Source organism: Coenobita brevimanus, chromosome 72 (assembly GCF_032717465.1).
Source record: "Coenobita brevimanus isolate Jiangsu-jjx chromosome 72, ASM3271746v2, whole genome shotgun sequence".
In the NCBI taxonomy this organism is placed as follows: domain Eukaryota; kingdom Metazoa; phylum Arthropoda; class Malacostraca; order Decapoda; family Coenobitidae; genus Coenobita; species Coenobita brevimanus.
In genome coordinates, this window is record NC_137025.1 from 43,825,937 (window position 1) to 43,898,025 (window position 72,089).

The 72,089-nt window shown below is 41.6% G+C and overlaps 1 protein-coding gene across 1 annotated transcript; it reads right to left on the bottom strand.

Annotated features, from left to right (window-relative positions):
- Positions 1–20,142: 20,142 nt before the first annotated feature.
- Positions 20,143–50,777, bottom strand: LOC145407016 (uncharacterized). The gene is made up of 2 exons (XM_080278032.1): positions 50,694–50,777; positions 20,143–22,040 (listed from the first exon to the last, which is right to left on the bottom strand). The coding sequence occupies exons 1-2, from the start codon at positions 50,770–50,772 to the stop codon at positions 21,331–21,333; spliced, it is 789 nt and encodes a 262-aa protein (XP_080134158.1). The 5' UTR covers positions 50,773–50,777; the 3' UTR covers positions 20,143–21,330.
- Between the last annotated feature and the right edge of the window lie 21,312 nt (positions 50,778–72,089).

Here is a 72,089-nt window from a genome sequence, read left to right on the forward strand (position 1 = left end):
GGTGTAAATTAAAAGCAGAGTGGGACCCCAAACTGAACCCTTTGATACCCCACTTAAAACATTCATCCAGCTTGCCTCCGTCCCATTTATGACAGCTCTTTGTTGACATCCTGTAAGCCAGTTTTCTATACACGTTAGTACACTGCCAGCGACACCATGGACTCTAACTTTCCCAACAAGTCCATTATGGGGAACTATATTAAATGCTTTCATGAAGACCAGAAAAATTACATCGAAATGTGGATGAGAGGGAGTGATTACTGGGGGAGAAAAGGAGGGTAGAGGAGATGGAATAAGGATGAGGGAATGAGAGAGGGAGTGTGGGTGAGGGAGAAAGGGAAGGTGGGGGAGTGGGAGTCAAGTGTGAAGGAGAAGGGAAGAGTGTGGGAGAAGGAGTGAAGGGTGGGGGAGAAGGGGAGGGTGGGGGAGAGGGAGTGGAGGGTGAATGAGAGGCGGAGGGTGGGAGAGAGAGAGAATGTTGGGTGAGGGAGAGGCGAGGGTAAAAAGGAGAACGAGTCAGGGATTCAGGGTTAGGGGAGTGGGAAAGATTGGGGGAGATAGAGTGATGGGTGGGGGAGAGAAAATCAAGGGTTGAGGGAGTGGGGGAGGATGGGTAAGAGGCAGAAGGTAAGTTGGGGGAATAGGGAAAGGGAGGAGGATTCAGGGGTGGATAAGGTAGAATGAGGGGGAGAGGAGGGCATGAAGAGTTGGGGGAGAGGAGGGATGTGGGGGGGGGGAGGAAGATGACAGGATGCGGGCGAGTGACAGTGACGGGGGTTGAAAGTATTCTAGTCTATCACGTGTAGGCTTCGTAACACCGCTTCCTTGGTGATTTATTCTCCATTTTACACCTTACCATTCTCTCTTATATCATCTATTTCACTTTAAAAATATCGAAATGGGTTACATCATTAAAAAAGGATACTGGGATGGAGTGTGTGGACTAAATCACTAACAAAGATGCGTTACGGTCACTTAAAATATAACCCTGATGTAGATTGTGAGGGGGAGGGGATTGAGTTGGAGTGGAGTTGGGGAGGAGAGTGTGCTGGGAGGGGGGGATGTACCAGGGTAAGGAGGAAGGAAGTAGGGGTGATGGAAGATACAGGCTTATCCATCTGCAGCCACTGAACATGTAGTATGTCATTATTATTATTATTATTATTATTATTGTTGTTGTTGTTGCTATTGTTGTTGTTGGTAGTAGTTGTAGTAATTGTGTTCTTGTTATTTTCATTATTATTATTATTATTATCACGTTCGGTCAGAGCATGGATGGGCTGGTGATGATACGGGTTCAGGCCGTGTCTGTTTACAATGCTCGGTATATATATATATATATATATATATATATATATATATATATATATATATATATATATATATATATATATATATATAGATAGATAGATAGATAGATAGATAGATATGTAAACTTTGACACCTGTAGTTGCAAATGTCTTTTCTAAAAACCTGTTGAATAGAATAGAGCCAGTAATTGATGAAATTTTACAGAGAAAAACAAGTGGGGTTTAGAAAGATTAGAGGTTGTAATGATCAGAGTTTTATTGTAAGGTATCTATTGCAACAAGCTAATGAGATGCAAATGCCACTTAGTATCTGCTTTCTGGGTTTTGAAAAGCGTTTGATAGTGTTTCACGTGGAGCTATGTTGAAAATTATGAGGTTCTTTGGTATACCAGAAAAATTTGTAAATAATATTAGAAGCCTGTATGAAGGTACAAGTATATACTTTTTGTAAGGTAATGGTGGGTGGTTCAATGAGTGATCTGTTTGAAGTTAGGTCAGGAGTGGTTCAAGGAGGAGTTCTTTCGCCTTTGTTGTTTGTTTTGGTTATGGGTTATGTTATGTTAGGATGTAGGGAGAACAGGTGCAGGAATTAACTGGATTTGGACTATGCTGATGATACTGATTTGCGGAAGTATTTACGAGATGCAGAGGGTGTTTGATTGATGAGGGAAGGGGAAGAAGTGGGATTGGTGATAAAATGTGGAAGGACTGAAATTATCAATATGACCGTGGAGAACCATGTCCATTGTGTAATTGGGATTAATGTGGTGAAGAATATAGAAAAATTTAAGTATCTGGTAACGATTGTGTCACCTAACGGATCATCAAACAGTGAAATTGAGGTAAGGATTAGACAGGCTTGGCGAGCTGTTGGAATGTTGAAATCTGTATGGAATAATAATATGCTTTCGGTGCATACTAAAGTAAAAAATCACAAGTCCATGGTTGGACCAATTGTAATTTCTGGCCATGAGTCATAGTACAGTACAGTTGCAACAAATCAGAAAGTATTAGGATTTGAGAATAAAATACTGAGAAGGATTCTTGAGGTAAAGTGGCAAGACAGAGTTACAAATAAAAACGTAAGGGATATTACGAGGGTGGAGCCAGTTGATGAATATGTAAGACTGTCTCGCTGGAAATGGCTGGGGCACATATATAGAAAAGAAGGGAGTTTAGTACAGGATGTGCCGGGGAGGACTGCCAGAGGAAGAAGAGGCAGAGGTAGGCTGAGGGAAACCTGGCTGATGACAATGAAAAGAGAAGCAGGGGAGGAGTGTTGGTGGGACCTGAAGTAGATGGTAGGAGACATTGGTGGAGAGAGTTCATCAAGGCCCTATGCATCCCGTGGGATGCCACAGGAAATGGTCAATTGATTGATTGAACATTTTTTTCCAACAAACTTCTGCTTAGTACCTGTACTGACGTTAGGCTTACAGGGCGGTTATTTGTGGCGCGTTTTTTTTTTTATCGCCCCTTTTAAATATCGGTGATATATTAGCGAGATGAAGATCAGTTACTCTACAGTCAATTACTAATTTATTGAATATTTTAGTTACTGGAAAGGCTAACTGTCTATAACATTCATGCAGTATGCGAGAAGCTATCCAATTTGGGCCAGTTGATTAATTTGGGTTTATTTTCTGAAGATAATTTAACACTTCGTGTCGTGTCACTTAATTGATTTAATTTATCATCTTGTATCCTGAGAAAACCGATTGAGGAATGAGAACATTCGCACAGTTTTCTTTTGTGAAAACACTGTGAAATGAGTTGTTCAGTAATGCTGGTATTGCTTGATTATCGTGGACGAGATCGCCTTCAGAGCCTATCAGAGGGTCTGTGATGTCTTTCACAATTTTCTTACTCCTCACATAAGGAAAAAATAATTTAAGGTTTGATTTTTGCTTCACGAGAAATATTCACCTCATAATTTTGTTTAGTTTTCCGAATAATTTGCGTACATTACAGCAGCAGTTTAAGATATTCGGTACCCTCATCGTTATATCCAGAATGTTTATATTATATGCTCTGCTGTGTGACCAATGATTTCGTTGGTATTCTTCGACATCCAGGCCAGTTTATTAATGCGATTATTTTTTCAGGTGATTCTCGGGAAATTTCTTCGTTTGATAGATCTCAGTCGATTAGTGAATATTTCCCACAGTTCTTCGATGTTATCCACCTATAGTAACTAAATCCAGTTGGTGTTGGAAATTTCCTTTCTCATAATAAGGAAGTTAGCCATATAGAAGTTGGGAACTAAGGCTGTTTTGATCGCTTTTGCTAATATTTTCACCATCACACAAATTTAGGAGATGACTTGTTTCGGCAAGGTCGAGAATATTATTACTGTGAGCTGGTGTACTCACTGCCAGACTTTATAATACATCGTCTATCAGGTCTAACAATCTTTTCCCGTCTTTATCGCACACGAATTTTTTGTAATCAATATTCGGATTATTAAACTCCCCCCAGATAGGATAATCTTTGTTTTTTATTACTGATTTTATTTCGCTGGACAGAATTATATCATTTTCCTCGTCGAGCTTGGGCGATCTGTATATTACACTGAAAAGAATGGGTTTAATGTTTTCTGTGAACATTTCAGTATACTAAGAGTCATGTGTTTCAACATCCAGTTTACTGATCTGTTCTGCGTTTATATGGTTCTTAATGTATACTAGAACTCCCCCACCGTTTTTTGCAGTTGCCATTTTTCAAAATATTTTATAGTTTTGTAGCGACACTTCTCCAGTAAGATGCGTGTCACAAGTGTTTAACCATGATTCTGTAATCATAATTATGTCGGGATTTCTGGTAGTCTTATAACTTATTAACTCGAGTCGCTTTGAAATAATACTTTTTGCGTTCATATACTGTACCTATTATTCATAGTACAGCTGGATCTAGTAGGGCTGTGAGACACACTAAAATTAGCCATGTTTACTCGTTTAACTCCTCTGTCGAAATTCCAAAGTTTCTATAAGCACCTGATGGCCTGGCAGTCCTTCTCTCCCCATTAATCCTTTGATTTTCTACCTGCACCTGAGGCGAGGTCAGTTGCACCCGATTATCCTGGTGAACTGGTCTCACCTCACCCAACCCTCATTGACATAAGGGACTGGATTGTTATAGGTGTGCCATTAGCTGTTCCTCTTTCCACCTCATGATCACTACCCAAAACATGCCTATCACTGTCATCTAGCACCCTATCTAACCTCTCCTTCCATACCCTATTGAGCTGAAGGCCGCCTTTACCATACGAACTCCTGTCATCACTAAAATTGTCTCAAACATCCACAAACATCACATCCCCTTTTCAGCACAGACCTTTTAGCCTACTGGTGACTCCTATTATCCTTCTCAGGATCACAGAACCAACGTCAAATCTTGGTAACAAACCACAGACAACTAACTTCCTAATGTTCCTTGAACTTCCTCTTGAGGTCCCTGTACACCCTAAAAATCTTCTCTGACCTGCCTGAAGCTACATTATTAGTCCCTATCACAATAACAAAGACTGAGTCCTCTGAGGTGTTGCTAAGTCATCAACTCTCTTGGTCATGTCCTTTATCCTACACCCCGGGAAGCAAAACTGCTTCCTCCTAGAACCCTTAGCACAAATCTCCTTCTCCTGATGCCTAATCAACGAATTCCTGGTAAGTGTGAGGCTAGGGTCATCCTGCACTCGTCCTCTAGTACCTCAAAGCTATTGCTAAGAGATACACTCCTATCAGATGTTACTTACCTGGCCCATGTATCTGCCTTTGACTGGTCTCAACCTTAACTAGTCTAGTTCTAAGTTATTTACCTTCCCTAACACTTCTGCTTCTACTTCTTCTGTTTGCACTGCCTTAGCACTTTCCGTTCCATCCTCATTTTCCCAACCTTTCAACTTGTCACTAAATGTATCAGTTTCCTCACTATATTTCCTAATTTATAAATTAAGCCTACTTACCAACTCATAAAAAAAAGACAGCACGTGTACTCACCTTCTTTCACCATGAATTCCCTTATAAATTCCTTGGAACACACACAGGTGGCGGATCGTTGGGCAGGCTCCATTTTAACGGGTTTAGGAGAGCTTCGAGAACGGCTTTACCTGAGCAGGTCAGAAGTCAGAAGAGAGAGAGAGAGAGAGAGAGAGAGAGAGAGAGAGTTTACCTGTGACCCCATAAAACCATTTAAAAAGCATAAAATAAAATAATGAGATATGTTCCAATATTAGTCCAGAGAACAGATGTACTAAGTCTGGGGTGAAACGGAGTATAATGGGATGGCATCCAATCTGACAAGTGTTTGGAAGATAGAAAAAGAAAAATTATAAATAAATAAATAAAGAAAAAGATTATGATGATGATGAATAAGAAGAAATACTCTCCACATGGTTGAAACAGTGTCATTACGGGTCAGATATATCCTCCATTAATCCCGTCATTACAAGAGGTCCCTCCTAAGCTGATGAAATCGCCTGGGAGTACAAAGAAGAAACACGTCATGGGAGTGAAGGGAGCCGTGGATGGAGGGAGGGAGCGAGAGATGAGAGGAAAGTTTAGACGGAAGGAAGAAGGGAAATTTGAAGGGAGGAATAGAAGGAGGGAGGGAGAGAAGGACAGAGGGAAAATTGGAATACCAGCTGATGGAAAGGAGGAAGGAAGGGAAGGATGATTGGAGAGAAGGATGAGGGGACTAGATGAAGGTAGGGAGGTAGGATAAAATGGAGGAAAGATGCGATGGCCAGAAGAATGGAGGAGATAACGGAAGGAGGTAGAGAGGGAGAGGAGGATTGATGGAGAGAGGTAAAAAGGGAGGGACGAGAGGATTGATAGAGAAAGGTAGAAAAGGGAGGGACAAGGAGATTGAAGGAGGGAGGGAAAGATGGAGGGAAGGATGGAAGGTGACAAGGGGGTGAAGAGGGAAGCATCTGATTGGTGGGAACTGTGAGTGTGTGGTTGATAGCCTGCTTCCTCTCTCTCTCTCTCTCTCTCTCTCTCTCTCTCTCAACTGTACCATTGACTCTATATGTATGTACCCGTATGTGTATGTATGTATATATGTGTGTATGTATGTTGGCCACAATTAACCGATCCCTGATTAATATTTATTCTGAATCTCTGCACACTCAGCCATTGCGGGTCCAGCAGCTGACCCTCCGAGCATGAGACAGGTTGATGTTCTCTGAGGAGGTCATTTGGCCGCTTCTGTGCTCTTGGGATGACTTTGTGAAATGTGAGTGTCAGGGTGTGTAGTTCTGCATATGTGTGTGTGTGTGTGTGTGTGTGTGTGTGTGTGTGTGTGAGAGAGAGAGAGAGAGAGAGAGAGAGAAGGGTCAAAGAACACATTTCCTTCAATGTGCAGGAGTGCTTGTGTAATTGTTTTCTTGTTTACAAGTATGTGTGTGTGTGTGTGTGTGTGTGTGTGTGTGTGTGTGTATGCAGTTCCCCGTCTCTCTCTCTCTCTCTCTCTCTGAATGCCTGTATCTGGCTATGTATCCATCTATTTATCTACCTACTTATCTATGTCTGTCTGTCTGTCTCTCCAAAGGCACACGTCATTGCAATCATACGACTTCTTTTCTATCTGTTTGTCTGTCCGGCCATGTGTCAGTTTATTCATTTATTTACTACCCCTGCCAACGAAGCTTGACGGAGTTTATATATTCATCCGTGTCTGTTTGTTTGTCTGTTTGCGTACAAAGTATATAAAAAATATGTAATCGAATTTCAACGAAATGTGTTGGATAACTGGGCAGTGGGTCAAGGAAAAGTTTATTAGATTTTGAGGTAGAATCAGATCCGGAAGCAGGAGTAAGTCATATATTTTATTGGCGTTGGCGGAGGCATGTGCTCTTTGAGACTGTGTAACAGGGCAGATTAAGAGCGTAGAATTAATTGATTTTGTGAGACCGTAAAAGTAGTTGCCTAGCAGGAAAGAAGAATTATAGCTGTAAAACATAAATATCATTTGTGTTGGCGAAGGTGTGCTGTCTGCACAGATTCTAGTTCATGCATCTGACCATCTATCCATGTATCTGTCTTCCATATCTCCATCCATCTGTTGACGTGTCACAACTATTGAATCTGTCGGTATGTCTGAATCCTAAATAACATTAAAGTTGCTACTGCAGTGATATCTCGACATATCTATCTGCCTGTCTCTCCAGCCATATGTCTGTCTGTCTGTCAGTTTATTTATGTATTAGATTCTTCTCTGTTCATCCGTCCATCCATACACGAATCTCTGTGTACCGTATCTATCTACCATTCTCCATCCTTCTGTCGTAATGTCACTACATATCTATCTAGCTACCTGTCATTGTATCCAGTTATCCATCTGTAATCGTAAATAATGTTGACTTTCTAAGAGAGAGAGAGAGAGAGAGAGAAGCTGCTCTGTATCACTGCTGTTATTGAACCCTTTCGTGGCCGAAACATCGCTAATAATTTCTCCCAGCTAATGCCAGACGATTCTGTTCAGCCGAGTGTGAATCATGGGGACCTGAGAGTGTTAGACCCGCCATCAGGCAACTTGTCTCATAAGCCACGCCCCATTCCTGAAGTCATGGTCTCAGATCTATGGCTTGTCATTCTCTAGGCGGGACTTAAAAGACAAATTGCCTGGCGGTAAGTATAATGCCTGTACTTTATCATTCTCACCTTAAACCCCCTCATGGTCAGGAAAACTATGGTACTCTGTTCCAGCAGACGCCAGGCGGTTTTATTCAGCTAACAGTCTCAGCGGGAGGCTGAAACTGTTAATACTGTTACAATTATGAATGCTTTTCACTGCGATAATTATACGATACGGATGCTATTGCCCTCACTGCGGTGGCATCTTTTTTGTTGCTGTCTCCAGACGATATTTACTAAGTTCTTGCTACACTTCTCGAACTGGAAGGTTAGACAGATATAACCTATCATTCGTTAACTCCTTCGGTACGAGGGAGCTCTTCTTGCCTTGATATAATTGAGTACCGTATTGATGGGGTTCTCACGTATCACTGAGGATGACGTGCGGATTTTTTTTATCCTTTATTATTATTATTATTATTATTATTATTATTATTAGTAGTAGTAGTAGTAGTAGTAGTAGCATGTAATATTATTATTAGTAGCAGTATTAATTATAACTCACCACACCAGTAGTAGGTTATTATTATTATTATTATTATTATTCACCACATCAGTGGTGAGTTATGTTGTTCTTTTCAGTATTCTTATTCTTACAATTATTCTTTCTTACAAAGAAGTATATTGCTCGTATTCGCTCAATTTCAAAGCTACGGCCATCATACTTGGCCATCTGACTACCCCAGCTGGCGGCATCGTATGACCCAGTATCATCCACTTGCCAGTACAGGTTTGCCAGTTACATTCAAAAAAGAAAAAAAATTGTCTAATCGCGGATTCTCAGAAACCTCTAAAGGTACAGACTTGAAATTTTGGGGAGACATAGCCAGGGTCAAGGAGCAGATCTGAAATGACTGTGGGCCCATATAGGCCAGTAGTTTCTGGGATCGCCTAGGGGTTAATGGAAAGTAGTTTAGGCCCCGCCATTTTTGCTCTGCAAGGATTTTGTTGCTTTCACCTTCGCCCATATATATAATTTTCTTTATGCGTCCGACTCTGGGCATAGTCTTCACAGCCTGTTACCAAGGCCCAGTAGTCCTCCTGTATACCATACACCTCTACATGTCACCACTTCGGCGCTAACACCTACCGTCCTTACTGAATACATGCTAGGGCTGTTTCATACAGGACTTGTGTATTGGTATTAGCGGGGGTATTTTTACGACATGTCGGCGGGTCTTCTGGTAGATCAGTAAAGTCTGTTTTTTATGTTATTCAAATCCTGAAACTTCCCTGGCCCAGCGGGGATGTGAACCTGGGTCCGATAGGTCTGCAGAATATATATATATATATATATATATATATATATATATATATATATATAAGAATACGACTTAACACCGAACCCTGTGGCGCTCCACTTGTAACAACTATCCTGTCTGGTTCTTTTCCATTTATTACAGCTTTATATGGTCATAGCTGATGCTTCTGTTTCTGCTAATTGCTTTCGTAATTTCATACTTCTGCTCCTTGAGTATTGTGCACCGGTGTGAACATCATCTGCAGAGCCGCATCTTTGATTTGCAAGGTCATTCACACTGCGATGTTTCTGTAGGGTCGCGGTGAAGTGCTGTGTAATCTTAAACATCGTTGTGTTATAAATAGGTTGTGCATGCTTTATTAGACGGGGTCCAGTGCTGCTCACCGTATGCACTGCCATCTATCTCAGCAGTTTGAGCCTTTGAGGACCACACGTCTGTCATCACCAGTGCACCCGCAATCTTTCTAGCTGTTTAGGTGTTGCACCCACCAGCTTCAGTGGTGCTGTCTTCTTGATACAGTACACATTTGAAACTCTGTGGATGGAGAGGTTTTTGCTGTAGAGAGTGTTCAGTATTCACGTCGAAGACCAATTTGTTATTGAGCTGTCACGACATTAATTGTTTTCGTGGCTCGTGTTTTGTTATGATTCATCTAGATATTTATAATTTGTTGCCTGTTATACCCTTTTTTATCGTTACTTCTTCCATAGAGCCTTATATTGAGTGTCACTGCTGTCAGAGGCTTATGAAAATCCAGTGTTAACTATATCAGGTATACGACTTAGTTTTAAAACATGTAAGATCGTCATAACAGTTGCAATTCATGGGTAAATAGTTTCTTTTTCTATATCTGCTTCACTTTTTTTTTTTCTTTCTCCGTCCACATCCTCCCTTCTTTTGTTTCTTTTCAAACTTCATGTGGATAGATGCTGTCCCTAGTAGCTTATAATGCTAGCACTCTTCCTAATCCACCTGTTGCATTCAGTTTAATAAAAATAATTGTTCTCGTTCGCTTCGCTCGCTCGAACACCAAATTTAGTCACAGTTTGAACCCCCGGCATATGTACTCCAAACGAAAGATTTATCGCATCAGCAAGAAAGGGGGGCAGTGGTCGGGGAAAAAAAAACTCTAGCAGAGTAGCAAACTTTTTTGGATATCTCCGCCAGTTTTGAAGTTACATGAAAGATAGACACCAATTTGGAAATCGCAAAAAATCCTCAATTATTTTCATTTCATAGACAACCCGTAATTCCCAATAGTTTTTCCGTAAATCAAGGAAACGATTTTTTATAAGGCAAATTAGCGTAAGGCGGTGGCTCGATCGGTAGAGAGGTGGCCTGCAGTCCTACCGGACCCAGGTTCAAATCCACGGTGGGGCAGGGAACAGTTTAAGGATTGAATTTCATGAAATCACTCTGTACTGATCTACCAGAAAACCCGCCGACATGTCGTAAAAATACTCCTTCTAATACCAATACACCAGTCCTGTATGAGACAGCCCTAGCATGTATTCAATATGGACGGTGGGTGTTAGTGCCGAAGTGGTGACATGTAGAAAAGTGTATGGTATGTAGGAGGACTACTAGGCCTTGAGAGCAGGCTGTGAAGCCTATCAGACTTTACTGATCTACCAGAAGACCCGCCGACATGTCGTAAAAATACCCCCGCTAATACCAATACACCAGTCCTGTATGAGACAGCCCTAGCATGTATTCAGTATGGACGGTGGGTGTTAGCGCCGAAGTGGTGACATGTAGAGGTGTGCGGTACGTAGGAGGACTACTGGGCCTTGAAAGCAGGCTGTGAAGCCTATGCCTAGAGTCGGTCACATAAAAAAAAAAAAAAAAAAAAAAAAATGCCCAGAGTTTGACATTAAAAAAAAAGAAAAAAAGCCGGCTGCGCAAGAAGTAACGGTTTGAGGCTGCGTGAGTAGCGCAGCAGTATTTTCTGACGATTGCTGAGAGCAACCAGGTTTTGCCTTTGCAAAACAAATAATACCTATTGTTTGACCTTAGACCCAAAATTAATACAAGAGGAGTATTGGTTTTAGGAGGTGTGAGGGAATATTTTTGGTGCAATCTAATAAGTTCATTTCAGTATTTTCAGGTCAGGAAATCAGAGGAAGATGATGAGCCACATGAGACAGTATTCATCAATGCCTGACTTGCTTGCTCACTCACTCGAACACTTTCCACACATTCAGTGGGGATACCCATTATATGTTAAACATGTAATTGACGTCCACACTGAAATTGTAGAACGTGTTCGAGCGAGCGAGCGAGCAAGTCAGGCAGTGATGAATATTGTCTCATGTGGCCCATCATCATCCTCTGATTTCCTGATCTGAAAATTCTAAAAGAAATTATTAGATTACACTAAAAATATTCCCTCACACTTCCTAAAACCAATACTCCTCTGGTACTAATTTTAGGTCTAAGAATTGGGACCTAGCAGGTTAAAAATTACTTTGCTTTTTGCTCACTCACAAAAATTACTTTCACCAAATCTCTCGATGCGCTCCGTTTCAAATCAGAAATAAGAAATTCAGGGTTTCTTTCGTCGATCAGGCTATTGTAATAGTTTGGCTCGAATTCAGTCAAAAATTTCAAAAAAGAAAAAAAAAAAAAGGCCAAACAGAAGGTATTGTTTGTTTTGAAAAGGCAAAACTTTGGTACTGTCAGCAATCGTCAGAAAATACTGCTGCGCTACTCATGCCACCTTAGACCTTTACTTCTTGTGCAGCCGGCTGTTACGCTAATCTGCCTAAAAAAAAAAAAAAAAAATCGTTTCCTCGATTTTCAGAAAAACTGTTGGGAATTACGGGCTGCCTATGAAATGAAAATCATTGAGGATTTTTATGCGATTTCGAAATTTGTGTCTATCTTTCTTGTAACTTCAAAATTGGCTGATATCTCGCTACTGTACTCTCCTCCCGACCTCTGCCCCCATTTCTTGCTGATACGATAAATCGTTAGCTCGGGTACATGTGTCAGGACTCCAAACTGTGACTAAATTTGGTGTTCTCGCTCGTTTCGCTCGCTCGAATAATAATAATAATAATAATAATAATAATAATAATAATAATAATAAATAATAATAATAATAATAATAAAGTAGTAGTACTAGTAGCAGCAGAAGCACCAGCACCAGCAGCAGCAACAGCAGCAACTACAATTGCAGGAAAACGTGTTGTTGTTGCCTCATGTTCATCCGACACGTGAACCCGGTGGACTGCAGGCATAGAGCACTGTACTCCCAATATATCACAAGTTAACGCAGTAGTCTGGGGATGGTGTGAATGGGGTGATGGTGGGGGAGAGTGAGGGTGAGGGTGGGGGCAGGTGGTGTGGGAGAGGAAGTAGCTGTTAGAGAGAAGAGCTTCGTGATAACTGGTCAGGGTGGGGGAGAGGGAAGGGAAGGGAGGGGGAAGGAGGAGTAAGGGATGGAAAGGAGAGGAGGTGAGGGGGAGGTATATGGAAATGAGGGTTGGGAGGAGGAGGGTGGTGGTGGGGATAGCGAGGGGAAGAAGTAGGGAAGGGGGGAGGGGGCATGGATGTGGGATTGAATGTAGGAAATTGGAAGGAAAATGGGGGGTGAGGGATAGGAGCAGAGGAGGTTAAGGAAGAAGGGGAGGAAAGAGGGTAGGGTTGAGGAGGAGGGGGTAGGAAAGATGAGGATTTAAGGGGAAGGAGCTGGGAAATGGGACTGGGAGAAGGGAGGAGCCGAATACAGGGAAATAAGGAGTGAGGGGAAGGAGTAGGTGGAGGGGAGACGGGGTAATAGAGGGGTGGAGTTGAGAGGAGGGGAATTGCATAGAAAGAATGGAAGAGTGAAGAAGAGAGAACAGGAGTAGAGAGGAAGGGAGACTTGGTGAGATGTGGGGGTGGATCCTGAGAGCAAGGGGAGGGGAATGGAGAGTAAGGGATACGAGGAATACCAAGGAGGGGAGGGGGGATTGAGGGGAAAGGGGTAGAGGTGTGAGGGGACAGGCCGAGATTGGGGTGGATGTAAGGGATCGGTAGGGGGGGGCGAGGGGTAATTGGAGAGTGAAGCGGGAATAGGGACTAGGAGTAAGGGGAGACGAGGTATTGGGGGAAATATGAGGGAAGTGGGGGTTAGGGGAAAGGGGATAGGGAATGCAGGGAAGGGGATGGGAGGTGAGGGTAAAATGGAGTAAGAGGAAGGGGAATAAGGAGTGATGGGATTAAGAGGGGTCAGGATAAACAGAAAATTGGGGGAGGGGGATTGTTGGTAAATGGGGTGAGTGTGGTAGGGAAACAGAGGGGGATAAGAGGGAGTAAAGGGGATGATAGGATGAGGAGAGGATGAGTGGAAGGTTGGGGAGGGTTAGTGGTAGGGGTGAGGGAGAAGGGGTGGAGGGATATGCGAGCTATGAAAGCGAGAGGGAATGCGAGTAAGGGGGAGTGGCTAAGAAAATGGGGATATGGTTTTGTGTGTGTGTGTGTGTGTGTGTGTGAGAGAGAGAGAGAGAGAGAGAGAGGGAGAGAATTAACAAGGCACGGAAAGGAAGCTCTCAATAACGCCAAGATAAAAATAGAATACCTGGTTGTTTAGCTGATCAGGAGTACTTGTGTGCCAGAGTGGAGTGGGGTCAGGCAGAGTACGACACTGTAGCTAGGATGGCTGTATTCCAGTTTGAAGATTTCGTAACACCTTTTCATAAGCGATTTATTTTGCCTATTACACTCTACCTTGTATGTTGTAGTATCGCAGGTGGCTTTGAGTTTTTAGTAACATCTCTTCCTGTGTGATTTATTTTGCACTTTACGCTTTTTCTTCATTCATTACTACCACAGCCACAGTTATCACCTTCACAGCAACCACAACCTTTATCTCACCTACCATAAGCACCACACTACAACCATCACACTTAACCCAGCAATCACAGCTCCCACTCCCACTATAATTGTTACTCTTCACCACAACTACCATTATCACAGAAACTGCCACAATCACAACTGTATTAACAGTAACTACCATAACCACAACAATTACTTAACACAATAACTACCACCACATCAACCACAACTACCAGTACAACACACACACACACACACACACACACACACACACACACACACACACACACACACACACACACACACACACACACACACACACACCACCACAACCACAACAGCTACAACTACCACCATTATTACCACTGCCACACCCATAACTGCCACTCTCACAACAACCACCATTATCACTTCAACTTGCATCATAATCAGTGTCTCAAAGTTCGGTAATTATATATCATTTAAGCTGTATGGTTTCGAGAGCATAGTTGGAAGAACATATTTAAAGGTGTAACAGCTGAACACGGACAAATATTTAGATTGAACACGTGAACGCATTGCAAGACGTGAACACATTTACCTTCTTAGTAGCGTGACCTCATGTGTTTCTTAACTTCTACGGCCAAATACTTTTATGCAACTTAGGAAAGACTCGACATGGTGAAAGGATGAAAACAGTCGTAATTATCCACTTCAGTACTGTTACATTAAAATTTAATTACTTTCTAAAACATGATGATAGCGAGTAGTTTGAGAAGGCTTTTTGCATGGAGGGGTTTGATCTCTAAGTGGCTCATTACCTAGTTTTCACCCATTCAGCTCTAGGACATATTTACATGCAATCTTGTAGTACCTGCTGTACATTCAGACTAAGGCCAGTCAATTTTATCCAGATTATGAAGGACCTCTCGGTGTGTGGAGGCTAATACAGGGTCATAATTCTTGTCCCGCATTCCCCGTCAGCTAAAGAGGCTTCAAAGCACCTCTTGCTTACTTTTCACTTTTGTAGTACACTGATATATTCTGTTTTGCTGTTTTTGCAGGCTGAGTCAGTATAAACAAGACACAGCTAATTACCTGCATATGAAATACCTGTTCTCTTCTTTAATAGGTACATTAATTCATCGTTAGAACTCAGGATTCAGTGTGGAGAGAGAGTCATCTTAGGTCAACCCAAAGTGAAGAGTTTAGTGGCAAGAATATAATTTTAAGACAACACAATATGACATTTAAAACATACATACATACGTATACACACGTGCATACCCACATAATTCATATACATACATAGACACAAATAGAGAAACACGCACATACAAACACACACCGAGAGAGAGAGAGAGAGAGAGAGAGAGAGAGAGAGAGAGAGAGAGAGAGAGAGGAGAGATAACATTCAGTGCACTTCATCATCTTTTCATAGATTTTAACCTAAATGTCTTGTTAAATATAATCTTGCTGCTTCTGGGCGACTTTATTCAACGTGGGGAAGACCCCTCTTGCTGGAGACGATAAAGAAGGCTGTATCAGACCCACCAGTAAAGGAAAATATGAAAGAAAATTTGAGAGAAAAAACAAATAGGAAAAACAGAAAACCTAAACGGAACAAAATCGCCATGTGGTAACTAGCAGTGAATCTATCAATCATTCATTCAGTCTTTTGTCACTGCATCAGGAGCGCAGGGTCCCGGGGCTAGGCTTATAGTTCAGAAATATTCATTTACAGACAGGAGGAATAAATGAAAAAAAAAAAGTCCCCAGGCTGAAGGGGTTAAAATAATTGCATTTTCAGTTAATATAATGCTACCTCCTCTCTCTCTCTCTTTCTCTCTCTCTCTCTCTCTCTCTCTCTCTCAATAATAATAGAAGTTCGGATTAACAAACCTTAAATCTATTCTCTTTTTCTTAGAGTTATTCCCAGTCTCCATCAGCTGCTCCTGTACATCCCCTGCCCCGTCTTCTGTATGTCGTCTCGTAACTCAGTTTTGTTTTTGCAGAAGTAAGAAATGGGAACGTTGTGCCCTCTCCTTTTCTTCTAGTCCTTCCTGGAATACTGATCTTGGCTGTGATTGGGAAATGATCGTAAGTTTGTTCTTGGATCTCAGTGTAGGTACTGGTGTATGAGTCGTAATAATAATTATTATGATTATAAGGATTATTTTCATTATTGTTATTATTATTAATAATAATAATATTATTATTATTATTAGTAGTAGTAGTAGTAGTAGTATTAGTATTAGTATTATTAGTATTATTATTACTATTATAATTGTTATTGTTGTTATTAATATTGGTAGTAGTAGTAGTAGTAATAACAATAATAATAATAATAATAATAATAGATTTCTGGTAATGAGTTCTGGTAATGGTCTCCTCGTTTTTTATGATTGGCCTACGGTGATTAGAACCGTTTGTACAATCGCCTCCACTTCTTAGTTGTACAGGGCTTGGCATGCTGGTCTTTTGTTGACAATGATGTATTTGTTTACGTCCCGTGCTTACCCTGTTCCAACAAGTCCTTCATAATAATCAAAGCACAGCAGATGCAAGCTGTAAGCAAACACGCTGGTGCCACAATGACCCCCCACACGTCACCCCAGTGAGGCAGTTGTACAGTTAACTACACATGAACCCGGGACGGTGTCTGTGTGAGGCAGAAGTCTAACTACAACTCCTGACGTTCATGCATCACAGTTACTAGTCATTTTATCCATTATTTGGCACCTCCGTTCATTCATGTCAGTGTCTCCAACAAAAAATTGATTATTTCAAGATTGCCAAGTGTACCAAATGCTAGACCTCTGCTACACATTGATGCTGTCCCAGGTACATGTGTTGTTAACTGTACGTCAGCCACATACTCGTATAACCAAGGAGCATACAGCCGCGCGCCAGAGTACCGTAGCCCACTGCTGGCTTTTCGCAGGCAGGTTTGTTCTATACATCCTCAAAGATAACCCAAAGGAGAATCGCGTCATTTCTTCCTCCAGACTGGTTGATCTCTGTAGGTCAGATCAAACTTCATATAATGTTACAACAAGGAATGAAACCTGGATCAGCCGATGTGACTGAGAGGCAAAAAGACAAAGTCCCCACTGGATGACACCAGTGTCACCGAGGCCTCCAAAGGTTTATTTGTGGTATTAGTATTTGTAGTGGTAGTTAGTGTTACTAGTATTAATAGCGGTTATTGTTGTATCCCCAGGTTCATCTGAAACGTGAACCCAGTGGACTACAGGCTGAAGTTGCTTTCCTCCTGCAGTCCACCATCCTCCGTTTGAAGGGTAGGGAGGGAGTTGATGGACGTTTTTACATCTGAGCACTGACGCTGCCCGTCTATACTGGTGCCACCACGTGAAGGAGTCCTTCTCCAGCACCAGGTTTGTCAGTCTAAATGGGAAGCGAAAGTCATGCTGTCTTAATGTTTAACAGTGATGGAACTGTGCACACATAAGTTCTGCCAAATATACTACAATTAGGACAGCTCTCAGTTAGAAAATTCTTAAGTGTGCATGGGACAGAGATGTAAACGGCTTGAGAAGTGGCATGACAGATGGCTGCTTCACCAGGACTCTGATTTCCATCGTGTTACCATTTTTCACAATTGCTCCTAACCAGGAAAGACTACGTTTGGCTAGCTTAGTTTTCTTAGTATCAGGTCAGGTTCGTTTGTTAGTCAGTTAGGATAATCCGTTAGATCAGGTAAGGTTAGATAGGTTAAGCTGCTAGAGGAAAAAAAAAAAGAGAATAGAAAAAGAGGGAAAGAAAAGAAAGAAAAGAGAAAAAATGGTGTTCATTATGAGAAAATCAAATTTAGGATGTAACGCAAAAAATGAATTATACAGAACAGAAATCTACCACGTGAACAATGTACCTGGACAAACAACCCTCGTTACCCAGCAGTTTTTGGTCCAGAAATAAAGTCAAGTTGGCCATTCTTCCATTTTATGTAATCTTACTCGTACGTAGCACCATACGACATCTGTTTGTTAGCCACACTGAAGTGAGTAATAAAGGCCACAATTTTGCGCGACTGAAGACATCCAATATGAAATGGCAAGCACCCTGAAAAACATCAAGGAAGAGCAATTCCATCAGAGCTTCTTGATCCCTCCTAGTGTATTTTATCAGGTGGTAAAATGTAAAATGGAATCGAATAATCTAACTCTTAACTGTTTGTTATTTAATGAAGTGTGTGTGTGTGTGTGTGTGTGTGTGTGTGTGTGTGTGTGTGTGTGAGAGAGAGAGAGAGAGAGAGAGAGAGAGAGAGAGAGAGATCCTGCCTCGTCATTTAAACAGTAAAAGTATTTTACAGTATTTGTACTACTCAGTTCATCTAATTTTTGTAAACTGTATTGAGATAATTTGTTCTGAATACACCTTTACTCACTCACTGAAGGATAATGACGCAACGGTAGTGGCAAATTATATATTCTCCACTCTGCATTGTTTGTATGCATTTTATAAGTTAAATATTATCAATACCACGAACATAAAAGTCAACACAAAATAACAATGTAACATCTTGCAAACAGAATATACTACTTGTTACAGCTGCAAAGCGTCCCTTAATTGCTGCAGTTTATTTCATTTTCCTGTGTCAGTCGGATACAACCAATTGTGTAATGCATTTTAACGAAGATTTATTCATCGGAGATCCTTACAAAATAAGTTTTACAAATTAGAGTTAATCTATTTTCATTATATTTTTTTCTTAGTTTGTAATAATGATACACATGCATATAATTACATTTTAATATAAATTTTACTTAGTCTTTAAACTGCTATGCTAGGCTGTATGTTGAGTTGTAAGTTTGAAATTTTTCAGAGCAACTGAATATTTTCTTGAAAATTGTGGCGAAAAAAGTATAACAAATCATAAAATTATATGGACAAAAGACACTAAAGATGATTATTCCAGTTTCTCAGTGAAGACTTTAAATCCATCACCTTCCTTCAACATTAAACAGCATCAGCCTAGGCTCGGAGCTCAAGAACTCTCCTTGACTACTAATGATACAAAATCAATAAGTTTAATAATTATCACTAAAATTCTGACCCCTATGAGGTAAGAATACTTATACACTTTAGATCAAACATACAATAAGTGACGTTATAACACCTAACACAGTTACTACAACAAGCATCTACAACATTTGTTTGCCCCTTCAATGACATTAGTACAAGTTACAGGTACACACGTTTGTATGAGGTAAAATACAGTAATGTTATGCATAGTACAAAATAGCAACACATGCTAGGCAACCATCTGCACAAAAACACCATTAGGATACATCAGGGTTTCCAGCCCATCCGTCCTTAACCAATATAATGAAGCTTAAATATAATGAAATATTAGCAATATCTGCAAGGCTATGTTGTATATATATAAATTACATTACTGATATATGTTTGGGCAATTTCTTTTTATATATCTTGCAGTGATCATAGGAATCATACTGTTGATTTTTTTTTTAGCTTCTTCCCTGTAATTCAAACATGATCTGGAAAGAAAGTGGCAGATCTGAAAGGCAATGCAATATTTTCGTTATGTAATGAAATATTATTAGAAACATCTTATCGCTTGTTTTGTGGATTATTATTAAAGCTCAGCTATTGACTCTTGCAGTTATTATACTTAAATATAATTATCCCTGGAAGACATATAGGATCTGTGTTTGTGATTAATTAGTGAAAGGATTAATACTGGCACTTGAAATATCGATTCGCTCATGTTAGTTGCATATTGTTATATATTATCAAAGGGGTGGGAATTACACTTACACTTGTATGGTATAGTTTCATTTAACTTTCTACTTCCCCATGCTGGAGAGAAGTTCTAGCCAGGATATCATACAGAACGAAGGTTTGTTTTCTATTTCTAAAGTAGTATTTTGAAGCTGTGCTAGAATACACAAGGAACAGTTAGCCCTACATATATATTTTTTTAAATCTTCTCACTGAACTCATACGGAAAAGGGCCTAATTTATAAGACCTTTAATTCTAGGCAATCTTTCTTCTACAAACATTTCCAATGAGCACTTTAAATTCCCTTAGAATAATTGTGATTGTTTACATTGGGGATGACACCGCCCTACTTGTAGGACGCCAGTTTCCCGTGGCCTTCCCAGGCAAAACAAGGTATTATGGTTATGCTAAGGTTAGGTAACGTGGGGTTAGGTTATCTTAATACCAAAACATTGCTTTTCTTGTGATTTTTGGTCAGCTTATTTGAATTTTCGTTCCTGGTAGAAATGGAGGCTGCCATGCCGACCCTCTCTAAAGACGCTAGTTTAATTAATATCTAGGAATACATCAATTTCCGCAGGATGTTTATAGAGGAAGATTTGCTTGAAATTATAGGTAGTATAATGTACGTCTGTTTGTTTTTCCTGGTATGAGTTTGGTATAAAGAAGAATATTTACCATCACACAGTCAACAAAGTCTTAGAACCAGCGACAACGTCTTCGTTTGGCATGAAACCTTGACAGTGACTTCCAGTTAACCATGGGTAAGAATATAATGTGAGCAAAAACCATGGCTCACAACTAAACGTTGGTGGGAAATGTGGCATCCGCTCATACTAGGCTATGGGTGTTTATGATATGCATGATGAAGTGATCTTTTAATGCTGATAGTGGATGGTACATTCATATGATGATAAGAAATAGAAAAATAGCAACAGAAATGGAAGCAGTCCAAAAAAGCATAAAAAAAAAGATTTAAATGCAATAGGTTAATTATGAGGATAAAACGATACCTGTACAGTAACTGTAGCATCAAGATATTGGAGATAATGGTAAGTAGTAGAGAAGAACATTTGTAGTTACAGCAGTATTTGAATGTGAAAGCATCTAAACTTACGCAAATATGTTGATGAAATTATTTTAATGTATGAATGCTAAAAGAACCTACTGGTTTGAAGCTGGTGTAGCTCTTGAGGATGAATTTGAGGTGGTGATATTTACTAGTGCTGGCAGTATTACTTGGTAGTAGTAACAGCAGAAAGAATAGTAAGTCCTGTACTCTCGTCAGCTCGGAGGGCTTTCTACCACCTCTTTCTAATCAGTTTATTTGTGCATTTGTCACGTTAATATTCTCATCTATGATATTTATGCAAATTACGTCCATACTAAAAGCTACAGATAACACATGATGCAGTAGAATACCAATGTGTAAGGAGCAGTCACGAAGGAAAATTTACTAGGGGGACTCATTAATAGAAGAGAGTACAAGCCCATATGTGTTCTGGAGGAGTGTGAGGAATGAAGGTCTCAGGGTAGGATGGTATCAAGGTATGAAGGCACTAGTTCCTGGCTGCACCACGGTCAAGCCTCTGCTGGTAGCGCTGCACGAACTTCTCCACTTTCTTGCGGCTGAGTCTGCGTCCCACCCTGGCAGAAAAGTGGTGGACAGCCTCCTGCGTGCTATGCTCCAGGGCGTAGCGTGCAATCTCCTGTTTCAAGGCCTTTGAAAGCTTCTCTTTCGTTTCTCGGCGTCCCTGCCTCTTCCTGGTTGAGCCTTGGTGCTGGGCCTGGTCGGGCCTGACAGCATAAGAGCGAGAGCGGCTTCGTTGCTGGGGTGCCTGTGTGGTCGTGATTTTAGGTTGGATTGTGGTCTGTGTGGTCTGGCCGGCACGGTCAAAGCTGCTGGTGTCTACATAGTCCCCACGACCGCCATAGGGCCAGGAGCCATACTGGCCATAATCAGGGCCAGGTCCATGGTAGTTGTGGTTGCTGCGCCGCCGGCCATATGGGTCACCGCCCCCACCACTCCGCCGCCCAACACCACTGTACCCACCACCGCCGCCAAAGATAACCTTCCTCTTGATGCGGTTGACCTCCTCATCTTCCTCGGCGCTCATATCTTCCTCAGAGTCCAGGTCCAGGTTGTAGTCATACTGCTCGTCGCCATAATCATAATCGTCCTCATACTCCTCAGCGGAGTCATCGTCAGGGTGGGAGGGGTCACCAGGAAACTTGGGTGCTGTGTCCTCCTGGCTGCTCCAGGAGCCTCCTGCAGGGGATGGTCAGATCAGAAGAAGTATTTATAAAGGATCTTAATTAATTTACAGGGTGACAGATCTACATAACAGTTAACTGTTGTCATAGACTGCTTTGTTATGTATTTCTATGTTAATAATTACTCCAGTTCAATTGAGATGTGTGTGGTGGTTGTATGAGTTCATAAATACGGTCTCAGATCACCTACTGTCGCACACGCCTTTACAACACATTTCTCTGGTCGGGATTTAGGGGAGGAGGAGGGGAGAGCAGAGGGGGAATGGTTCAGTGTGGGAGGAGTTAAAGGAGTGGTAATACCCATATGCACAGGATACAATCGTGGATTCCTCACGTTATATTACATTTAAGTTGGCAGACCACTGACCATGTTAGCATATGCGATATTTGAACCGGATGGTAACTCTTCATTTGTTGCGACCTAGAGATGTTTCCCAACGCAGTACCCTGTCCTGAAGGTCTCCATGCAGGATCTCATGCCATATCTTCCTTGGTCTGCCTCTAGGTATTCGTCCCGCCACATTCATAGCTGTGACCATCCTTTACCAGTCACCCTCCCACTTTGTCTCAACATGTCTGTATCATCCCACTCTACCGATTCACATCACTTATATCATGTTTCTTACGCCAGATCTCTCATTCAATGCATTGTTCTCAGTTCTGTCACTCAGTGATGCTTTACTCACCCACTTCAACATTCTCAATTTTGTGTTTTCCAGTCTGTATTGTATCCTCTTCTCTCATTAGCCAAGTCTCACTGCCATACACCATAACACTTCTCACACATATTCTGTACCGAGTACCCGTAGCACACAGGGAGAGCCCATTCAGAGTCAGGAGAGTTGGCAGTTCCCTAAGCATCTTCTATACACTTCTCACTCTAGCTACTGGGATTAGCTTCAGATCCTGCCTTCCGCACAGAACATGTCCCCCACATAACAGAACTCCACGTATTCCAAGCGACTATAACCCAACTAACAGTTTCTATTCTGGTATCAACAGACGAAAAAAAAAAACATAATGCGCTATTGTAAGCTCATTACATCTTGCAGTCTATCTGTAACACCACTGAATCTCTTGTATGCCATATGTTGTAAACTAGTAGAGTTTCTGGTGTTGACAATCCCTTGGGAGGCCAACCCCCATGGGAGATAACCCCAGGGGTCCCATTTTACCCACTGGACCTATGCTTCCACTTGGGCTTATATCCACAGTGATATATTCCTCACTGACTTATTCACACCATAGACCTAACTCTCATGGGCCTATTTTCCCGCTACCCACCCACCCACCTTTCCAGCTCTTCTCACCCGCTCATCCACCCACTCTTTTACCCATATTGCCCTGCCACATTCACCCATCCACCCTACCCTGTGCACCCCCACTTCCCTTCCCACGTACCTCACTCCCCTGCCCATCCCCAGTCTTTTCTCATCTTCCTCACCCACCCTGCACATCAACCTCACTCCCCAGCCCACCCCACCTACCCGACAACTCCAACCCACCTGCCCACCATTCTGACCACCATATTCCACCGTGTCGTCTTGATATAGTGATATTGGTTGTAATAATCATGAGGATGTTGGAGGAAGTTACGAATTCTACGGTACTTGGCTGCCATGTTTGATCATTTTGACCAAATTAGGTGTACTCGACCATCAGGGCCGCCAATTTAGCAACTTTAAACCACAAGATTAACTGGCGATTCTAATCTCACTACACTATATCCAGTTTCACTACATCTAATCTCACTATACTATATCTACTCTTACCATACTTTAATATCACTACATCGGTACTATATCTCATCTCACTATATCTAATCTCACTCTTCTAGAATCTGTTCTCACCATACTATATCAGTTATACTATTCTACATCTGTAATCACTATACTGTATCTAAACTCACTATACTGTATCTAATCTCACTTTAGTATTATCTAAGATCACAGTACAGTACAATATCTAATCCCACTGTACTATAATCTCGTTATACTATATCCAGTCTCACCATAGTATATCTGATTTCACTATACTATATCTAATTTCACTATACGATAACTTCATTGTACTATAATTTCACTATACGATACCAGTCTCACTATACCATAATTATCTAATCTCACTATACTATATCTGATTTCACTAAACTATATCTAATTTCACTATACTATACTAATCTCACTACACAACAATCATCTAATCTCAGTGTACAGTATCTAATCTCACTATACCATATCTAATCTCAACCAAGTAAGACATCTGCAGGCGATCTGAACAATTATTATCAGATACACATATATGATAAGTATTTGAAGGCTTTCCTCTACACTAAACTAAAAAGTAAATCTGTATGATTTGAGGTGAAAAAATTAGTTAAATATGTTAAGATGCCTTTCTATGGAAAAATCAGTTATCAGTTTCGCAATCTGGTACTTAAAGAATTAAAAAAAAGCTTTCCTTCTGTAAATTTTAGGATTATACTTACTAACAACTTTAAGATAAAGAATTTTTTCAATCACAAAGATAGAGTGCTTACTCCTCTATACTCTGATGTTGTTTACAAATTTACATGTCCTAGTTGTAAGGCTGGGTATATTGGATGTACAAGTCGTTCATTCAAAATAAGAATATTTGAACATATGGGAAAGAGCTACAGGACAGGGCAATATTTACATCGAATGGCATTTCCAGCTGTTAGAGAGCATCCACTAACCCACGACCACCCTTTCTCTTACAATGATTTTCAGATAGTAGCTAAATTCAGTACTTCGGCTGGTGCTTTACTAGGAGAAAAATTACTGATAGAAAAGTATAGACCCGAAATTAATGTAGCTAATAATACTTAATGGTTTGTCTGTTCGAACCTGTGGGTGGGTTTGGTTTGTTTGCTCCAGTTTGAGAGGGGTTTTGAGCTTAGTGCTCGAACAGACGAGTGTTGTTTCAGTTGGGGGTTTGAGTAGTTTTCTTTGGGTCTTGTCTGAGTGGTTCTTGGCATTTCTGTTTGGGCTTTTATACTGGGAAGAGGGTTGATTTTACTTGCTTTTATTTAGTTTTATGGTTCTGTTAAGTCCTGATTTTTATTTTCATCAAGTCTGAGCTGACTATATAGGACAATTATAATACCTGATGATGGCATGAGGTGGGCCGAAAATTCGAATCATTTTAAGAGTATTTACTACATTAATTTTGATACTATATCTAATCTCATTATAGTGCCCTATCTCACGTCTTTTTACTCTAACTTGGCCTAAAATTGCCTTCTCCCCATTTTGAATGATGAACTGTGACAGTAGATTAAAACGAATATGATGCTAGTCACGAAGAAGTGCGGTTGAGTGGAAGATGAATGTGATATATGGACCACCCTGTATATTCTTAAACATAACTGGAGCTCCCTATTTCTCTTGCATTTTTAGAATCGTTTGAAGTTAGCCAAAAATAAATAATGAATAGATGAATAAAAAGAAAGTAGCAAGTAAGTGGCTTATGTAGACAGTTCCTAATTTTTTTTTCACTGAGTAAGCCTTCCTGACTAATAACTTTATAAATAAATTAATATATAAACTAGAGGGGCACTCACTGGAGCGCATCTCCCCGACAAGTGCAACGTAATATCCTGACCACACTTCACAATGGGTTAGGTTTTCTTATCATTGATTAGGGTTTTGCAAAACGTTTCTGGATCCAGAATCTTTAATGCGATCCGAATTGGTCCCAAAAGTTGATCGACTGTTCCCTGGGACATGAGCTATCTACCCACCAAATTTGGTCCAAATCTCTCTTTTTAGTTTTTGAATAATCCTGCTAACAGACAAACAAACTGACAAACATCAGTCCCAAAACTTAATCGATTGTTCCCTGGGACATGGGCTATCTACCGACAAAATTTGGTCCAAATCTCTCTTAGTTTTTGAGTAATTGTGCTAACGGAAGAGAAACAAACAAATAGGGGTGAAAGCATACTCTCCTTGTCGGAGGGAATAAATCGTCTGAGGGCGTGTGGCTGAGAGAGGGAAAAGGTAAACTATGTTGTGGGGCTTACCATCAAGTGAGAAGGAAGGAGAGGGACAGGGAAAGAACCAGATGGTGAGGAAGGGTAACTGAAAAAAACAATTGTCGGGACTTAGCCCAACATACTCGTACGCAAACAGTAATCTGAGGTAAAGCACTCGCGCGCGCGCGCGCGCGCGCGCGCGCGCACACACACACACACACACACACACACACACACACACACACACACACACACACACACACACACACACACACACACACACACATTCTCAGATTCCCTCCAGTATCTGGTAGACATAAGTAATCACCATCATATCGTCATAATCACCATCATCATCAATCCCATCACTGTCACCATCATAATCAATCCCATCACTGTCACCATCATCGTCAGGAACTAAAACTCTTTCATTTTCACTATCACTATTTCTTAATTATCTCCAGTGCCATCACCATTATCTTACATCCTGTTCACTATCATCGTTACCATAACATCAACACAATCACCGTCAACATCATTAGTATCACCATCTTCGTCACTACTCTATCAGCTTCACTGTTACCATCATCATCATCATCATCATCACTACCAGACCTATTATAATTATAGTCGCGGCGCACGGCTCTGAGGTTGTCATTATCGTACCCTGGCAACTTACCATTTAAAAGTGTGACCGATTTCATATCATAATATGCACGAATCAAAACATTAAGCACGAATATATTATACACGAATATTATTATACACGAACATATTATACACGAATCACATGCGTCTCATATAATACACGAAATCAGACGTACTTTTGAATGGTAGTTGCAAGGGCACGATAATAACAGCCTCAGAGTCGCGCGCCGCTACTTTTTTTATAGTATTATTATTAACAACATCTTTACCATCGTCAGCAACCTCATCAGTATCTGCCAATCATTATTTTTCTCGTCATTCTCAGTATAATAACATCATCATCACCACCACTGCTGCCAGTATCGTAATTCCCCTCACCATCACATCACCACCATCATCATCATCATTATTCCGATCATCACCATCATTCCAATCATCACCACTATCTTCGTTATCAACATCTTTACTGTCATCATGCGCAGTGTCGGCGACGGGTGCACAAATGGCGGAAAAATATTATACGATTTTTTGGTCATTTTTTTAGTGTAAGAGATTGATGTCAGAACTGTTATTATTTTCTGTACAAATATCCACTTATTTCCTTTGTCAGCTACCAAAGAACAATAACATTTGCTCAGCGACTAGAAGCAGCTTATAACCTCTTGACTGCAGTGGTTTGATCGATTTCCAATCAACGAAAAATAAAACCCTTACCCACATACGTAACCAAAGGAGCAACTGAAAAACAAAATAATTATTATTCACAATCGACAAAACATGCAAATATATACGCGTGCACTTATACTGTTCTACAAATTACTACAAAACGCATCCCAGCCTTACCCTAATCTTTGCTTAACTCCACAAGAACTCTGGTATAAATTCATCTTTTTCGTAACGTTCTGCACACCCTTAAATCAAGCCAAACCACGCTTCAGCTTGAGGTCTGCTGCTATGAATACTTTCCGGGATAAGCCAGTTTGATGCCCAGTCAATCAATTGTTGACTTTTTCCAGCAGTAGGGTGGTGAATTTTGAGAAAGACCACTCACGTAACACCTATTACTTTCTATAAGCTTCCCAACAGTGTGTGTGTGTGTGTGTGTGTGTGTGTGTGTGTGTGTGTGTGTGTGTGTAGATCCCTGTACAGACACAAGTATCATCCCAACGTCTGATGAATACATAACAGAAAAATCGAACCATTTGAAAAGCTCTGCTTGAGATGGGGCTTTCACTGTATTTCGCCAGTTGCACATTTTCTTCAGACAGATCTGGGAAGAGGGTTGTTTCTTTGATTAACTAATTGCCAATGTAAGAGTTTTTCAGCAACAGGGTGGAAATTTTTGAAAAAGGACACATGAGTAATTCGGTACCTATTGCCATTTTATAATCTTTCCGACGACGTGCGGAATTGGATGTAGCTTTGGTAGTCTGAAAAAATGAAAAAGAAGGAAAAAAGAAGAGAAAGGTGTTGTGCATAGTATAGGCGTCCAGTCCCTATTAACTGTTTGCCAATGTTCTTCATTGCTCACTAATAACCTTCATTAACTCCACTGCTAAAGATCTTTCTCGAATCATAAATTATTGTCCATTCTGTAGAGATAATATGATTTAAAAATACACCTTCAACCGGTGCTGGGCAGGGGTGTCTTCACGTCCTGGCACTGATATATTCGGTCGGCTCTACCGTGCCGTAATACAAGCACCTCAGCTCCCTCCCTGTGCCCCTAAACGAGGAGGAGGGATTGCTGCAGGAGGGCAGCGTCAAACTCCAGACCACCTGGTTTGTGTTCAGCTGAGCCTGAGGTTACTAGTACTGTAGTAGTAGTAGTAGTTGCTGTTGTTGATGTTGTTGTTGTAGGAGTACCCTATGTTAATGTCCTAGGTGTGGTGTGGTGCGGTGTGATGTGGGATAGTGATTTTTTGTGGTGTGGTGTAGTGTGATGTGGGAGGGTGCTTTTTTTGTCGTGTGGTGTGAAAGGGTGTGTGGTGTATGGCGTGTGGTGCGAGGAGGTGTATGGTGTGTGGTGTGGCGTGGTGTGGATTAGGTATAGCCACAAAAGTCTACGGGAATGAAGCACCTTGTGTCCGAATTTTGTTAGTGAAAGACAGAGTCGGAACCAATCCTAGCAATTCTCCAGGAAAAAAAAAGAAAGAAAAAAAAAAGAAAGAAAAGAAAAAATAAAAGTAATCGAGATCAAGGTGGCAGCCTTTTTAATACCATGATGTAATTTTTCCTTTATTCCTTTTAACGTGAATTATAGAGTTCGAACTGGATAGGTTATTAATACACCTTCATTTACTCGAGGTCTCAAACGGTAGACAAAATCGTTTAAAAGTAAAGGAATAAAAATAAATGAACTGGACCCAAGGGCAAAACAGGCAAAATAAATCGCTATGGAACAAGTGTCAGTATTCTCGTCGGTTAAGGAAGCTCCCTAGCACCTCTTCCTTAGCGACTTATATTTGGTTACGGCTAGTTAATATAATTTTGTATTTATCGAATGCCGAATATAGTGGAAGTTGAATTATTTAAATACCACGGACGAGGATAGTAAGGAGCAATAAGCAAAAGAAATCACTTGGGAAGAAGTGTTAGGGACAATACGGCTCAACGTCTCATAACCCCTTTACTCTGGTGGCTAATTATTCATGTTTATTGTTGCTTCCTTCACTCGATTTTATTCATCTTAGTGGAGGCCTCAGGTAATGAACTGCTTAATGGAGGTTGACTATAGCCCATCCAATTTAAAAAGTCTGTCATCAAGAATGAAACATGAATGGCGTCATATCAGTTAAACGGCAAAGTGTGATATAAAACCGTGGAGATTTTTCAAGGAGACACGAAGTCAGACTGGAGAAGGAGAGAGAGAGAGAATGTTAAGTAGTAGATGAATGGTCACCTAGATATTATTTTGAAAACACGTAAATAATGAAAAGTGAAAGTAACAATTGAGCAGGAGTATTAAGGTCAATATTTATCTTAGGGTCTCCTCTATTTCGGCGATTTTCTTTTTTCACCAGCTTGTTTTCATCGTGTGTGGGGTGGATCTGATGCTGAAGGTTGTCGGAAAGTGATTTAAGATACTGGACTAACGTTACCTAACCAAATCAAAATGTATAATAGCATATTTAGGTGACACTACTTAGCAGTGGCAACAACAACTGCGCCCGTTCCTTACCAAGACCACTCCGTCCACTTCGTTGTACATGTTATGTAGGGGCAGACGAGGCTAGTTTAATGTCTAAAAGCGAGTTTCCGACAGCCTGCGGAATCAAGTCATCCCATACGGGATAAAAAAGAAATTGGTGAGAAGTAGAAAATCGGTCGAAAAAGAAGGCCCAGAAATTAAGAATTTTTCGTATGACTCCATTGACCCCTTTAGCACAATGATGAGGTGTGCTAAGCCGACTCCGTATGTTCTTTACCCCTGCACAGTTGTTGAGTTTATACACGGGTTTTATTCGCCTCTGTGTATATTGTAGTAAAATTATCATGTCTGGGGAGGCTCCCCAGATACTGCTTTTCTCAACAAGGTGGAGTCAAAGGCTTTTCATCTCATTAGGCCTAACTGTCCTTCTCTTACTGGTTCCTTTCAGTTTCTATCTCTTCTCCGCACTGTTGCATCTTTATCTGTTTTCTATCGCCACTTCAATGGTCACTGCCCCTCTGAACTATCTGCTTGCATCCCTTCACCACTACGGCTTGCGCATAGCGCCGGTATAGCAAAAAAAACTCTTATCCCTGTTCTGTCCAGCTTTCTAATGCAAGAGTTAACCGTTACTCCCAGTCCTTCATGTATGCAACAGGTCAGCTCTGGAACTGTCTCCCTTTGTCTGTATTTCCTACTGCCTACGATCTCCATTCTTCCAAAAGCAGTGTGTCCAGGCACCTCGAAATGAACGGGTCTTGAATCTGGCACTCTGTTAACATCTTTTTGTTTTTTCTTGGAGAGAACAATTTTGCGGGCTCCTGGCCTTTGGTTCCTTCATTCTTGCATTTAAAAAGTCCTTTGATATTAATCTCAGATGATTCCTCGTACTTAAGGGATTAGAAATTATCGCCATTAACACTTCCAGGTTGAGAGGTACAATCACATCAAAAAGTCCTGTTTTCTCCCTTGCCTCATCTCATTGCTGGATACATAGACTCTTGAATGTTACGTAGTGGACAAAGGTGTAGGCCTATTCTAACATGATACTATGCGCCTTTGCCCAGTACCTCACATTTATGCACCTGCGAATTCAACACTGAGAGAGGCAGTGGAAGCGAGCTGTCTTTAGCATTTGACAGAACGTGAGTAAAATCGCCTGGTAGTAACGAGATTAAAAAAAGAAAAAAAGGCTCTCGTTGTACTCCGTTATGGATAACTTATGGGGATATACCCGTGGGTTTAGCAGGTTCCCTAATACGTCTTCCTTAGCGATTTAGTTTAACTGTTACCCGTTTGTTTCTCTTGTCGGCAATTTCAGTCATCCTGATACTGAGATGGATTGAATAGGTACTGTACAATGCAAAATCTCTCTCTCTCTCTCTCTCTCTCTCTCTCTCTTTCAAGAGAAAATATACATTCTTTCAAAATTCTAACATACATCATTAATGTAGCAGATTTCTTCTTTCATGGACAGCAAGGTGACAAAGAAGGGATTACTATCACCACACGTTATTTTTTTTTTTTCCCTTGTGCGTTTGGTCACGTGTTTGGTTCAGTTTGTCTGTCCTTCTGTCAGTCATTTTATGTGTGCCTCTGTCTGCTAAGAAAATAATGGAAAACAACAGTGAATGAGATTGCAAAAAATGTAACATTATGGTTGGAGGCCATCAGAGGAGGGAGTGATTAGTTCTGGCTGTAAAATATCGTAGGTCTAATGTCAAGGGCAGGCTCAGGTCTAACAATTTTGATCCAATTTTGATCCAATTTTGTTCGGGGGAGGGGGGGACTGAAGAAAGGAAAGGACGAAATGATTCAGTTTAGAGAATAATCACTCAGAGGTAAGTTTAACAGGGCAAGGTCAAAGGTTGCGCCCTTTAACTCAAGGTTCTAATTCGATCAGATTCAAACTTGGTGGAAAGGTTCAAGGTTTGCCATGGCTGAAATTGCTCTATTTTCAAAAAAACAGGTCAAAGGTCATAAGTGAAGCTCAACCTAAAAACTCTTGATCTGATTTCAAGGAAACGGTGGATGTATTAAGGGTCAGGTAATGAAGTAATCTGATTTTGAGAGCAATCAGTCAGAGGTCAAGGCCACAGAGCAGGGTCGGTGGTTCTCTTGAAACGATTGTGGTGTGAAGGTGCTGAACACTGAGTACTCCTTGCCATGTGTTTGTGTTTATGTTATCACTGCATCCGAAACTTTTCCGGATGGAGCAAATGGGTGACAGTTCGGTGAGGAAAAGTACCAACACTTGCACATATTCTCACAACACAGTCCCTTTTCGTTCTGGGGCAAAGTTTGAGGGTGAACGGGGCAGCAGGGGCCGGGGCGGGGCTAGGCGTGGGAGAGGAAGCAGGCAATAATGAGGTGTGAGCTCGCCGGGACGTCCCCACCATCACACCACAAGGACACACCCACACCCACATCCCTCTCACACCACACTTACTTAGTCACTCACCTCCTATCCTACGTCTCACTCACCCACACACTTACCTACTCTACGTCTCTCCCATCCACACTCATCTATCCAACGCCTCACTGACTCACCTCGCTCTTCCTTACTCAGTCACTCATTATCCCACTGCCACTCACACCACACATAGTTACACATTCACTCATCATCTGTCTTACACCTCACTCACACAACTCTTTCATTCTCCATTCTCGGTCACTCATCAACCCTCCCACATCACTCATCTCGCATTTGCTTACTCAGTCACTCTCCTCTTACTCTTTGCCTCACTCACTCACACACCACTACACACACTCAGTCACTCACCTTCCCTTTACCTCACTCACTCTACACTTAGTCACTCACTCGCACCACACTTAAGTCACTTTACTCTTTAGCTCACTCACCCATCCCACACTTCACTTCTCATATATTCTGGGCAGTGAGTCAGAGAGAAGCATGAGACCAATGGCAGTCTAAAGGATCTGATTACGACTTATTGGCTAGATACGTACACAGAAGGGAGCAAAGGCGAGATTAAAAGAAGACATGCTGAATGTGGGCGAATGTGAAGTTAATGCTGATAGATTGTGAATACACATAAAACGCATATACGGTAAATAAGACAAAGGACCAAATATTAATCCAGTGCACGTATAACTCTTTCTTTCCTCGTTTATTAACCGCTCATCACTCTTAGGCACCTTTTTGAGACTATGATCAAACCTTGGCCATTGTACGTGACATCTCAAAGGATTTCGGCCGAGTTTAGCACAAATCTTATTTTCCAAACCACCCTCTAACTGTTTCTATCTATTTATTTCGTGTCTCTGTCTCTGGTTACCTTTCTGGTACTTTTACAGCTGGTGTTGCAGACGGCCACTCTTCTTCTCTAAAGCTATCGATAGTAGTGTTCGTCAGGGTCCTGTCCTCTCACCAACTTTCTTTCATCTCTTCATCAATGAAGTTCTGAGCTGCACATCTAATCCTAACCATTCATGTGCTGATGACTCCACCCTTCACATTTCCACCCGTTTTCCACATCGTCCATCACAGCAGTTACATCAGCAGTCACGAGGTGAGGCTATGGCACATCTGGTTTCTGATTTTACTTTTATTTCTGGATGGGATAAGGGAAACTGTGTTGTTTTCAGTCCATCAAAAATCAGTTCCTACACCTTTTAACCCGGCTAAATCTTCCATAAGAATATCTCATAATGTTCAACAATATACAACCATGTCCCTTCATCTCTCAATACCCCAGAAATCGCGTTACATACCCTTGGAAGATTCGCATCCAAAAGTTTGGGTGTGCTAAGGCGACTCCGTATTTTCTTTACTTTGCGGAGTTATTGACATTGTCTTACTTTATCCACTGCCAGACACGTGACTCCCGTAAGTGGTAGCCACAAACGAACAGTTGCCATGTCGCCCTGTCCTCCGCCATCATTCTCCCATCTCTAACTCACACGCCACTCATTCTTACAACTCTCCATCCCATGCCTCCACTTCACCCTCGGTCTATCCTTCCTCTCCCCCCCTCCACCTCACTCAAATACAGACCCCTTGTCAGTCTTTTATTATCCTTTTTCTCTAAGTGGCCAAATGATTTCAGAGTATTTCTAATGATTTCGTGGACACCCACATCAACACCATTACGCTCCCCAACTTCCTCATTTGTTTATCTGTCCCTCCACGTATCTCCAGATGCTCCTGTCATATAACCTACTTCTGTGTAGTCTCAGTCTTGGCTTGTGTCTTTCCAACAAAGCTCAAGATATTTATTTCTGTGTTAGACTTGGGGTCACAGTACTGTCATGCAGCTGCTTTTATACTACCATATTCAGTTCCCTACTCTTTTTCGCTGCTCCCAGTGAGCCTGTAATATTTCTTCCCTGTTGCACGCTTTCTTGAACTTCATCATCTGATATTGCTCACCACACTACCTAACTAGAGGGGCACTCAGTGGAGCGCATCTCTCCGACAAGGGCAACGTAATTTCCAGACCACTCTTCATAATGGGTTAGGTATCTCATCACTGATTAGGACTTCACAAAAGGCGTTTTCCGGATCCAGAATCTGTAATATGATCTGGATCGGTCCCAAAAGTTAATCGATTATTCTCTGGGACATATGCTATCTACTCACTAAATTTGGTCCAAATCTCTCTTTTAGTTTTTGAGTAATCCTGCTGACAGAAAACAAACAAACAAACAAACAATGGTGAAAACATACTCTCTTTGTCGGGGAGAAATATGGGAAGGCACTCACATTCTCCGTTTTCTGACCAACCAGCTCGCTGTGCACTTTGTGACGTCATTCCTCTCAAAGACCATAACTTTACTCATTTCTACATCCACTTTTAGTTTTCGTTTTGTACACGCACTTCTAAACGCATTCACTAAGCCTTGCAACCCCCACACATCTACACTCAGCAATACATTAGCATCAGCAAACAACAGTGCAATTAGTTTCCAAACACTGTTCTAGTGTGAAGGTCGTCTCTCATGTGGGAGGGGGGGCGGGGATCAAAGCACACAGCTCTTCTAAATGGGATGGGGTCAAAGCCCTTTGCCTCATCAACACCCTTTTCTCTTACTGACTCCCTTCAGTCTCTATCTTTTCGTAACAGTGTTGCATCCTTTATCCCTCTACCGTCGCTACTTCAGTGGTTACTGCTCATCTGAACTGTCTACTTGCATCCCTCCATGCCGCGGTGGGCGTCCATCACTAATCTGACAACGCAGTCTCAGTCCTTTTTCTGTCCATCACTAATACAAGAGTTAGCCCATACTCTCAGCCATTCATCTGTGCAACAGGTCAGACTTGGAACTGTCTCTTTCAGTCCGTATTTGCCTCTGTCTTTGCTATCTAGTATTTCAAGCATAATATATCAAGGTACTTAGAATGAAGGTATCTGGAATTTGGCTCTGCCTTAATCAGTTTTACCTGGAAGAACAACTTTTTTGCAGGATGCCCGCTTTAGTGCTGTTACAGTTAATGAAACAAAAGCATTTGGGGGTCGAATGATAAACGCCTGCCAAAATATGTCGTTGGATAAGGTAAAATTACCTGCAAAATCAATTTGAAGAAAATTTGCAAAACTCTATGGAATTCAGTAACGTGCTTCGCAGACAGCCAGTCCATGTTAAAAAACATATGGTGGCTGGCATTTGGCCGTCACTGATCAAATCCACATCAAAAATAATAGGCTTCTGCACATCACATACTTGCTATTTCCCAAAGGTTCGGTGAAAATTCGTCAATAATTTTTCGAGATATGTTGGGAACACACACACACACACACACACACACACACACACACACACACACACACACACACACACACACACACACACAGACGCTGGCAAAAACGTTATCGCTCCGCCTTACCAAAGGCGGGCGATAAAAATAATAATAAAAAAAATTCTTCTCACACATCTTATCACACCATTCAGTCACCCCACACCTCACTCACTCACTCCACACCTCACTCCAACTTCACTCAATCACTCCACACTTCACATTTCACTCACTCCACACCTCACTCATTCACCCCACACCTCACTCACTCGCTCCAGTCCTCACTTACTCACTCCATACCTCACTCCACACCTCACTTTCTGAATCACCACACACGTCACTCACTAACCCCACACCTCATTCATGTACTCGCTCATTTATCCCATACCTCACTCACTTGCTCACTCACTCCACACCTCGCCCGCCCCACACTTCACTCACTCACTCGCTCACCCACCTCACACCTCACTCACTTACTTGCTCACCCACCCCACAACTCACTCACTCGCTTGCTCACTCACACCACACCTCATTCACTCACACAACACCTCACTCCACACCTTAATTACACACTCACTCACTCTTCCCCCACCTCACTCACTCATTCCTCATCTCACTTATTCACTTACTCATCCTACACTTCTCACACTCATTCACTCATCCCCCACTTCACTCACTCATTCCTCATCTCACTCATTCACTTACTCATCCAACACTTCTATCACTGAATCATTCACTCATTCACCACACACCTCTGTCACTTACTCACTCATTCACTCTTTAGTCATTTACTCACCCTACATAACTGATCACTCTCCCCTCACTCATTCATCCCTTACTCACCTTTCACATCTCATCCTGCCAACCCTCACCTCTTATTCACCCTTCCCTCCTCTTCACTCACCTCATCCACCTCTACCAAAGTCATCTCTCTCTCACCTCTAAACCGCCGACACTCAAGTCAGCTCTCGCTCACTTCCATTCACTCCTCATCCCTCATTCACCTTTCAATCCCCACTCACTCCTATTCACCCTCCCTTCATCCTCATTCACTCCTCATACGCCTTTCACCCCCTCCCCTCTCATTTACGCAGTTATTCTCCATTCATACTTCCATGACCACTGATTCACACATTCACAACTCATTCACACACTCTTTCACCCCCTCAAATACTAATATCACCTCTCCTCTTCTCGCACACTTGTTTTCATGCACTCACCTTCTTACTCTCTCACTCACTTACTCACTCTTACTCATTCACGCACTTTCTCACTGTCACTCACCTACTTCATCACTAACTCACGTACATGTACTCTCTCTCTCTCTCTCTCTCTCTCTCTCTCTCCCCTTAACGAAAAGTTACTGAAAAGTAATTCTTAGGAAAATGAAATGTAACGTAATTATCGCTCATTAACCCAAAACTAATACAGAGAAAAGTAATTCAAAACCGAGTGTCTGCATAAATGACCGACTCAACTACTACTACTCTTACTACTGCCACTACTACTACTTCTACTATTACTACTACTTCTCCTACTTCTTCTGTTACTACTGCTACTATTCCGGGGATGCTGGAAGGTGACGTACTGACGGATAGTGACGTAATACACTCCCCAACCCCCCATGCCTTGTAAATCCTACAACTGTACAGTATAACAGTTCAAACTTAGAAAACACCCTTGAATACTGCAATAAGCTTTTTAAAATGCCAGTGTACAGTATTGTACAATGTACTGTACACACATTCCACACCTGACACCTGGAGGCACGGTTAATCAGAGCAAGGCGGGTTAGCAAAGCACACAGAATGAGGACAGGCAGACCTAACCAAGTGTGACGAGTGAGGCGTGTGAGGCATGCATGACAAATAAAACAGAAGGAGGAATAAACTCACCAGAGAGTAATCAGAGAATTTCTTGATACAGTAAATCCCATGAGGTTAGTGGCATTATTTCCATGTGGTCCAGTGGCACAGGAAACAATACTGCACTACACCTTCTCCACTGCCACCGACACTTGGTCGATGACATGCGTCATGCTCTAGATGAACGCATGGTTGGTCACAGAAGTGCAAGGTCAACAGGTGATGGTGTCATGAAGGGGCTGGGAGGCGAAACATCAGAGGTCATAGAAATGTCGGTCTAGGTGACGGTGGTAGCCATGAGACGGGGGGACAAGAGATGGAGACTTGAAGTGCTGGACTGTGGCTTGGGCGTAACAGCTGCTGATGTCGGTGGCAAGAAAGACTGAATAGACAGCTGCTGATGTCGGTGGCAAGAAAGACTGAATAGACAGCTGCTGATGTCGGTGGCAAGAAAGACTGAATAGACAGCTGCTTATAGTGGCGACACTGCTGGTGGCTTATCACTCACTCGCTGGCTTCTCACAGAGCAGAAGATAACGTTGTGTCATGGGAGTGGAGTCGGTGTTCAGGCGCTCAGGATACTTGATGAGCACATCCATCGCCTCGCGGACCTGCTGAAGCATAGAGATGTTTGGGGTGATGTCCTCCTCATCCGTATCTTCCTTTCCTCGGCCTCCCCCGAAGGAGTCACAGAGGCGGCAATCTCCTCGTCGGTAATCTTTTGACGACCCGTCGCCCTCGTCAACCTCGAGCCACTCCACCTCATCCTGAGTGATGCCCTCACTTGACCTCTGGAAACAGTGGTGGAAGTCGGAGGTCTCAAAACCTGTAAAGTCCACAAATGACTCTTCTCCCTGGAGGAGCCGCTTCCATCCATTCTCCAGAGTGCCGGCAGAGATATCCTTCCTGACCAGAACCCAGAAGAAGATGACTGACTTGAGGTTGAAACGTTTCAGATTCTCCAGCATCCTCGTCCCTAGAGTCGATTCTATTTGCCTCCTCCTCCTTCTCGAGCACAACTACAACCTCTCCAAGGAACAGCCTATTCGTTGTTACAACATTCCCTGGTCCATTGGTTGCAGGATCGCAGTCATATTAGATGGCTAAAAGGGACACCTAATACAACTGTGATCTCGAATCAATTACTCAGGATGGTGATCAGGAACACTGTCAGTGACTAGGAGAGCCTCTACCTGGTCATAAAAGTAGCCATAAACTTGCGCCTGATAAAGGACAATCTCTTTACAGAGTTTAAAAAACCAACGTGCGAAGATCTTGGCTGTGAACCAAGCATTCACAGAATGTAAAAGCCATTAAGCCACTGGGAGCCTATCCATTAACGCACGAAGGCAAGATAAACTGGTTGTTTTGAGTGTCTAATAACAACAGGTTCGAGCCAATGCACACTTGTTGCATCTGCATAACGCAAAACTGACACATGCCGTTTGCTTCCTTTGCAGCCAGGCAGCGACTTTTCCTTTTCACTAGCCAGGGTATTAGCTGGGGATGAGTGGTACCTGAGGCCAGTTTTGTCAGAATTATAATCTTATTGAGGACCAGATCTTCGTCATCAATCAGCTTTTTAAGCTCTTCAACTTTTCCATAGCTTCTCTTCCTGACAAGCATCATAATTTGGTGTCAGTGGAGAGGATGGAGGGTGAAAGACTGACGAAGAGAGTGTATATGAGTGAGGTGGAGGGGGAAAGAGGGAGGGGGAGGCCGAGGATGAGATGGAGGGATGGGGTGGAGAGGTATATGAGAGAGGGGGGTGTGAGTTGGGAGCAGGGCAGTGAAATGGCGGGGGACAGGGCGACTTGGAGGCGATTTGTTTGTGGCCACCCCAAACGGGATTGAGGCGTCTGGCAGTAGATAGTAGATAGAATAGAATTCGTACAATAAAGGGGTAAGTGAAGGATTCAAGTAACTCCTCCATTTCCCAGAATCTTTCCCATACACTGAATTAAATCGTCGGTGGCCAGCAGGAAATGAATGAAGACTTGTCATCGTGGTGAAATGCTTAACACTGTGCCTCAGTGGTTTCTCTAATTATGAAATAAACTGTCTGAATTCAGCCTGAATAAAGTAGAGTTCTAAATTTTCTGCCAAGATATTAATGTACATATATGTAAGTAAACAAATATATATATATATATATATATATATATATATATATATATATATATATATATATATATATATATATATATATATAAGCATATTTATTTATTTACCATACATCTATATCAGTTTATCTATCTTTGTCAATATCTGTCTATCTATCTATCTATATACTGTGTGTGTGTGTGTGTGTGTGTGTGTGTGTGTGTGTGTGTGTGTGTGTCAGTCTATTTATATATTGCTGATGTTGGCCTCTGTAAACTGAATAAAATTAATTGACGAAATCAGAAATAAAATAAAAAGTTGGTCTCTCGCAAGAAAAGAAACACCAGGACGAGACTGGAGAGCTGAATATGCCTTCCCACTTGTACAAAATCAGGGATGTTGTGACCCCATTGCCTGGCACGTGTATTGTTGTGAGCAGTCCTATACACCCGACAACGAGAGAGAGAGAGAGAGAGAGAGAGAGAGAGAGAGAGAGAGAGAGTTCCCTAACACAAGAACAATGTAATGATATAAACCATTACCTACCTTAGCTTATAATTTAACCCGTACGAAACTAACAGTCCACATGACATCCCCTCGTCGGATGAGTGATACGCAGAATTAACCTTTCCCATGCTGGTGAAGTACGATGCCCGTAGTGAGTGATACACGTGAAAATCGAGTTGTAACGGTTATGTTTGTGTGTCAAAGTCCCTATGTATCAATGGTGTTGAAAGGGTGATACATTTTCAACATAATCCAAGAAATTTTTTGTTTGTTTGTTTGTTTGTCACTTGTTTGAGTTTGTGGATGTCCATCACTTTCCTCCCTGACGCATCGCTTCAGAATCATTTATGGCAGAACATAGCAAGCCTCTATCAGCTAGGAAATATTAATCAGCAGAGGAAAATGAGCTATAAAAGACGTGAACTGTTAGGCAAACTTTACTATTTATGGGCAGAGAAGTACACCAAGCTCGCTCAGCTTAGAAATATTAGCCAACAAAATATACAGTAGTGGCAAGGAGAGGTGAAATAAAATGCGAACCTTTGTATCTACGGGCAGAGGAACATACCGAGTCTCAGCTTAGAAATTAATAGAGGAGAACTGCAACGAGATGTGAAATATTAGGCGAACTTTTGTATCTATCATTACCCTTCTGAGCAGTGGCAGCCAGTAACCAAGAAAACCACCAACTGCTCTGATCATGTGTAGGATAATAAGAGCTCTCTATTTTTCGCTCAGTCAGCCAAGCAAGTCACTCCATCCATCTATACAGTAGTTGATATAAGCTGAACAAGCCATAGATTCAACAGTGAAGACCCAGGCTCTCCAGGTAAGAGAGCTCCCTAAAATTATTCGATACCGACTTTTTTTTATATATGGCCGGCTAATATCCTTTTGTACGTTATTTGTGCAGAATATGGCTGTATTGGAAAGGTTTACATAACACAGAAAGGACGACAAGGTTTAAGAAGCAAAATAAATCATTTAGAAAAATATGTTAGGGAACTTCCTTAACCAAGGAGAATACAGACCCCAGTCTCGCTCTGAGCTACTAGTCCAATATTAAATTCTCTTGTACATAATCTTTAATGTTCCTGAGTTTCTTGTCTTGACACTATCTTGTCTATTTCGAAATGAACGGATTTTGAATTTGGCTCTCTGTTTATTTTGTTTTTATTCTTTCTTGGAGGGAATAACTTTGCAAGCTTCTGGCCTTTAGTTCCTTCTTTTTTGTATTAAAAAAATAAAAATAACGTAAGGTAACAAACTCATATACCCGACCAACCGATTATGTTATATCTGTCACACTGCACATCTATTTATGATCTGTGATTGTGCAGTAAGCCAAGGTACTGCGGGTTTTGGATGCTAATTGTGTCATAATATGTGATCATTTTATTTTAAACTTAATCCTTGCTTTATCATCCTTGAATTATCTAGTAAGTGAAATATAATCGTTTAATCTACTTAAGATCCATTAGGTATTCCGCATTCACAGTTGAGCTACTTTAGAGACCCGTAACTAATTTTTTCTTGTAATAACTGCATCTTCGGTGAACCTTACCTCAAGTTCAGAACAATTTGGCATCAGATATCATACATGAACTTCGGATTGTTACGTGGAAACATACGGTCTCTCTCCACTTAGCCACCAGAGGAGAGAGAGAAGTAGAAGAGATGAGATCTTAGGCGAACTTTTGAATCTACGGGCAGAGAAACATACCAAGTCCCTCTCAGATTAGACGTATCAGCAACCAGAGAACAAGTAGAAGAGGTGAAATACTATGAGAACCTAATCTCTATGTGCAGAGAAACATACCAAGCCTCTCTCAGCTTAGTAACATTAGCCACCAAAGGAGTGACATATGGCAGAAGTGAAATATTAGGCTAACCTCGTATCTATGGGCAGATGAACATGCCAAGCCTCTCATAACTATATTAGTCACCCATGGAAAGTGAGAAGTAGAAGTGAAAAACGGTATTGTTATGATCAATTATTAGTATCGTTCTGCTAGCCTCTAGATGATTTAATCAACTTAAGAGCTTCTGGACGTGAACATGCTGATGATTTTATTCTTAAAGGTGACATCTATGACGTATTTTTTATTTTATTTCGATATCTTCAGACGATTTTACTCAGCTTACGATAAACCTTCACCTTGAGGGATCATAGGCAAGCTTAACTAACTCAGTCAGTGCTATAGATGCTTCCGAAATAGAATATAATCGCTTGGTATACTTCTTTTACCTTAACTTGGTCCAGATTTTCGTCCTTCTGTAGCTTATTTCAGGTAGGCTATCTCAGAGGCGGAAAAGGACGATGCTACGGCGCTACAACCTCTCCATAGCTCTTCTTCGTGACTGGCATCATATTCCAGTGATAATCTTTTGCTACAACTCAGCATTCAAGATGCACATACGGCAGTTTTGGGCCAGGTAGAATATATATGAAGGATTTTAAAGAAGAGTAAATTGAATAAAGCACAGTGTTACCTCATTGTTGGAAGGTCATCAGTAACCCTTTCAGAGCGTGAGAAATCTAACCTTTATCTGTCTGTCTCTCTATCTATCTATCATTTATCTGTTTATCTATCTAGCCGCCACATTGCATGTATGTACAGTATGTATGTTTGAAACTTTGGTCTGGTGGTTTAAGGCACTCCAACCGGGCGTGTCCTAAAAAGGCTCAAGTCCAAGGGTTGGTTTGTGCTTATTTTCATAAAATGCCACTCTGGGATAGGCGAATGGTCACTCTTCTGTCAAATATCAGGAATAGGAAGCCTAGCCCTGGCCCCCTACGCTCCTGATGATGTAAAAAAGGATAGTTAATGATGATGATGACAATGATGGTGATATGATACTGATGATGATGATGATGATGGTGATGATGAACATAAACCTGACAGTCATTCCCCTGAGGTCCAGCAATCCTTCTAATAGCAACACACCTTCACCTGTCACCGTTGCAGCCAGCACCAGTACCAACCATCCACACTGAATACATGCTACGGCTGTCTCATTCAGTATTCGTGTGATTGTATTAGGTGTGTGTGTGTGTGTGTGTGTGTGTGTGTGTGTGTGTGTGTCTGTGTGTGTGTGTGTTTTAATCACATGTGGATGATAGAGGTGGATCATGGGGAGGAGAAGTAATCTGTCTTACACCCTTAATTTCTGCAACATTTTACTCTTTCTTTTCCCCACGGTTTTATTCGCCTTGAGATGAGTCTTTCTTAGTGGGTGCCTTAAACACTGCCCTAGTTTACGTCTCTGCTATCAAGGGCAGGTGCTGGTGAGGGACGCCTTCGTGTGGTGGCACAGATTTAACTAGGTAGATCCTCTGCCTGCCTATACCAGCGTCCCTCAGCTCCCTCCCTATCTGTCTCAAGGAGGACAGTGGATTGTAGGACACCTACAGCCTGCAGTCCACTAGGTTCACTTTTCAGATGAACTTGGAGCTATAAAAACTACAACAACAACAACTACTACTACTATTACTACTACTACTACTACTACAACCACTATTACAACTACTACCTACTACCACGGCCAACACTACTACCACCACCACCACCACCACTACTACTACTACTACTACTACTACTACTACTACCACAACTACTACTACTACTACTACTACTACTTCTACCAAATGAAATAAAACAGACTTGTAGCACCAAGAATAAGAATTTATCATCTAGCTGGCGAAAAATCAGATCACCAGTCTAAGACCGAACTCGCGTCCATTCTGTCAGCAGTCCACTATTCAGCCTCTTGGTCACCTCTTCATTCTAGCTACCGGCAGACGATTTGACTCAGCCTAGGTGTGGTTTTCCGTCCAACAAGGCTTAAGTCCTTCAATATGATAACACATTCCATTATATTCTTTCTTTCTCTCTTTCTGTCTGTCTGTCTGTCTGTCTGTCTGTCTGTCTCTCTTGGCTGAGCACAGATTTTTCGAACTGGCAGGGGGGGAGGGGTGGATACAGCCCTCACTACAAAAGATCTCAAAAAAAAAAGAAAAAAAAGAAAAGAAAAAGAAAGAAAGCAAGAAAAAGAAAAAAAATCGTCTAAAGGTAGCAAGAATAAATCAATAAAAACACACAACCACTGAGGAGAGGTTTAGAAGGAGGTCGTAGTAAAGGGGATAACAAATTCAATCATCTTGAGGTGCCGTATTTTCTTGATCTCGTGCTGAATAAAATCGTCTGGAGGTGGGAAACAACTTAAGAAGACGTCATCCCTACTAAAAGCCTAACACCTTTTCTTTAGCGATTTATTTCTGGATATGGCTGATTTATATCCTTTTATGCGTTATATATTCAGCGTATGGCGATACTGGAAGGATTTATGTTCCACTAAAGAGGGAAGTAATATGTAATAAACAAAATAAATCGCTAAGGAAAAGGTGTTAGCCAGCTTCGTAAACCGTCCTTAGTTATTTAGTTGGATATGGCTGGTTAATATCCTTTCGTATGCAGCGTATGGCGATACTACAAAAGGATATTAAGGTGTGATGAACGAAATAAATAGCTTAGCAGAAGGTGTCAGGAAGCTTGCATGACCAACGGGAATATCATCCAGTGTATTCCTGACTATAGTTCCTTCACCTTAACTTGGCTCAGATCTTCGCGTTTTTGTAGTTTGTCACGTTGCTATAAGGTTCATATTCTCGTAGGTTGAAGAAGTTCCCTAACACCGTTCCCTAATCGATTTATTTTGTTTATTACTCATTACAGTTCGTTTCTGTGTTACACATATCCTTCCAATATCACCATACTTTGCATAAATGATATATACAGAGGGATGTTAACCAGCGATATACAGAAACAAATTGCTAAGGAAGATGTACTAGGGAGCTTTCTTAACCGACAAGAAAGACAACTGGCTCCTTCCCACAGCACTTCATCATCACTGACATCCTATTCGAGTGATCATGTTTTGTTACAACTCAGCATTCAAGATGGAGAGATGACAATTGTAGGCCAAGTTAAAGTAAAAAGAGTATAGTTTCGCTGTATAGCTTCCTCTGATGATGCTATACAGAGAAACTATATCTCCTTTACTCTAACTTGGTCTAAAACTGCAATCCCTCTGCTTTCAATGCCAAGTTATAAAAATAGGCTAACGCCAGAATATGATGCTAGCCACGAAGAGGTGATACAGAAAAGATGTAGAGTCACAGTATTACCTTTTTCCGCCACTGAGCTACGAGAAATAAGACGAAAATCTGGGCCAAGTAAAGGTAAAAAAACTATAGCCATGAATAAACGTTGACTCTACAACGTGTCTTCGTCTGCCATTCATCGTATCATAACGTTAATGGCGACTAATTTATTCTTTTACAACGAAACGCCTCTCCTAAACTGGATGAAATTGCCTGGCAGTAGCAACAACTTATTTTAGAACTCTTTACCCGTATTTTCGTCTCTTAAGAAGGCTCCGGAACCTCATGCTTAGCCATTTATTTTTTGATGCGGCCGGTTAATATAATTTTGTACGTTATTTACCAAGAGTATGGAGACATTAAAATCATTTAATTAAATAACACAGAAAAGGATAGCAAGGTGTAACAAACAAATCACTAAGAAACAGGTATTAGGGAGCTACCTAAACCGACGAAAATACTGGCTATTATTGTATTAAAGGGGTTCTGAGCAGCATTTGCTACTCCGTTCTACCGTCCAGTTCTCTTCTGTCCTATCAGGAGCATAGGGGCTCGAGGATATATTACTCGTCCTGGCATTTAAGGAAAGGGTGACCAACCTCATGTGTCCTTGAGCAGCATTGTGTCAGCAGTAAACCCTAACCTTTCTTTGGATGTAAACTCCTACTGGCACCATTCCGGTGGAGCGTCTTTACCCACTAGATCAATAAAGTCTATTTATCTGTCTGTCGCCAGACCCCTTAATCCCTTATACGGGGTGGCCACAAACAAATCGCCTCCCTGTCACCCTGTCCCACGCTATATCACTGCCCTGCTCCCAATCCACACACCCCTCTCTCATATACCTCTCCACTCGATCCCTCCATCTCATCCTTGGCCTTCCCCTCCCTTTCTCCCCCTCCATCTCACTCACATACACTCTCCTCGTCAGTCTCTCACTCTCCATCCTCTCCACATGGCCAAACCACTTTAATGTGTTTCTCCCAACGCTTCCTATCACATTCACATCCACACCACAACGCTCTTTTACATTCTTATTTGTCAGTCTGTTTCTCCATGTGACTCCACAGGCTCCTCTCAAATAACTCATTTTCACTGTTCTCACTCTTGACTTGTGTCCCTCTAACAACGTCCTAGCTTCACTTCCACACGTTAGAGTTGGTATCACAATACTGTCATGTAATAACTTTTTCACTTCCAGGCTCACTCCCCTGTTTCTTATCATTGCCATCAAGAAACCAGCAACCTTTCTTCCTTGTTGTACCCTTTCAAGCACTTCACCCTCCAAACCTCCACCCTTACTCATTACACTACCCAAGTACTTAAACGTACTCACATTTTTCATTTCCTCATCACCCAACCTCACTCAACATCTGCAAACAACAGTACAGGGAGTTTCCAAACACTGCCCTCTCTCATTAGAGCCACTCTAACATCCACTGCCCTACATTGTATCTCTTTTATAACCCCATCCGCATACAGATTGAACAACCATGGAGACATGACACATCCCTGTTTCAACCTAACCTTCAAATAGAAAAACTCACTCACTTCACTATCCACACGCACTGCAGCCTTGGCACCCTCAAACATTCTCTTCACAGCATTCAACAACTTCCCATCTACTCCATTTATTCTTAACACTTTCCACAATCCTTGTCTATCCACCCTGTCATATGCTTTCTCCAAATCCATGAAGGCCGCATACAACTTCTTTTGTTTCTCTAAAAACTTTTCCACTAAAGATCTAAGAATGAATATCTGATCTACACAACCTCTTCCACCACCACCAAGTGGTGGTCAGAAACCCACTCCTCCAACTTCTATATGCTCTTGCATCCATTACACATCTTCGCATCCTTTCATCCACACACACATAATCAATCATTGCCTTCCTTTCATTCAGTTCACCATCCACCCTTCTCATCAGTCACCATGTTTTCCTGTGGATCATTTTGTGCCTGAAGAGGGTATTGGCTATCACCAACCCTCTCCCTGCACAAATGTCCACTAAAGCACTGCCATTCTCATCTATCTCAGCAGGCACACCCCACTCACCAACTACTCCATCCACCTTCACAGTCCCTACTTTACCATTCATATCCCTTGTCCTTTCTGTAAATCTAAATCTGTCTGTCTGTAATCTAATCATCTAGTTCCCCATTATCCCCTCGGATGTAAACTCTTCCGGATAGCCTCTGACTGAAATGAATTAACCCGCTAAACCATCAGGCATATATGTTGTTAAATGATAACAACCCAGAGTAATACGTTATTTCTTGGGCTACAAGTACTGTATGGCTTTCCATCAAATGTTGAGTGGATGGTGGGCTGTGGAGGTTAGAGGCACAGTAAGATTCAGCACTGTGTTTGCCTTTTAGGTTAAATCAGATCACAGAAAAGTCATGAAACTGATCGTAAGTCAGTCTGTGAATCCTAGATCGAATGTGATCACCTTGGTGTAATACACTGAAGATGGATATTATGCCTAAGGGAGTGGCAGGGGACGTGTGACAACGCTTAGCTACCACTTTTTTTGTCAGTGTTTTGTAAAGAACTCTTAGGTACCACTTTTATTGTTAGTGTTCCGTATGCACATCGGTTAGCTTTGAGACAGGACTTCCAAATTTAAGTTCATATATGACCAACCCTTCACTACGATGAACGCTATTTCCACACACTGAGTACACCAGTTTATTTCATTCTCAGCAGGAAGGAACTCTCGAACTGAGGAGGTGCCTATTGCCATCATCCTCATTCCTCCCATGATTAATTCTTTCACCTTAACCTGTCCTAGATTATCGTCCTTTTAAGGCTTAATTCACGTAGCACAGTGGCGGAAAAAGATATTGCTGTGAATCTGCAGCCTTTTCTTAGCACTTTCCCGTGACTAACATTGTATTCTAGCGTAAATCTTCTGTTATAACTCAGCTTTCAAGGTGGAAAGATGGCAATTTTAGGTCAAGTTAAAGCAAAAGGAGTATTTTTTTCTTTCTTTTTTTTTTTTTTTTTACTTCAGTCTGACCACCAGTACACGATTTTCTTCAGCTCATAAAGAAATTCTCAGCGTTAGGGATTGAAGCTGTATAACAATAATAATAACAATGATAATGATAATAATAATAATAATAATAATAATAATATAATAACAACAGCAAGGACAACAACAACAACAACAACAACAACAATAATAATAATAATAATAATAATAATAATAATAACTACAAAGCGGTCAGCGAGCGCATACCTCCGCCAATGCCATTGCCATTGAAAAGGAGCTGGATCCAGAACGTGGACATAGGATCCGGATCCTTACCCGTGGATACGGAATCCGGATCTGGATCCGTGGATACAGGATCCGGATCTGGATCCGTGGATACAGGATCCGGATCTGGATCCTTGGATACAGGATCTGGATCCGGTTCCGGATCCGACCCCAAATTTGATCAATTCTTTCTTGGTCCATGGCACACATTTCCACAAAATTTCAGCAAAATCCTTTCATAACTTATTGAGTAATCCTGCTAACAGACAGACAGACAAATAAACCAACGCTGGGTAAAACATAACCTCCTTGGCGGAGGTAATAATAATAATAATATAAGAAATAATAATAATAATAAAATGATAATAATAATAATAATAATAATAATAATAATTTTAATAATAAAAAAAAAGAAAGTGGCAGCCTAGTGAGACCACGCAAGAATGACCCTTATTCCACGAAGGTCGTCTGCTTGAATATGTACGACTTGCTTTGACGACCTACCCTGCATCTTACCCATACGACCAACCTTGATGCGACCCCTCCCCGTACTTTCAACTTTATGATCCCACTTGCACTCAGACCCTCACGACCCCCCTTGTACTCAGACCCTCACGACCAGATGATTTCAGATTCCCACGACCCTCCTGGTATTCAGACCCTCACGACCCCCTTGTACTCAGACCCTCACGACCCCCTTGTACTGGGACCCTCACGACCCCCTTTGTATTCAGACCCTCACGACCCCCTTTGTATTCAGACCCTCTCGACCCTCTTGTATTCAGACCCTCACGACCCCCCTTGTACTCAGACCCTCACGACCCCCCTTGTACTCAGACCCTCACGACCCCTCACCCTACCTTATACCTACTCGTACTCCCTCCCTACGTCATACCTACCCCCTCCCTACCTTATAGCTACCCCATCCCTGCCATTACCAATTCCCTCCCTACGTAATACCAACCCCTTCCCTACCTTATACAAACCCCATCCCTACAGTATATCTTATACCTATCCCTTCCCTACCTCATACCTACCCCCTCCCTACCTTATCCCCTCCCTACCTTATGCCTACCCCCTCCCTACCTTATACCTACCCTCTCCTTACCTATTACCAAGCCCCTCCCTACCTTATACAAACCCCCTCCCTACCTTATATCTACTCCCTCTCTGCCTTATATTTATCCCCTCCCTACCTTTTACCTACTCCCTCCCTACCTTATACCTACTCCCTCCCTCCCTTATACCTATCCCTTCCTCCCTTATACCCATCCCTCCCTACCTTATACAGTACCTACTCCCTCCCTCCCTTATACCTATCCCTTCCTCCCTTATACCCATCCCTCCCTACCTTATACTGTACCTACTCCCTCCCTACCTAACACCTATCTCCTTCCTATTTTTTCTGCCTCATTATTACTCTTCCCTGCCTTGTATCTAGAAATTCCTCCCTATCTCCTCCTTTCCTCTGTTTAGAACATCCCTTCCCTCTCTACCTTATGTCCAGATCTCACTTTGTATCTAAATTTTCCTACCTAGGATATCCCTTGCCTAGAGCCTCTTCCCATTACTTTTATCCTCCCTGCCTTACATTTAGCCTCTCCCTATCTTTCAAACACCTCCTCCCTTTTTTCCTACCTTGTCCCTTCCTGTCTTGTCTCCCTTCACAGTATATATGATTACTTTCCAGTTTCTTCTCTCCACAACAGTTTTCTTCCTGCCTTCCATCTAGAAATTCCCATCTAACTATTGATTCTCTCTACGCAGATCTTCTCTACCTCGTGCTTAGAGTCTCCCATCCCTCCCTCTACCCAGATCTTTCCTTCCTCCCTTCTCTATTTCCTCCCTCCCTGCATTTTGTGTCTTCTCCCTACCACCCATCTAAAAATTCCGTATCTAATACTTCATTCTTACCTAGATTTTTCGTGCCCTCCCTACTGCTTGCCTAAATTCTCTCTCCCTTCCCCCACCTCACCCAGATCTTTACTTCCCTCTCCTTACCCAGATCTTTACTTCCCTCTCCTTACCCGGATCTTTAGTACCCTCCCCTTAACCAGATCTTTACTTGCCTCTCCTTACCCAGATCTTTACTTGCCTCTCCTTACCCTAATCTTTACTTTACTCTCCTTACCCAGATCTTTAATTCCCTTGGTTCTTTTACCTAGATCTCTCCTTCCCTCCCTAACCTACCTTTGGGTGCGGAGGTCTGGGCTGCAGCTAAGGAGAGACAAAGCAGCGATGCCAGCAAGAGTACCCTGTGAAGCGCCATTGGGGGTCCACACAACTGATCCGCCACCCACCCTACCCGCGCCCTATATAGTCTCGCATCGCCCCGCCCCACCTCTGTTTACATCCCGCTCTGGATACACAGACGCACTTACGATCATTTCCCCGTCGTAACTGTGATTTCTTTAACCACGAAGGACGTGGAAAGTAGAATACGGAAACTTCACATATCTTCTTCTTTATCCTCCAATTTAAAATCAGAATTACGACAGCGAATTCATCATAAGTGTGTATGTGTATCCCGCTCTAAGCCGACTCTTAAGAGCGAGAATCCGCAAGTTGATTTTAGTTCTTGTAACGGGTACTCTGAGGCATGTTCCAGATGACTATTGTTCCTGTAAAAAGAACTCACTGTCGTCACAGCTACCCCGAGGCGTGTTCTAAGGGACAATTAAGGCTTGCAAAAGAATTAACTGCCTGTTAATTTATCACGGCTTCTCTGGGGTGTGATGCAGGGAAAGACTAAGACTTGGGAAAAATTAATCTCTTCAACACGATGACGTCTTTTTCACTTTATTCATGATTTTACCAAATTATTTTATTAAAGTTATGGGAGATATCGAAGGTCGTATGCTTAAGCCTTGCATTGCAAAGTTGAGTGCAAAATCCTGATTTCTGATGGTTATTTATGGAACGATTGTAAATTATGGTCAGCCTGCATCCCATATTACGGAATGCAGTCAGCAATCATACAGGAGGGCCAAATATGTTCCATCATTATCACCGACTTAAGAAAAAACGTAAAAGTTTTAGTATTTGCACCCCACTTTGCGAGTTAAGGTTTAAATATACGACCTCTGCCATACTGCAGGTATAAATGAAGGCTAACGTTGTATCTAATCACTCCGGGTCAGGAAATCACTGATGAACTTTATAAAACAGGTTGGAAGTAAAAAAAACTGCTATGAAGAACACGTCCACATAGGTCTAAGCACATGTTGATAATGATGATGATGATGATGATACTATTACAGCTACTACCACTACTACTACTACTACTACTATCTTTATTATTATTATTATTATTATTATTATTATTACCTCCGCTAAGGAGGTTATGTTTTACTCAGCGTTGTTTTGTTTGTCTGTCTGTCTGTTAGCAGGATTACTAAAAAAATTATAAACAGATTTTAATGAAATTTGGGGGAAGGGTGGACCATGGGCCAAGGAAGAAATTATTGAATTTGGAGGCGGATCCGGATCCGGATCCAGAGTATCCCGAACAAAATCTCCAAAAGTTCGCAATGAACTGCAGTGAAATTGTGTGGGAAGGTTGACCATGGACCAAGAAAGAATTTATTAAATTTGGGGATAGAACCCGATCCGGATCCTATAACTACGGATCCGGATCTGCATCCTTTTTAATGGCAGTGGTGGAAGTATGCCCTCTCTGAGCGCTTGCTAGTTATTATGATTATGATGATGATGATGATGATGATTAATATGCTGATGATGGTGACGATGTGATACTGCTGCTGCTGCTGCTGCTGCTGCTGATTATGATGATGATGATGGTGGTGATGGTGGTGGTAGTGATGATGATGATAATGATGATGACTGCTGCTGCTGCTGATGATGATATCGAATGAAGATGACAATGATGATGATGATGAAGTTGGCTGTTTTATTAAGCTTGGGTAAGACCCCTCGTCCTGAAGGGAATAAGGGATTGGCTATACTTTGGAGGGGCTGGCTATAATTTAGAGGAACTGGCTATGTTTGGGGAAACTGGCAATATTATGGAGGCATAAGCCATGTTTTGGAGGCAGTGACTACATTTTGGAGGGATTGGCTACATTTTGGAGGGATTGGCTATATTTTGGAGGGATTGGCTATATTTTGGAAGGATTGGCTATATTATTGAGGGATTGGCTGTATTTTGGAGGGATTGGCTATATTTTGAAGGGACTGGCTAAATTTTGAAGGAATTGACTATAATTTGAAGATATTGGTTATATTTTGTGGGTATTGGTTATACTTTAGAGGGATTGGCCATATTTTGAGGGTAGTGGTTATCTTTTGGAGGTACTGGTTATATTCTGAAGGTACTGGTTATACTTTGGAGGCACCGGTTACATTTTAAAGGGATTTGTTACACTTTAGAGGGATTTGTTATGCTTTATTTTCAAGGTATTGGTTATATTTTGCAGGTATTGCTTATGATTTTAAGGTATTGGGTACTGGTGACGTTTTGGAGGGATTAGCTATATTTTGAGGGCATTGGTTATATCTGTACCTCGAATTGCCACCACCGGCAGAGATTGGTAATACTGTGAAGGTATTGGTTATATTTTGACGGTACTGGGTATTGGGTATATTTTGGAGGTACTGGCTACATTTTCGAGGTATTGGCTATATTTGGGAGGTATTGGCTATATTTTAAAGGTATTAGTTACATTATAGAGGTATTAGTTATGTTTGGAGGTATTGGCTATATTTCGAAGGTATTGGTTATACTTTGGAGGTATTAGTTATATTTTGGGGGTATTGTTGTAATATTTTAAAGTATTGGCTATATTTGTACCTCGGACTGCCACCATCGACAGGGTAGGGCTGGCGGCACAGGACTCTCCTGGTCGTCATCAAGTGTCTAGTCGTCTTCAAGTGTCTATTCGTCATCAAGTGTCTGGTCGTCATCAAATGTCTGGTCGTCATCAAGTAGCTGGTCGTCATCAAGTGTCTGGTCGTCATCAAGTGTCTGGTTGTCATCAAGTGTCTAGTCGTCATCAAGTGTCTGGTCGTCATCAAGTAGCTGGTCGTCATCAAGTGGCTGGTCGTAACTTAGACCAATATTGTTTTCCTGGTTATCATCTCCTCACTGACCCCCGTACCAAGGGTGGCACTTGCTGCTGTATTAAATCAGAATACGCAATTGACACAATCATCAACTTCACTTCTACTAATTTTGATTACTCATTATAATAACTATATTACCTTAATGTAACCCAGGGACGCACCCAGGGGGGGGCCAAAGGGGCCATCCCCCCCCCCCGAAATTTCCTTCCTTGTAAGAAAATAAAAGTGACTTGCATTACATTTTTGTCTAGCCACAATTTTCATTTTTATGCCCCCCCCCCCCGAAAAATATTCCTGGGTGCGCCCCTGACGTAACCAAATATATCTGCATAGTTTATCGCTCCCTCAGTGCCTCATCAGCATTTAGCGTATTTGACTCTGTACTCACACAGTTGACCAACCTTAACCTCACCCTTACTTCTGAAATTACAATGCTGATTGATTTTAACGTCCATAAGGTAGAATGATTATTGCATTCTGCCAGGACTGATGATACTGGTCAAGAGTGCGAGCTCTTTGCGGAATCGTTTAATCGCACGCAGCTGGTAAAACATCCACCCACAATACTAAATAGTCCTGATTACATTGCCTCTCTCTTGGACCTATTCCTGACAACTAACTCTGATCAGCACAGGACAGAGGTACTGTTACCATTTGGATCCTCTGACCACAATTTCATCAAAGCCTCACTAGTCAGTTTCCCCATACATTCCCGTTCTGAACTAGTCAGGGTGACCAGATGGTTAATTGACAGGGTAGACTGGAACGGATTTAGAAATTACATAACTGATATTCCATGGCATTTATCTTCTCCCCTGATATCAGTTCTACCCAGTCCATATTAATGATTTAATACAAGTTGGTATGGAACTGTTCGTGTACTGTCAATAATTTACTAAAAGACTGGTCTCCTCAAAGTGGCTCGACAGCAATTGAGCTACAGCAACAATCCAAAAGTTTTTAGCATATAACTCATACTTAAAGTCGAAAACTACCTAATCCCTCAGCACCTTTAAAATAGGTAGAAACCACGTAAAACAGTAATAAATTATCGAGTAATTAAACTTTTTTCACAACCAAGCATCTAAACAACTAAATAATCCTAATGACAATAGAATATTCAGGTAAATTCTCATTTTTTTCAAATAGTAAATTTAGCAGGTCATCACCCATTCCCCACCAAAATCTTCAAACAGAAACACTAAATGACCCACGTGGTGGAAAAGCTAACATTCTTGCCAATATGTTTGCCAGAAAGTCTTCCTCTGAGGAAAATCAGGGAGTTTCTGAACTAGAACTTGACTCTGTCCTACCCATCCTAGACAATTTACTGACCAACAAAGCTCCATGCACATATGGAATTCCTCCAGTCGTCTTGAAAGTGTTTCCATGAACTTGCCCCTGTTCTAGTTAAATTATTCGAACAATGCATACGTACTTTATCATTCTCTAATTCTTGGAATGAAGCCAGCAGCCACCCATTTCCAAAGAAAGGATGTTCGTCTGACCCCTCTGATTACAGACCAATAGCTATCACATCTTCTCTTGGTAAAGTATTTGAGATTGTTATTAATATGTACATTGTTAAACAACGTGAATCCAATAACTTAATTAATGACAGCATGATTTTCGCCACGAAAGATCCACTGCTGATCTACTCAGTCTCGTCACTCATACCCTCCATCAATCAGGTGACCAACATGGAGAAACACATTCAGTAGTCCTTGGTATTTCTTAAGCTTTTGGCAGAGTGTGGCACCCTTCCCTATTATCCAAACTCCCTTGCTACGGCCTATCATCTTTTGCCCACTTGATTTCCTAATTTCTCAGCCACAGATAGGTAGATGATGCATATTCCAATATCCACTCAGTTAATGCCGGCGTGCCAGAAGGATCAGTCGTGGCTCCAACCCTGTTTCTCATTCACATTAATGATCTCTTGTCTGTCACCAATAATCCCATTCACTCACATGGAGAGAGACACAACACTTCACAGTTCCTTCACATCCATTTACAAAGCTTGATATTTCTAACGTAACAACTCAGCTCAGCAGTCTCCTTAAATCAGAACTTATCCAAGATCACTGATGGGGACAAAATAACATTTTCTCATTTAATGCAAGAAAGACTAAATATATTCAATTTACTGTTAGACAACTATTACCTGATTTCGGTATTAACTTCATTGCAACCTATATTCCTACCTCTAAAAGAATTGAAATTCTCGGTGTTTTGCTTAATAATGCCCTCAGCTGGACCTCTCATGTTAGGTCACTTGCTATAACCACCTCAAAGAAACTTAGATTATTGTACAGAATCCATAGCTTCGTCACTGATTAGCAGTTAACTATAATTTACAAGAGGGTTCAACCTGAATTTTCTCACCCTTGTGGAGTGGATGTGGAGAGGTTGCATTAATAGAATTGGACAATATTCAGAATAAAGCTGATTTATAACCCAGCAATTAGAAATGAAATACTTCCCCTAGATGAAAGCTGGAATGTTACCTACTTTGAATGATTTTAAAAACACTTTTATGTCAAATGCTCAGACGAAGTTGCATCCATTGTGCCCCCTCTCCACGGCTTTCCTCGTGCTACACTGGCATCTGGTTGCGCTCATGATTTGACTCACACAGCCATACTGCAGAACTTCTGCCTATCAAAACAAAGTTATTGCCAGAACTGCTTCTCTTTGGTACTCACTTCCCCAGATTAGCTTCACGCCAAACTTCAAACTACAGCAGTTCAGGTCCAACTGTTAGTTTTTTATGAACGGAGGACAGCTGTAATCTGGTGTTTGGATTTTTAAAAACTTGATTTGTTTTTCCTTCCTCCGTTCATTTTCTGTAAAAAAAAAAAAAAAAATCGAGGGACTGGCTATATTTTGGAATGATTGGCCATATTTTGGAGGGATTGGTTATATTTTTGCAGGGATTGGCAATATTTTGGAAGGGCTGGGTGTATTTTGGAGGGATTGGTTACATTTAGAGGAACTGACTATATTTTGGATGAATTGACTATATTTTGGAGGGATTGGCTATATTCTGGAGGGATTGGCTATACTGTATTTTGGAGGGATTGGCTGTATTTTGGAGGAATTATCTATATTTTGGAGGGATTGGTTATATTTTGGAGGACGTGGCTACATTTTGGAAGGTTTGGCTCTAGTTTGGAGGGATTGGCTATATTTAGGAAGATTAATGTATAAGATTTTGAGGAATGGGTGCAGTCTGGAAGAAGAAAAAACGTAATAAGGGTGGCGATCTAGGGCGTATGGGAGCAATACAAATTTTTATCAGTCTCTATCAGTGTACTGTTATCATCATCACCACCCTCTTCCTCCTCCTCCTTCTTTATTAATATCCTGTGATCATTATTATATATGAGGTGAGCAGGATTCATGAACAGTACAAGAAGACAGAACGCTCAGAGTATGCTATACCTGAACATATTAAATGGTCTCTGGGCCAAATATTTGATTTTGTTCTGTTAACTTTACCTTTGACCGATTGCTCTGAGAATCAACCTACTTCATTTTTGCCTGAGCCTTAAACTTTCCACCAAGCTTGATTCAAATCAGATCAAAACTGTTCCATTTGACCTTGAAATCTGACTTCCCCCAGTGACCTTGACCTTAAACTGGTTGTTCCTCAAATCGAATCCCTTTATCCTAACAAAACCCTGAACCCATCTACAAAGCTTGGTGTAAATCGGATAAATATAGTTTAAGTTGGCCTTCTCATGTGACCCTTCCCTTTGACACACTCCCTTAAAAATAAAAGTAGGTCAAACCCTTCGTTCATCCTCAACCCTTCCATCAACTTTGGTCTAAATTACATGAATAACTTTTAATGTGTTCACACGTAGACACACGGGTTGAACTTTTCCTTGTCCTGTGGCCTTGACCTTTGACTCATTGTTCTCAAAATCCAGCTCCTTTGCTCCTGTATTACCCATAACACTTCCACCGAGTTTGGTCCAAATCGAATTAAAAATGTCTAAATTGCAACTGCAAATTCATACTTTGACCTAGTCTTGTCCCTCTGACGTCTGACTTGCTGTTCTTATTAAAATAAAGGGCTATACCTTTACCTCTCTTCAAAATCTGGTTAATATTGTATACAAAAAATATTTGAATTGTTTTGTTCACACACACACACACACACACACACACACACACACACACACACACACACACACACACACACACACACACACACACACACACACACACACACACACACACACACATGCTTTCCGAGCACAAGTGTAGAAATTATGTATGAAGGCTTTTGGGGTGCAATGCGTGTGAATGGTGAAGTGGGTGAATTTTTGTATCTGTATGTTGGACTGAAACAGGGATGCATTATTTCTCCCTCATGGTTGTTCAGTTTGTATGTGGCTAGAGTAATCAAAGAGATACAACGTTGGGCAATGGACGTTGGAGCGGCCCTAATGAGAGAGTGCAGCTTTTGGAAACTTCCTATTCCGTTGCTTGCGGATAATACTGTACTGTTAAGTGAAGACGAAGGGGAGCTGCAAGGCTTGGCGAATGAGTTAGAATTTGTAAAAAATGTAATCTAAAGGTGAATGTAGGGAAGAGTCAAGTTGTGGTCTTCGAGAAAAATGAAGTCACTGAATGCACAGTGGGCCGGATAGTAAGGAAATGGGAAATGTGAGTGCCTTCAAGTTCTTGGGTAGTGTGATCAGTCAGGATGGAAGTTTGGAGGATGATGTGCATGAATAGGTACAGCGGGAAGAAAGGTTGCTGGTTCATTTGAAGCAGTGACAAGAAATAGTGACGTGAACATGGAAGTAAAACAGTCGCTGCATGACAGTATTGTGACGCCAACTATAAAGTATGGACGCGAAGTAAAGAGTGAGAGCAGCGGAAATGAGTTATTTAAGAGAAGCATGTGAAGTTACATGGAGAGACAGACTGACAAATGAGGAAGTGAAAGAGCGTTGTGGTATGGATGTGGACTTGATAGAAAGCGTTAGGAGAAGTATATTGAGATGGTTTGGCCATATGGAGAGGATGGATAGCAGGAGTCTAACTATAAGTCTGGTGGAAGGAAGGAGAGGGAGGGGGAGACCGAGGATGAGATGGAGGGATGGAGTAGAGTGGTATATGAGAGAGGGAGGAGGGATGTAAGTTGAGGGGAGGACAGTGACATGGCAGGGAACAGGGCGACATGGAGACGATATGTTTGTGGTTACCCTTTACGGGATTAAGGAATCTGGCTATAAATAGATAAATCCTTCTTTCTATCTCCATACGATTTTTATTGTCTAATCACATATATACAGGAGAGGTTTAGTCTCTTGATTTGACCCCTACAGTTCGAAAGTCTGTCCTATGCTGAATAAACTCACTTGGAGACCGCAGTGTTATAAAGATGTCATAGGGCTGGATGAAAACCAGTCATAACAGGCTAATCCAACCGACGCATGAGAGGCTAACCTACAACAGCCGACTTCTAACAACCTAACCTAACCTAACCACAACAGGCTAATTTAACCTATCCCTGAAAGGTTAACTTAACCTAACCCACTTAACTCTAACAGACTAGCCTAACTTAACCAACCTAACCTACCTCTAACAGACAAACCCAACTAACCTAACCAAACCTACCTCTAACAAACCTAATTAACCTAAGCAAACCTACCTCTAACAAACCTAATTAACCTAAGCAAACCTACCTCTAACAAACAAACCTAACTTAACCTAACCTAACCAAACCTGACCTGATCTGACCTGAAACCAAGACATATGGCAAGAGGTAGACTCATCATAATACGCCTGTTCTAACCTGAGAGAAATCCGTACCTCTCCAGCTAAGTAGGCTACAGTTGATATCCAGGTGCAGGAAGGTTGGAGGTTCGATTTGACTGGTAACCATGGAGATTCATTCTTGTTTCATAACAATGGCTCGTCTAGTTTTATGGAAACACGACTTGGTATTCACGGTGTGGGAGTGGCCCAGTTCCGTCACGTGAGAGCAAACTGGCTACGGTAACCAATGAAACGGATTCCAACCTGTAGGACTCACCGAAATTAGGCAACGAGTGAAGGTAAACCAAGTATGACAAACTTGCCCAAAATTTCCCGTATTAACCGTGATCCATTGTTAGCAGGAACGATTAAGGAAGTCCCGAATACTACGACGTGCCTTGTTGGTATTGCAGAATGCGATCATAGTCTGGGGAGATTAATTATAGGAGAATTAGAATCGCCGATTAATTTATTTTGAAGAACGGGAAACAAATCTGGGTTGTGAGAGAGAACTTACCTTTAGTTTACTGGTGAAATCGGGGGTGGTGATGAGGTCAGGAAGAGGTCTTAGTAAAGTGTTTAGAAAAGTGGTCCGCTATTGGAAAAGACGCTAGCTCGATTGCAGGACGAAGCAGGGAACAATTTGATGATCTGCATGTCATTACAGGGATCTCTCACAAGACCCAGCGACGTATATAAAAACACCCCCACTAATACCAGTCACACCAGCCATGAATTAGATATCCTGGCATGTATTCAATATGGACGGTGGTTATTAGTGCCTAAGTGGTGACATGAGAAGGTGTATGGCAGTTAGGAGGACTGCTGGGCCTCAGGGAACGGACCGTTCACTTTATGGGGAGAGAGAGAGAGAGAGAGAGAGAGAGAGAGAGTAGTAGTAGTAGTAGTAGTAGTAGTAGTAGTAGTCTTCCTCAATCTGCCTTTCCGTCTGATTATGGCCTCCATTCTTTTAAACGCAATGTGTCATGGCATCTCGAAAAGAACAGATCTTGAATTTGGCTCACTTTTCATTTTTTTTTCCTTGGAGCGAACAACACCGCGGGCTTCAAACCTCCGCTCTTTCTTCTCTGCATTAAGAAAAAAAAAAAAAGAATCCTCGGTCTCCCCCTCCTCCTTTCCCTTCAATACGGAGTCATTTCGTATATAATATTTTCACCTGCAGATGTTTTATGCAAGCGAGGAATGGCCTCTCGCACTGAAGGGGTTAAGGCGCTCCAGGCTACGTCCAATCCCTCCAGTTCCAAAAGCATCTAGTAGACCCGTGTTCTGGTAGAGTAAGGAGGGTCCCTAGCACCTCTTCCTTAGCGATTTATTTTCCAGACTGCCTATTAATATCCTCTTGTTTGCTCCTTATAACTTAATAATATCGACATTGATTGCATGAATAACGCACAAGAATGTAGTAACGGAGCAGAATCAGAAATAAATCGGTAAGGAAGAGGTGTTAGCTACCTTCCTAATCGCGAAAGAAAACGGCCTTAAGTTAAATGGAACCGATTGAAAATAATACTAACCTAAAATAATCAGTGTCGAGGAAATGAAGCAATTATAAATGATCGTACTTGGCCAGCTTAAAATAGAGAGATATTGGGTAAGAAAAATGAACAGAATTCAAACTTCCCTTTCTTTGTGTGTGTGTGTGTGTGTGTGTGTGTGTGTGTGTGTGTGTGTGTGTGTGTGTGTGTGTGTGTGTGTGTGTGTGGTGCAGTTTGTGGTATGGCAGTGTGTAATTTTTGCAGTGTGTGATGCAATTGTGAGGTGTGACAGTGTGAGGTGTAGCACTGTGTGGTGCGGCAGTGTGAGGTGTAGGATTGTGATGTGTGGCTGTGTGAGGTGCGGCAGTTTAAGTTATAATAGTGTACGATATGGCAGTCTGTGGTGATGCTGTGTTAGATGTGACATTAAAATGTATCAGTATGTGAGACAGCAGTGCGAGTTATGGCAGTATGAGGCATGAGTGAGGTGTTGTAGTTTGTGGTGAGGCAAAGGTAGATGTGACTGCAAGGTGTGACAGTATGTGGTATGACACAGGCAGTACGGAGTGTAGCAGTAGGTGGTGTGGTAGTGCGTGTGTGGCGACGTGGGGCGTGGCAGTGTGAGGTGTGACAGTGTGTGGTGCGGTATTTTGTGGTGTGGAATTATGCGGTGTCGCAGTATGAGGCGTGTCAGTTGGACAGTGTGTGATGTGACTGTGTGGTGTGGTGGTGAGTGGCGTAGAAGAAGTGAGCGGTGTGGCAGTATGTGGTGTGGCTGTGTGTGGTGTGGCTATGTGTGATGTGGCTGTGTGTGGTGTGACAGTTGCGGTGTGGCAGTGTTACCCACCGCACGGCGTTTTTTCTAACAACATTTAGAATGGCAAAAGTCAAGAAAAATACCTGGGTCAACTTTCATCTGTGCAGAAAGCTTTTGAAACGTCCTCTAACTGCTTGCCTTAACATATCCACCTCTTCAGTGCCTGTCGTCTAATCCTTGAGTTTACCAATAATTTATCAATGCTTATTTCCACTTCACCCCGTCAGTTCATGCCGCCCTCTCTAACCCTTCTCCACTGAATCCTTCCACATAACTGGCGTCCTGTCATCGTTCGCTCATCAGCTTCATCCCTGTACAATTTCTCTCTTAACCTCACATTCTCCACCATTACTACTCTCAGAATTTTCATCATTTCAAAGAGGATTTCCTTGCTTTGAATTTCTGAGTATTGGAATCATTAACCACTGGGGAACTGAATATAACCGTCTGCCGGGAGCTAGAGAACCACCAGACAAGTGAGGCCCTGTTCTTTAAAGGGTTAGCAGAACACTAAAAGATGTCGTCCCTTCTAAGCTGAATAAGACTTGTTTGAGGTGGGAAATGTAATGTAATAATGGATGCAATTCATGGAGTCATTGGAGACAGTTTATAACCCTTAACAGTGAGCCCTTCTGCCTAACATGAATAAAGTCGTCCAGAGGCAGCAAGAATAAAATATAAAAGAAGTCATTATGATTAACTTAATCTCTCTCTCTCTCTCTCTCTCTCTCTCTCTCTCTCTCTCTCTCTCTCTCTCTCGTGTGTGTGCAATATCTAGGTAAAGGCTTCTAATACATTCAACCTCTCAGCCTCCTACCCTACCCCTCACTCTCCACCCCTTCCACTCCACCTGCCTCTCCCACTCCACCTGTTTTCCACTCCCTAAGCCTCCTTCTTCACCTCAGCTGAGCGTAATGCACTGTTCAGTACGTCACTTTTTTAACTTAAGGTTGAATTCACATAATTCTATTATCATCATCTATAACATCTCGAGTCTTTCCCCCCCCGCTCCCCCACAGGTTGGGTAACGTAAGGTTCAGAAATCGGATAATAATAATAATAATAATAATAATAATAATAATGATAATAAATAATAATAATGGGAAACTACTCAACAGGATGCCCAGTGAAATGGACCCCATACTCATTCATTAACCATTCAGGCCTTAACTACCTCACATGCCCTCCTTTCCATACATTCACTCCATAATTACCTGTCACACCGAGTCAGTTGAAAGAGAGATGCCATACCCTTGTCATGAACCCTCCCATTCAAAATTCATCCAATCCGCTCTATTCCTTGTTGGTTCTCTAGCATCATCAACCTCCATACTTCGCTTTCTCACACACTCATTTACCATATCTGTCCACCTTCTTGGCCTGTCACGCTTCCTCCCGCCTTCAAAACAACTGATATATAGCATTTTCACCATTCTATTTATAATCATTCTCTCCATATGACCGTACACTTCCTTCATCTCTATTACCCACGGATTTCCCTACTCCACATCTCTCACGAATGACGTTATGTCTTATCCTATTCACTCTTTGCACTCCATACACGCTTTTCAGTAACCTTATCTCCACTCCTCTAACTCTTGACTCTTCATTTTCATGTCACACCAAAGTCTCACACCCATATGTCATTGTGGACACTAAAACTCCTTCATGTAATCCCCTAACATGCTCTTCGCTCTGACCTCAGTTTCACATCAAGGCCTTCATAGCATCATCCACTTTCCTTCCCTGTACCACTCAGTTTTTCAGTTACTATGCACGTGTACCTCTCTTTTCTTTCTCTGCACCCAGGGACTCAGATACTGAAGCTGTCTCACCAGTTCAGGTCTCTTCTTTCACCAGAACGTCGCACTGGGAGACGTCTCTCTCAATAACCATCACTATATATACACTCAAAGCACAGTGCGCACCTACATCAACAAATCTCAGTACCAGTCTGCAGGTACTGAAGCATAGTATCATTTCCATACAACAAATTCCAAATATTCGATTTTTCACGACTAATCTTCGCTGTCATCCACTTTCACATCCTGAGACAGACGCAACAATGACATTAACGTAACAATCAGTCCAATTTTACCCCGTATCAAGCAAAAGGGACCAAGGGTAGACCTTCATAATCCAGTACGTTTCAGGATCTCTCTCTCTCTCTCTCTCTCTCTCTCTCTCTCTCTCTCTCTCTCTCTCTCTCTCTCTCTCTCTCTCTCTCTCTCTCTCTCTCTCTCTCTCTCTTCTTGTTGATATTACATGATCCAAAATCCTCCAGTCACATCTCTCAAATGGAACCCAGGAGCATGGTCATGAGGTCACTCAGTTTGTAGCTTTATAATCATTTATTCAATTCTGTAATATAAGGAAACAAGTCCTGCCTAAAATAATCTTCAGCTCTCATTAACAGAGAATATAAAGGACTGAAACATATTAGTATCAAGGAAGAGCGACACGAAGAGCCAGTATCAAGGAGGAATATTTGACAACAATCTTTACTGGCTGGCTTACAACGTTCGTCTTCACACTATGCTCTCTCCCGGCATACCCCATCACCCATCACCATCTCTCATCATTCCGTTCCTTCCACCAACACTATTTGCGTCACACATTGCTTCTTCCATCTCTCCTTTTCTATTGTAACCCTGAAAACCACAATATCCATCGCCTCAGCGTGTACTGTCCCACTCCTAACTCCCACCCACTACCATCCCACCTTGTCCTCGGGTGGGGATAACCAGGTGTGTGGATAATAGGGATATAAGTGTGTGGATTATCAGGTGTGTACATAACCACAGTGGGGAAGGTACACTCTTCACCATATCAGCGAAGTATTCCAAAATATACGTAAATTTTTCGTACAGGTGGTAGCCTGCTGTGATTTGGAGAGGACACAGCAAATCAGCTTTGTGAATCTCATGAAACTTTAACCATTTCAGGTCAGTGGCGCATTCTATGTTTTATTCTTCCCATCTCCTTATAATTCTGTTTAGTTCAGGACAGCCTTCACGAAACAGAGGGTTGTACTCAGCCTTCATAAATCTTTTAGGGTGTCTCTAATTCTGAATAAAATCCTCAATCAGTAGCAAGAATTACAAGCAATGGGACACATGACCTGATTCAAAGACTTAATAAGCAATTTTTCTATAATTTATTGAAAACGTAATTCCAGCAATGAACGCAAGAGGGGGACTATATAACGGACTTGTTGCAATAAGTAAATAAACTGGGTAATAAGAGGTTCTTACTGTAAGGTGTGAGTATATACGTTCATAACTTGGACTTAGTATGATGAGTTAGTGAACAGAACCATAAAGAGTATTTAATGTAATAAGTAAGTAAAAGGAGAAGCAACGAGTACTTTGTGCAACGAATAAGCAAACAGAGTAATAACGATTACTAAATGCAGTATGTGAACAAAGTAGTTCGGCGAATTAGTGTATTTACTAGGTAATTTGTGTAACAGATGCTATAACTAAGCTGTTGTTGTTGAGTAAACCCTGGTTTGTCTGGTCGAGCAGACCCATCAATTGTAGGCAAGAAACCGATCCTGCAGCGCCGTCCTGTGCAATAAACCGATTCTCCCTTTTAGCCTCGTCACAGCGAGGAGCGGGAGTGTGGAGGTTTGGTTGCAGGATGAACGCTGCATTTGCGTCCCCAAGTTAACAGGGGCACCACAGTAGACTCCACAACACACATTATTTACAACCAGCGTTGTAAATGGTTTCCTAAGTTACAAGAAACTGTTAGGTTTGTCACTCGGTGTAGAGCCACCAGAAGTGGAGGGAAGGGGAACAGGATGTGACAGGAAGGATGGGAGACATAGGAGGAGAGGAGGACAGAGACAGAAAAACAATGATGAAAGTTAAAGGAAGAAATAGGCAGCACTGCATCAAATAAGTGGACGGTGGTCGCCATCACCAACCACCAGCAACAATGACAAAGTAAAAAGAGTAATAACCAGTACATGGCGTAATAGCTAGGTCAGTAGAGTAATAACGAGAACTTACTGGAATAAGAATGTAAATAAACTAAGAACGAGTACAGTACTTCCTGGAATAAAAAGGAAAGACTGCAATAGCAAGGACTTAGCGTCATAAATAAATAGAATAATAACGAGATAAATGAGCAGACATACTAATAACGAGATAAATGAACAAACACTGTAATAACGAGGACTTAGCTTAATAAATAAGTAAAGAGTATAATGGTAGGAGGATTGCAATGTGGCATCTCATATACGTACCCTTATCGACCTTGGGTACTCATCACTACCTGCTACTCACACCCCACCCCCGCTATTAACACACACACATACACACACACACACACACACACACACACACACACACACACACACACACACACACACACACACACACACACACACACACACATGCTACACAATACTATTCAGAAAAGATATATGCAAAATACAAGTAATCACACTGACAAACATTCCAAGTGAACTTTCTCAGTATATCCAAGAATAAGTTAAACAGTCTACTGTACTCCTTTAAATTATCTTAAACCGCTATCTCTCCATCCTGAATGATGAGCTGTAACAACAGACTAAAACTAGAAAATGGCACTAGTCACGAAAAAGTGCTATGTAAAGGATGCAGAGCATAGTGTCTTTCTGGCACTGCTCTACGTGAAGTAAGCTGCAAAAAGGACGATAATCTGGACCACGTCAAGGTAAAATGATTGAAGCTTTCTCAACTTATGCTGGATGTAATATAAGGGCAGTGCAATGTGTGGCAGTGAAGAACTAAAAAATACACCTTGTGTCCACCTCGCAGTTAGGCCCATGTGCTTTAAGCAGTCTCGTACATCTTATGGAACAGGAGAAGGAAAGACGGTGTAGTCAGGAACAAAATCTGACATACTCCTCCACAGTGTCTACTTCGCACTTAAGGTATGTCCATCACTCTCCCTCCTGACGCATCATACAAAAGAGAACATTTATGTGTAAAGAAACATAGCAAGCCTCTTTCTACTTACGAATGTTACTCAGCAGAAGAAAGGAAGAAGGAAAAGTAGAAGTAGAAGCAGAAGAGGGGAAATATTAAGTGAATTTGCATCCGCAACCTTTTACTTCCTTTCCCCTCTGTTTTTATGCACTCTAAAACGTGAAAGAGACTTGGACCTTACTCTTAATGCGTAATGAAGCTCCCTAACACCTTTCCTAAGTGGTTTACTTTGCTTACTACACTTTACTGTCCCTCCTCATGTTACATAAATCCGCCAAATATCGCCTTACTCTTCAGGAAACAATGTACCGTACCATGTACTGTACCATGTAAACGTACGAAAGAATATTAACCAGGCATATCCAAAAATAAATCGCTAAGTATGTGGTGCTAGGGAACCTCCCCAACCGACGAGAATAGGATCCTTGTTCTAGATCTCCTGATAACAAATGAACGTGTGAACTGTACTAAGTCTATGGTTTTATGACTACCAACGACACGAACGTCATTAAGACAGACTCACGGTCAGTTTCTACCAAGTTACAGTCTTCCCCTAGAATATGATCAGAAGAAGCATCCAGGTTCCTGTCTTTGCTGCAGGATGAATATGGTTAAGGGGGAACAAAATGAGCCCACCAGTCTGACCAGGTTGAGAAACTGTTAGTGATGATGATGATGATACTCAGTACCATTCATATGAATGTTAAGAAAGTTCACAGATTTATAGAAATCCTTACAGACATTTTAATGTTTTCAACTGTAGGTGGGGGCGCTCACCATCCACTCACTCGATGTAGCGCTGCTCTCGGGTGACTGCCCTTTCCTCGCTTCCATCCTTCGTTCCTCTTCTGTCTTTCCTTCATTCTTCCCTCTTCCTTCTGCCTATGGGTGACTTTACACGCCCTTTTCTGTTTTTCTTTCCTTCTTTCTTTCCTCTTCCTTCTGCCTATGGGTGATTCTACACGTAGTGACAAGCCAAATGGTTTCCTGCACAACAGGAAACCATTTACTACGCTGGGTGATAACCATATAAACAAATTATGGCGCCTGGTGGTTTAGTGGGTAATTATGGTGCTCCAACCAGATTGACCCCGTGCAGGTTTCTATCCAAGGGGTGGTTGGGGTTTATTGTTCACGAAATGCCACTCAGGGATGAGTGAGGATGGTCGCTTTCATCTTAAATGTCAGGACCAACTTGCCTAGCCCCGGGTTTCTATGCTCCTCATGAGGCAACACAGGAGTAGATGAGGATGATGACTACTTACAGCCACTCACAGGTGGTGATCGAGGGGTTAAAGGGGTCGTCTGTTGTCTGAATGTCGTGATTTCGACAGCAGGCTGGGCCAGGGAACAGTTGATGAATTTAATTTCACTATAACAGACTAATCTGATCTTTCACAAGATCCACCAAGATGTCATAAAAACAAATACCAGTGAACCATCCCGAATCAGACAGCCCTAGCATGTTTTTTTTATGAATGGTGGGTATTAGCGCCGAAGCCGTGACATAAGAAGGTGTATGACATGCAGGAGGAAGTGCTGGAACTCACAGCAAGAGCCGTCAGGTCTAAACCCAGAATCGAACACAGAAGAGAGATATAGCCATTCTAAACCAACCGCAAAGATAAACATTTTCGCATTTTTCACAAGGCATTACACTGCAAATCCCCCGAGGAAGGAAAGGACATTACTGGAAAGAACAGCAATGAAAATATTTAGGTGAATGCCGGACATTTCTTTAAGAGAATGACTAAGAAATGAAGAACTGAGAAGAAGAGTAGGAGTGATATAAGCGATGGAAAAAGAAATTAGTAGAAAGAAAAGAAATTAAATATTGAAATTAATGCTTGATATTTATTTATGAGACTTACTAAGAAATGAAAAAGTGAGAAGGGGAGAAGTGATGTCTATAACGGAGAAGATATCAGAGGCAAAACTGTTGGTATACACACTGAGTGAAAATAGACGAAGAACTACATCCTTTTTACTTTCAATTGACCTAAGACTACCATCTCTCCATCTTGAATGCTGAGCTGTAGCAAGAAATTAACAGTAGGCTATGCAGCTAGTCGCGGAAAAATATATTAAAAGGATGCTGGGTGAGAACTTCGTCTTTTTTCTACCATTAAGCTACGTGAAACAAGCTGAAAAAGGATGAAAATCTGGGCCAACTTAAAGTAAAAAAACCATTGTTAGAAAGGTATGGATTGAGCCAGTGTGGGGAGTGAGAGCTGGAGGGAAACAGAGACTCAGGTGGAGAGATGGTGTGGAGCGAAACATGAGAGAGAGAGAGAGAGAGAGATGAAGAGATGGTGCGGAGCGAAGCATGAGGAGACAGAGCCAGATGGAGAGATGGTGTAGGGAGACATGAGAGAGGGACACAGATTCAGATGGAGAGATGGTGTAGAGTGAGACAGAGGGTCAGATGGAGTTATGGTGTAGGGCTAGACATGAGAGAACTGGGTATGCGGGAGGAGGACACGCAGACGGAGGACGTAGAAGAGGATACACAAGAACGCCAGCCCACTTCGACGGGAAATAAAGCAAAGAAGTAGAAGAAGACGAAGAAGAAGGAGAAGGTGGAGGAGGAGGAGGAGAAAAAACAAGATAAAGAAGAAGAAAATGAGGAAGAAGAAAGGGACACACTCGAATCACCAAGCATATTTGACACTGGAGGAGATATTATTTTGTGTGAGTGTCATCTCGCTTGGACGATTCCCATCTGGACGATCGTCTGGTTTTAGCCGATTTTGCTATGCCAATTTGACGATTCCAAGACAGACGATTCCCAGATATACAATTCCCTCATGGACGATTATTGTCAACAATAAATTAAATATACTGTATACAGTACAAATAAGGTAATGATGTCAGTGTTTTTCTTTATAGACCTACATATAACTAGAACTAGAATTAAATATAAGATCCCCTGATGAGAGAAGAATCTTGCACTTGATTAAAATTGGCGTTTGTAGACAGAGGGTCAACAAAAATAATTTTAAAAAGTTATATTTTAAAAAAAGATGAAAAGAGGGGCTAATTTTTATGGTCAACACTACCCAGGAAATCCTCAGTTCCCACATAACGCTGCTGCTTGACACCAATTGGCTTTTCTCGTGTGTGTGTGTGTGTGTGTGTGTGTGTGTGTGTCCTGCATAAAAAAGGTTAGTGCCACGACCTTGAGTAACAATCTATGCTACCCCAAGCTTGAGAGTCAGTGCGTGTGTTGCCTTTGAGAAAGAGTGGCGCTAACAAAACATGTCATTTCGGGCACCTGGCAGTCACTTGCCTATTTTGTTTACATCAAGACAACCAGACCCCGAACTGCCAGGTTCAGATGGCAGCTGCGAATTACTATACACTTTTTACTTTAACTTAATCTAAAATTGCCATCACTCCATCTTGAATCCTGAGTTGTAACGATAGATTAACGCTGATATATGGTGTTAATTGCTAAGAAGTGTTGTGGAAAGAATGTACTGTAGAGTCGAAATACTGTCTTCTTCTGCCACTGGTAAATGAAACAAGCTGCAAAAGGAAGAATATCTGGGTTACGGTATAATATATATATATATATATATATATATATATATATATATATATATATATATATATATATATAGTAAATTAATGGTTTTGGCACTTAAGCAGGATTCACTGTGTTATCTCTTACGAATATTTTCTTCGCTTAGGACAAACGTTTTAAGCAAATTAAAAATAATGAAAGCAATAAGTACCATTAAAAATACTACCCGGAAAAAAATGATGAGACGATATTTAACTAATGGCACTATTCGCATGGTGACGAAGAATCGTCTAACTGGGAATCGTCTTTGTGGAAATCTCGTCCATCTGAGAATCATCAAAGTAGAATTAAACTTTTGGCACTCTCTCTCTCTCTCTGGTTGAAAAGATTAGGAGAAATACACTGAGGTGGTTTGGACATGTGGAGAGAATGGATAATGAAAGACTGACTAAGAGGGTGTATGTAGGTGAGGTGGAGGGAGGGAGAGGGAGGGGTAGACCAAGGTTGAGGTGGAGGGATGGAGTTGAGAGGTATATGAGGGAGGGGGGGTGAGTTGGGGGGAGGGGAGTCAAATGGTGGGTGACAGAGTGACTTGGAGGCGTTTTGTCTGCGGCCACCCTTTGCGGGATTAGGGCGTCGGGCTATAGATAGATAGATAGATAGTGTACATAACCCCTTCAGACCGTGGACGCCATCAGATTTACCCTCGCTACTAGCACGCGATTTTAGTTCAGGCTAAGAAAGTGCACTCTACCCTGTTCACTTCAACTTAGCTTAGATTTTCTTCCATTTGCATCTTAATTCACGTAGCTGAATGGCACAAAAAAAAAAATGAAATAAATAAATAAAATCAAATACTACGGCGCTACCTCCTTTCCACATTACCTCTTTGTGACTAGCAACTTATTTTAGAGCTAGACTCTTGTTGGAATTCAACATTCAAGTTGGAGAGATTCAATTTTAGGCCAAGTTAAAGTAAAAAGAGTGCAATATATCGCGTTTATTCTCATCTGAAAAAAATCCGTAGCCCATTTTCAGCTTCCTTGCTGGCCATGTATAGTCTCCGTATAGCCAGTATTTGACTAGTAACAAAGGAGACTCACTTCTGTGTCATAACAGCTCATCAAACCTCACCGGACAACTTCATATCTGAGTTGTGGGAGGGGCCCAAATTCGTCAGATAAAAAAAAAAAAAAGAAGAAGGCTAAAGTAAAGAGGATAATGAAGGATTTATGTTAACTCTTCCAGTTTATAAAGCCGTTCTTAAGCATATAATCATCTGGTGATGGTCAAAATGAAAATAAAAATACTCTTTGGGGAATTATAGACTCTCACACCCATTACCTACCAATTTATTTCCGCCTGTGGCATGATACTTTCTTGCCTGTCGTTTACGCAAATAAAACTAGATTGATAATTAAAGGGATAAATGTATAGAATATGATCCGCTTCACTAGGATTTGATCTCTACTAACCTGAATAAATCGTCTGTCGGTAGAAACAAGAACAGAGGTAATTGGCATGTAGTGTGGTGAGGTTTGGTGTGGTTTCAGTGAAGTCGCTAAAATCTACGGGGAGTATTCACGTCCGAGATAAATTAGTGAGACTGACGGACAGGGCCACTCCTAGAGATACCCCCACATTTGAAAATAAAATAACACAGACGCCACTGTACTGAAGGGGAAGGGGATATATCACAATTGTTTCTAAACCTTCAAAATGACAGGGTTTCACTGCCTTTCACAAGCTCTCACAGTCACACAGAAACTTCCACTCCCTCACAAGCCTCCACAGTCACCCATAAGTCTCCAAGATAGCTCATGGTAACTTAGACAAGATTCTACAACTCTCACAAGCATCTGTCATTCCTCACAGATCTCCACAACAGTCACGCGTGACTTCATAAAC

Excerpts from the sequence above, each read along its gene's own strand:
- LOC145407016 (XM_080278032.1), bottom strand. The coding sequence starts at position 50,772 with ATGGCGCTTCACAGGGTACTCTTGCTGGCATCGCTGCTTTGTCTCTCC. Across the intron at positions 22,041-50,693 it reads CCAGACCTCCGCACCCAAAG|GAGGCTCCTGGAGCAGCCAG; the intron begins GTAGGTTAGGGA and ends CATCCCCTGCAG.